General features: G+C 38.4%; 1 protein-coding gene across 1 annotated transcript; it reads right to left on the bottom strand.

The window, feature by feature from the left end:
• Nucleotides 1-14,838: 14,838 nt before the first annotated feature.
• GCH1 (GTP cyclohydrolase 1) lies at nucleotides 14,839-57,415 on the bottom strand. The gene is made up of 6 exons (XM_032875341.1): nucleotides 56,933-57,415; nucleotides 33,293-33,402; nucleotides 28,951-29,006; nucleotides 17,069-17,100; nucleotides 16,076-16,160; nucleotides 14,839-15,137 (listed from the first exon to the last, which is right to left on the bottom strand). The coding sequence occupies exons 1-6, from the start codon at nucleotides 57,270-57,272 to the stop codon at nucleotides 15,011-15,013; spliced, it is 750 nt and encodes a 249-aa protein (XP_032731232.1). The 5' UTR covers nucleotides 57,273-57,415; the 3' UTR covers nucleotides 14,839-15,010.
• Between the last annotated feature and the right edge of the window lie 9,534 nt (nucleotides 57,416-66,949).

Genomic DNA, 66,949 nt, shown 5'->3' with positions numbered 1-66,949 from the left:
TGCAAAAATTCAGGCCAAATAAGTTTACATGACAGCAACGCTTTCTTTATTTTATCCAAGAATTCACATTCTTCACCTCTATGCTTTTTTCCCCAAAACATTACTCTAGCTGTTTGAGGATATTTCAAATAATCATTACAAACACTACACTTACCTTTATTCTCTTGGCTCCAAATATATAGATAAAAAGGTATATTTTTAGCTTTTAACAAAATAAATACAGGCACATGATTTTTTAAAAACTTAAATAGTGACAGAAGGTTTATAATTTAAGAGTCCTCCGCACCTCCCCACTTAGACACAACTTTTTTTTTTTTGCTTTTTTATTTTTTTTTATTTTTTTAATTTTTTTAAATTTTTTATAAACATATATTTATTTTTCCCCCAGGGGTACAGGTCTGTGAATCGCCAGGTTTACACACTTCACAGCACTCACCATAGCACATACCCTCCCCAATGTCCATAACCCCACCCCCCCCAACCCCCCTCCCCCCAGCAACCCTCAGTTTGTTTTGTGAGATTAAGAGTCACTTTAGACACAACTTCTTAAAAGTGGTTTATCTGTATCTCCTTGTAGTTACTTAACTAAAAATTGTCCTTAATTGCTCTTTCTTGATTGTTCAGGTTAGATGTTATCTGAACTGTATCATCACAGAGGAAGATAGAGTTTATCTCACAACTTTTCATTAATTCAGTAATCAGTGTTTACATTATTATTTGTAACTATTTCTTTTTTTTAAAAGATTTTATTTATTTGAGAGAGTCAAAGAGTGCACAGGCACACACAAACAGCAGGGAGGGATAGAAGGAGAAGGAGCTGGCCTTAGGGCTCTCTCCCGGGATCCCGAGATCATGACCTGAGCTGAAGGCAGATGCTTAACCAACTGTGCCACCCAGGCACCCCATTGACTATGTAACTATTTCTCACCACAGAAACAAGGACCATTCCATGGTTATATTTCTCACATCCTTCTTTTTGTTTTGTTCCACGTCTTTGGAAGCTAAGAGGAGGAACTCTGTGTCCCAATACTGTCAGAAATTCTAGGTCTCCAATAATGATCTTCTCTAAACTCAGTACACTGCAAATTATCAGAGCAATTACATATCTATAAAACAGATTATGAAACACAGATGTTGCTTGAAAAATAAACACTCTGTTCAGAATCACAGGCACTCAGATCTGAACTTCCCTTCCATGTCATAATACCCTCGCATGGCTTTTACATAAGAAAGAGTTTGAGCCTTTTGCTTTCAATCCTAAAGGAAAAGAGTAAGAAGAAAAGAGTGAGGAGGACAGGTCTGCAGCACTCGCTTCCTCGGCATATAGAACATGTTGTCAAAGACCCAGTACCCTCAGACCTCCCTGTTCCAGCCTCTTCAACTGAAAGCAAATCAAGAAGGCCACGCCTCTTGGTATTCCTAGAATGAAATGCTAACTAACATCTTTAAAGTTCTCACCAAGAACCACCCTAGTTACCTGCCTAATCTCAGAACTTTATTCAGTGTGAGACGGAGAGATAAAAGTGGACAGGGATCAGAATCTGATCTACCTCCACATGGAGGAACTTTAAAAATCACAACCGAGGGGCACCTGGGTGGTTCAGTGGGTTGGGCCTCTGCCTTCAGCTCAGGTCATGATCCCGGGGTCCTGGGATAGAGCCCCGAGTCGGGCTCCCTGCATGGCGGGGAGCCTGCATCCCCCCACCTCTCTCTCTGCCTGCCTCTCTGCGTACTTGTGATCTCTGTCAAATAAATAAATAAAATCTTAAAAAAAAAAATCACAACCAAAACCTCAAATGATCATTTCACATACTTTGGGTTTAGAGCTGACTTATAAACAAGAGCTTTCTTGTTACAAACAGTGCTGCAGTGAATAACCTTGTACACAAATGTCACTTTCACACATACACAAATACATGTAATGGATAAATTCTCAAAAGTAGAATTGTCGGGGCAAAAGTTATATGCATTTATTATTGCTTTCAATGACAAATATATATAGGGTCTTTCAGAATTTGATCTCTTTTGCTTATACTTCCTATATGATTTCTAGACCTAAAGTGTGCGTGACTACATGGTTAAAGTTAAATTGCATCTTCCATGCATCGTATGCATTCATTTTTTCCAGGCTAATTAGGGAACAATTTATCACAGATTGCATTTCTAACCCTAGCACCTCCCCATGCTGTATTTGCCTGAGAGCAGTCCCTTTTGATGCCACCTGTTCATGACCTTCCCTCCAACACTGTTCTTTATTATCCCCTCAATTCCAAGTTCACCCATAGAGTGTTGTTTATAAATCTCAATTCCAAATTCAGCAATGTTTGACTTTAGCAGAAACAGTGGATTATAATAAAAGTAAATCCACACCAATTCACTCTAGACCAGTAATTCTGACCCCAGGAAAGGAGATATCATGCCAGGAAATGTGCCACAATGACTTGGAGTACCCTGACCAGCAACAAGGAGAAAGAACGTGATCATTTTTCAGAGAAAGACTGAAAGGGCCCCTCCTCTCAGAGATTACCTCCTCTCAAAGAAAGTAAGATTATTTTTCATTAAACTGTACTCAGAAAAGGTAAGTATCCTTTGGTTTAGATCAAATCCCTTTTAGAAATAATTTTAGCCAAAGTCTTCCAGTCTGCCCTTAGACAGAAAACCCCATTAAGCAAAATATGATTGCCTCAACCACATGAGCAGAGTACTTAGTACCAGCTTTGTTAAAGATAGAAGTCTGAATGCTGGGGTGCCAGGGTGGCTCAGGGGGTTAAGCCACTGCCTTCTGCTCGGGTCATGGTCTCAGGGTCCTGGGATCAAGTTCTTCATTGGGCTCTCTGCTTAGCAGGGAGCCTGCTTCCCCCTCTGTCTCTGCCTAACTCTCTGCCTATCTCTCTGCCTACTTGTAATCTCTGTCAAATAAATAAATAAAATCTTAAAAAAAAAAAAGAAGAAAGAAGAAGTCTGAATGCTTATTGCTTTTGGCAGCTTGGTGATTAGATTTTTGCTGAAAATAATGTTTTGAAGTATTGGACAACCAGAGAAATGAAAGAAACGTCTGCCCCATATCCTCTAGGAGAATATTGGCAGTATTCTTTGAAACCCAATTTGATAATAAATGTATTAAAAGACTTTAACACAAAGGTAGAACAATGAAAATATTGTTCACTTAGTAACATATTACATTTTTTAAATGATACTCAATGTTGGTAATACCTTGTCTGGAAGCAATTTGGAATGTTTATCAAGAGTCTTTATGTAAGTGTGTGTGTGTGTGTGTGTGTGTGTGTGTGTGTGTGTGTATGCACTTAAAGTTCCTCCTGAGAATAGTTTTTGAATAACCTCAAAACACACCCTTTCATTTACAAATAATTAATATACTAATCACAAATCATTCTCATCTATTTATTAGCTGGTACAAAGCTACACATATTTCAAGGTCTTCCTTACAATACCCTAGTGATTTTTTTAAATTTTTATTTTAACAAGATGATTTGTGGTTTCTTTTTTTTTTTTTTTTTTTTTTTTTTTTTTTTTTTAAGATTTTATTTATTTATTTGACAGTCAGAAATCACAAGTAGGCAGACAGGCAGGCAGAGAGAGAAGGGGAAACAGGCTCCCTGCTGAGCAGACAGCCCAATGCGGGGCTTGATCCCAGGACCCTGGGATCATGACCTGAGCTGAAGGCAGAGGCTTTAACCCACTGAGCCACCCAGGCGCCCCTGATTTGTGGTTTCTTATACTGTCATTAGAAAGGACTAAAGACCCCAAGAATATCAAAATGCAGAACTCAGATCTCAAGAGTTTTCTTTTTTTTTAATGTGAGGAGGTGGAATATGAGATTATAATAAAGCAATACAATGGTTCCTTGTGATGTTACAATTGCTGAGTTATTTTGAATGTGGCGGTGGATACACCAAACCACATGCTTATTATTAAACTTAAGAACAAGTAAAATGGGGAAAATCAAAATAAGATTAGTAAAACGTATCAATTTCAATATCCTGGTTGTGATATTGTATCATTTAAAATGATTTTAAATTTAGCATTGGGGGAAACCATTGCAGAATATAGAAGGGATCTCTGTGTAATGTTTCTTACAATAACCTGTAAACCTACAATTGTCTCAAGAAAATATTTTGTTTAAAAATGTGAACTTGCCAAGATAAATCACTGTTTTACCTAGGGTGTCCCTAAGTAAAAGAAGAAATTAATTAATGTGTACGTTATAAAAATTTTAGCTGTAAGGTAGTTCTATAAGAGGATATCTACACATTGCTGGGATTGGGAGGCATCATAACTAGTCAAGAGAGGTCATCCATTTTTGTTAACTTAGGAGAGGGGAAGAGAGAAAGAAGAGGAGGGACTTTTTGTTTCAGTAAATCCATATCTAGAACCTTATTCTTGGAAATATAGTAAACATTTATATACAAATGTTTACTATAGCATTATTTGTAATAATTTAAAAAATAACTGGAAGCAACCTAAAAGTCCTTCATTATAGAAAAGAACAGTACATTATTGTATTTCTACCATGGAATGTCACATAGCCATTTAAACAAAGCTGTAAGATGTACCAGGATAAGATACCAAGAGAGGGAAAGGCTATACGTACTTTACAGTATCCAAAGAATTACAAACAGTTACACAAGGAGAAGGAGGAGACAAAAACTGGCAGAGTATGTATCAAAGTGTTAATAATGAACTCTGAAAAGAAATTTGAGACAATCTGGGAAAAGGTCAGTGCTGAATGGCTATGATACTTAGTAATCATTGTAGATTTTTGTTACATGTAGTTGTGTGTGTGTGTGTGTGAGTGTGTGTGTGTATTTTTAGTCCTTCCTAGCCCTTTGTTCATCAGTGTTACATACTGAAGTAAATACAGATGAAATGAAATAACGTTGGGATGAATTTGCTTTAAATATTCCAGGAGTGTGCTTATGTTATTAACACAACGTCAAAAGTAAAATAAAACAAATGTTAATAGTAGTTATCTCTGGACTATGTAATTATGCATAGCTAGTCGGTTTCTTTATACCTTACTATATTTTCTAAATTTTCTATGATAATCAACTAAAAAATCAGAAGGGAAAAGGTAAGCTATATTTGGAAAATGAAACCAGAGAATTAAGTTATTTATACACAGGTAATTGCAGCACTGATTATATTAATCTGGAGACAGTCCCTTTTAAGGGGCAATTTACCTTTAGGCTTATCAGCTGAGTTGTTGCAGATGCCCTTAACTGTGGATGGTGGAACCGATTGCTCACAGGTCACAGAGTGATCCATACAGCTGTTCTCCTGCCCAGATCACCTGGGCTTGGGCCCAGTGGCTTCCTGATGTGCCCCATGGGTCTGAATAGTTATATCTTAGGCTAGTGGTTCTCAACCAAGGGAGCCTACCAGAATAACCAAATACAAATACTGAGGAAGTAAGTAAGTAAGTAAGGGTACAGGCACATGTGATCTAACAGTCCCCAGGTGATTCTGACGGCCATACATGGTCAAGAATCCCTAATTCAAATAAGCAAACACACATATATTATACATAATATAGGAATAATTCTGTGTATGAGTTTGCTTATGCGTGCCTTAAATATTTTTGGAATTATACATAAAAAAGTAGTAAAAAATAATAATTTGAGGGAAAGGGAACTTGATGGCTGCGGACAGAGAGAGACTTTTCACTGTAGATCCTTTCATGCTTTTTAAATTTTGTGCAAATGAATGCATTAGCTATTCAAAAATGGTGAAAATTGAAAAAAAAAATTTGGAGAGCCTCTGCTTTAAAACAGCTCATCAGAAGCACTTTTCTTTGCTAAAGTGGTCAAATTTCTGTAAAGTGGACAAATTTTTTGGCAGAAACTTTTGCTAAAAAATTTTCCAAAAAAGCATCTAATGTTGATCTAAGAACACTACAAATGATAATCTTAATGGATCTTACATCCCGATGGTTACAGAAACCACTCACCACTTAAGAGCCACCCATGTTACCATTAGAAGTACAAACAGCCTACACGGGGGAAAGAAGGGTTTTCAGTTAGCAATAATAGTAAAGCATTTCATAAGATATCCCTGGTGCTAACAGTTGCCTGCCTTACTCAAGGGCAGAAGTGAAGGTAAGCTTTTCCTTATGTCATTTTGTGCTATGTGAATTTTGTGCTAAGTACAGGTATTACCAGTATAAAAAAAATAATTTTTTAAAAATGTGAGCATTTAAGACTTACAATAAGATGGAACTATACAGATAGCTAATTCACACCCCTATCTTAAAGTTACTCCCCCAGAGCACTGTTGAGTTCAAAGGGGGAAGCCAATTGTAAACATGTTCCAAAAATCTGATTCCAATTCAAAACAATGGGAGCTTGGAGATACAGAGGTCAACTGGAAAAGATTAACCAGCTGCAATGATGAGCTAAAAGTGATCTAATGGCCTGGGCCCACTGGTTAATAGAAAGACCAACAGATGGAGATTCAAGATAGGAACATCTGCTCTTTAATCCAGTGACAGTGACGCAAGTCATTTAAGTCTCTCCTGGAGCCCAAACTTGCTCACTGATAAAACAGAAATGTTCTTTACTCAAAAAAGTCTTGAGAAAATAACACTGTGAGAAGTACTATTAAAAGTTTAATATACCCCATTTAAAAGAAAAAAAAAAGGCACCTTATAACAACTATTCCAGACTTAATGTTGGGTACACATGCACATGTACACACACAACGTTAGATCTGGAAAATTTCTCTTCCATCTCCATAAAACTAAAAGGCAGGAAACATAAATTGCCATTTCTCAGCACTCAAGGTTCAACCTTGATTTTAATTTTTTTATACTGCTCTAGTTGAAAAGGCCATGAGAATTCATTGTTGACCTACTTATACTTCAAACGCACAAGACCTTTTTCATTTTATAATTATTTTCTAAATACTAAGTTTATATGGAAATTTCATTAGCAAAATGTTCAGGCACTGACATAAGTCACTCTCCCCCTTACCTGTTCATTATGAGGTGATTCTGACAACTGCTAAGCAGGGCACGGTCAGTAAGACTTGAATAAGGATTTCAAGTACCTGGCTTCTAGCTCACAGGTGAACCAACTTTCAGGAGAATTGACTTTCAACCCAGAAATGAGAAATGAGAAATTTTGCTCTGAGATTAGTTGTCTTTGGTTAATATGACTTTCCAAATGACCAATATGAAATAAACCTGCGGTCCCTCCAGTTGTTTTAAACTGATTTTTTACTTACTGGCTTTTCTGTCTTTTCAGTTTATTTCTAGGTTTTAGAAGTGAAAGAGCCCTGCAAAGAGAAAAGTCTCTATAAAGAAATTAACCAGTCAAATGTGCTATGGTGAGTGCTGTGAAATGCGTAACCATGACAATTCACAGACCTGTACCCATGGGGCTAATGTTATATGTTAATAAAAATGGAAAAAAATGACTTTTACCAGTCAAGACAGAAGATAACTGTAAAAATTAGTATCATCACATATGTAATGGGAAACCCCACAAAAAGAAAAATTAGAGGGGCACCTGGGTGGCTCAGTGGGTTAAAGCCTCTGCCTTCGGCTCAGGTCATGATCTCAGGGTCCTGGGATCGAGTCCCGCATGGGGCTCTCTGCTCAGCAGGAAGCCTGCTTCCTCCTCTCTCTCTCTGCCTGCCTCTCTTCCTACTTGTGATCTCTGTCAAATAAGTGGACTCTTCTAAAAAAAAAAAAAAAAAGACAAATTAGAAAGAAAAATAGCCTGTTTGCCTAGTCATTCAGCACATTTTCAAATATGAATAAATCCAGGAAAAAAGAGGGAGAAGACACTCATCCCAAAGTCAAGAGAAAATCAACAAAGCCTAAGTGTGATGGCCTTAGAGGAAGTTTCCATACATGTCCAGGCAATTCATCACAGGACTCCCTCAACAGAGCCTTCTCTGTGCTGACCAACAGCCAAACCACCTCTCTGGGCAGCAGAGTCAGTTCCAGAAGTTAAAGGATTTCTCAGAAGGTCAGTGCTGTAGACACATTGCTCAAACCAAACAGGAGAATGCCGAAATAAGAGGAAAAGCGGGGGGGATATATTAGGGTTATGTAAGGCATGAGCTACAAGTTCTCCCAACAGGATTTGTAAACAAGTCAGAACTACACCGTTAGAGAGCAAAAGAAGCTTACTTAAACACAAGACCCGGTGTGTCGCTTCCTTCTCCACCCCGATCAGCCAGAGCCTGCCTGGCATCCTTACTCAGAAGGCGAAACAGATGTAACTGCAGTCAGGTACCCAAACACTCCCACCGTCCAACCCAAACCTCGGAATTCCCCAGGGGTTCAGCCCTCAAAGTGATGTCCAGTCTTGGGGGATTCACTATTTCCAGTCCTACAATAAACCAAAATCTTGGCAGCTACCACACTGTGGGAGCCAAGGAAACCGTGTGGTAAATGTTTTAAAACTGAAGCCTATCCAGAAGGTTAAGACACTCCAGCCCAACCCACCCCAAGGAGGAGTAAATTCTGTTCCATACCTAGGAGGGTACAAAACTAAAAAGAGATGTGCGCAACTTGAATGTCGAGCAGTGCAGGCTGACCTGGGCTATCTCAGGAATAAGAATTTAAGGATACGAAGGAATGTTGTAGCAGATAGCAACCCTTTTCCCTCTGCTCAGCCGAAGTCCCTCTTCATTCAGACCGTCACAGACATCCCAGCTGTTGACATTTCCTGGGGTACACATGGAGCTTCTCCAAAAGCAAATAACCAAATAAATGTAAGGAAAGTATGAAAGAAAGGGAGAAAGAGGTGAATCTACAACTTTAAACAGACTTATGAAACATACCAACCAATGAACAATCCAAAGAAAAATTAAGAAAATTCTATTTACAATAACACCAAAAAGAATAAAACAGATGATGAATGTAACACAGATCATATTTAGAGCAGCAAAACTACTTTGTATGACAATGTAATGGTGGAGGCAAATTATTATACTATATTATTATATTGTCCAAACCAACAGAAGGTACAACACTAAGAGTGAAACCTAATAAAAACTATGGACTTCGGATAGTTACTATGTGTCAATGTAGGTTCATCAATTATGATAACTGGGGGGTGGTGATAACTGGGGAGGCTACACATGAGGAGGGCAGGAGGCATATGAGAAATCTCCATATCCTGCACTCAATTTTCCTATGAACTTAAAACTGTTCTAATAAATAAAGTCTGTTAAAAAAGAAAATAAAATACTTAGGAATAAACTTAACCAAAATAGGGAAAGACTTGTACAGTGAAAACTATAAAACAGTGGTGAAAGAAATTTAAGATAAAAATAAATGGCAAAATATCTCATGTTCATGATTATTAAATATTATTAAAACAGTCATACTATACATACTATACATATCTAAATATGTATACCAAATATGGATACTATACATATGCAAAGCAATCTACATTCAATGCAATCCCAACAGCCTTTTTTGCAGAAATAGATTCATATGGAATCTCAAAGGACCCCAAATACCCAAAACAATTTTGAGAAAGGAAAACAAAGCTGGAGGCCTCACAATTTCTCATTTCAAAACATACTACAAAGCTACAACAATCAAAATAGTGTGGCTCTAGCATAAAGACATATAGACCAATGGAATAGAATGGACAGCCCAGAAATAAATCTGCATATATATAATTAAATGATTTTTTACAAAGGTACCAACACCTTACAATGGAGAAGGGATTCTCTTTAGCAGATGGGGTTGGGAAAATCAGACATCCACAAGCAAAAGAATAAAGTTGGACCTTTGCCTTACACCATACACAAAAATTAACTCAAAATGGACTAAAGATCTAAATGTAAGAGCTGAAATTATAAAACTCCTAGAAAAAAGCACAGAGGGAGATCTTTACAAATTGGAATGGACAATGATTTCTTGGATATGACACCAAGAGCATAGGCAACAAAAGCAAAAACAGAAAAATGGGACTATATCGAATTTAACAACTTCTATGCACCAAAAGAAACAATCAACAGAGCGAAAAGGCAATCTGTAAGATGGGAGAAAATTTTTGCAAACTATTTATCTGATAAGGGGTTATAAAGAACTCCCATACCTCAACAACAAAAAAAAATAAATAACCTGATTAAAAAATGGGCAAAGGGGGCGCCTGGGTGGCTCTGCGGGTTGAGACCTCTGCCATCGGCTCTGGTCATGATCCCGGGGTCCTGGGATCGAGCCCCGCATTGGGCTCTCTGCTCAGCAGCGAGACGGCTTCCCCCTCTCTCTCTGTCTGTGTGGTCTCTGTCTGTCAAATAAATAAATACAATCTTTTAAAAAAAATGGGCAAAGGACTTTGAATAGACTTTTCTCCACGGAAGATATACAAATGGTCTACATGAATTTGAAAAGATGCTCAACATTATGAATCATCAGGGAAATGCAAATCCAAACCACAACGAACTATTACTTCATGCCCCTTAGGATGGCCACAATCCAAAGAAGTCGGAAAATAACAAGTTTTGGCAAGAATGTGGAGAAATTGGGACACTTGGTACACTGTTGGTGGGAATGTTAAATGGTAGCACTACTATGGAAAACAAAATGGAGGTTCCTCAAAAATTTTTAAGAGATAACATAGAGAGAATATAAAAATTCCGTAATCCCACTGCTGGGTACATATCTAAAAGAACTGAAAGCAGGCTCTCCAGGAGATAATTTGCACTCCCATATTCATTGCAGTATTAGTCACAATAGCCAAAAGGTGGAAACAATCTAAATGCTCATCAACAGATTGATAAATCTTTAAAAATGTACTATATAAAAAAAATGTACTATATACTGGGCACCTGGGTGGCTCAGTGGTTTAAGCCTCTGCCTTCAGCTCAGGTCATGATCTCAGGGCCCTGGGATCGAGCCCCACATCGGGCTCTCCGCTCAGCGGGGAGCCTGCTTCCCCCTCTCTGCTTGCCTCTCTGCCTACCTGTGATCTCTGTCAAATAAATAAATAAAATCTTTAAAAAAAAAATGTACTAGATACTTACAGTGGAATATTATTCAACCTTTAAAAAGAAGAAAATCCTGTCATTTGCTACAACTTGGATGAGTCTTGAGAACATTATGCTAAGTGAAATTAAACCAGTTACAAAAAGACAAATACTGTTTATATGAGGACTCTAAAGTAGTCAAACTCAGAAATAGAAAATAGAATGGTGATTACCAGGAGCTGAGGGGAGGGAGAATAAGAGTTCAATGGATATAAGTTTTCAGTTTTACAAGATGAAAAAATTCTAGAGATCTGTTTTGCAACAATATACATATAGTTATTACTAAATGTACACTTAAAAATGTTTAGGATAGTAAATTTTCTGTGGGTTTTTTTTTTAAGATTTATTTATTTATTTATTTTAGAGAGAGTGTACATCAGGGGAGGGGGGAGGCGGGGGAGGAGAAAATCTCGAGCAGACTCCCTGCTTAGTGTGGAGCCCGCTGTGGGGCTCAATCTCATGACCCTGAGGTCACGATCTAAGCCAAAACCAAGAGTTGGGTGCTTAACAGACTCTGCCACTCAGAAACCGCTATGAATTGTTTTACAATTAAAAAAACATCAGATCAACCAATTGCAATGTATGGATCTCATCTGTACCTTGATTCAAATAAGCGATGAATAAATTTATGAGACAATAGGGAAAAACTGAATGCTGACTGGATATTTGATATTAAAGCATTAATTTTTTGTGTGATAATGAATGGGCTTTTTGTTAATGTGGTTCTTCTCCTTTTTGATAATCTGAAATATTTTATGAGTGAAATAATATCTGGAATTTGCTTTGAAATAATCCAGTGGAGATAGGAAGTACAGGGGAATCAAGATGGCCATGAGTTGAAACTTACTGAAGCTGGGTGATGGGTAGAAGGGGTTCATGTAATTATGTACAGTCTATGCTATATATGTTTTTTTCTGTAATAAAGACTAAAATAGAGCAAGTGCCTCTGGAGGGTTGGGGCTATTGGGTATTTACACTTGGCCTTGAACTCATCTACTGAGACTCCCTCTTCTCGCCATCAGCAACTTCAGGATGAATCTAAGTTTGTACTGATGACATTCTCTCATACCTTTGGTGTTTGCAACTGCTCTTCCCATAAGTTACAAAACAAGGAACTCGGCCAATCTTTCGTGAAAAAACTCAGGAGCAGCAACTCAGGCTTAGCTGAGCAGCTCATTGTTTTACTGACACCTATGAGTTGTGGTTTTAGGAATGTTTATACAATAAGCAACCCTAGTTTGGGTGACTAGATTCACTACCCAACAGTCTACGAAGTCCTTTGAGGAGCAGCAGGCCACTCCAGAGCCCTGACACCTGGGCATGCTGACATCAGTGAGTGCAGGGGCCTCTGCCTGGGTAGAGCAAAGAATGGAGAGAAGAACAGCCCAAAAGAGGGACTGACGAGGTCACCAGCCACAGACAGAAAAGAGGCAGCAAAACCTTTGCATTTACTCAGAAGTCTTGTCCAGGGAAGGTTCTTCCCTAGAAGAAGGAGTGAAAATCTCTTCCGCTCCCTGCACTGCCAGGCTCCCTGCCCCAGTCTGCTCTTCCTTCTCCAATAGCTCCCACACAGAAACAGTGCCAGTTCTCAGAAGGCTGCAGCTTCCCAAACTTAGATTTAGAATAACAGAGGCATGAGGGCCACTCAGATTCCTCACTCTTACCCCAGACCTCCTCATCCCTTATCAGCCAGAGGGTGAGGACAGTAATAGCCAAACCAAATACCAAAGGAAGACAGAGAACCCCAGGTTAATTTCTACCACTACTGGGATTTACATTCTAATAGCTTGATGACTATCAGGGAAAGCCTTATGACGGGTATCTTTGGTAAAAGAGAATACAAATAAAATAATCTAATTTATTGGCATATTTATACAAATGGTTCAAAAAGAAACTACTTCCACAAGAAACTAAGTTATAACACTTTAATAATTTCAATAGAACCAACTTCAGGAACAGATACACACACACACATTAAATTCAAACAATTTAATTGAACAGTGTACTTAAATGCATCAACTTCTTAAAAATCCCCAAAATGGAGTCGAGGCCATGGATATGAAAAGGTAATTTTGAAGTACTACAGACTAGAGTAAAACAGACAAGGTTATTACTTTGCATTTACCAATAAGATGACAGCCTGCAGATACATTAGACCTTTATGAGAACACTTCCAGGCAATGTTAGAACAGAGACTCATTAAAAAGAAATACAATTGATCTCAGAAAGATGAATTTATAGCTAACAATTTCTTTGGTCCTCCAAGTCACATCTGTTTTTACTTTAAAATACCAAACATGAATAGTGTTTAATTCTACTTCTAAGTGTCTATTAAGCAGGATAATGTTTATATCACATTAGATTTTAAAGAGAACTCAAAATAAATTACCACTGTACTTCAGAAACTCCATAGAAAAATATAGGAAATAGATGTAGGGAAGTTTAAAAAACAAAAAACAAACAAACAAACAAACAAAAAACCCAGCACTTCTGCCACCTTGTCCCCATCCTAAGGCAAATGACATCAAAATGGCAGAGGCAGGACTACCAAGGTTAGAGTAATCACTGTAGTTAGTTCTTCTTAAGGTAATGGAATAAATTTGAAGGATACAATGTCAACCAAATAAGAGACTTTTCCATGGAATGACTGTAGCTTTGTTTTTGCAGGGAGTTGGGTTTGGTTTTTGTTTGTTTTACTTTGGCCCACACTGCCCCAGTGGAGGGAATTTTAAGTAGTCATTAATAAGGCAACAGCTTCCTGGACAAAAAGACTTGTATACCACTTGAACAGTTACACTGAGGACGAGACCCATATGGAGCACAAGAGGAACCAGTATGGGGCTTCTAATAATTTCCAGTAATTTCAGAAAATTATAGAGCATTTTCACAGATACCAACAATGCAGCTTTCATTGAACATTGGCTATCACTCACACTGTGCAGTCCACAGTTAGTTCATTCTGCATGCTTTCCTGTACACAGAAGCTATGGTTCTGCAGACCTGAAAGTGATGAACATTTTCAAAAGTTTCTGGAAATACTTAGAAAAATATTTGTTAAGGTAAAAAAAAAAAAAAAAAAAAAAAAAAAAAGAAAAGTTTTGAGACATCTCCAAGGAATACACAAAGTAAGCTTGCAAGAAACTCCTAAAGTTAAAACTGTGAGGACTAGTTATTTGCAGGGTCAGTACTGAAGTCTCATAAAATAATGGCTTTTTTAAAAAGGCAAAGGTATCTATACTCTAAGTGGTGTGATATTCTCATCAAGGCACAGAGAGTTAAATGTCTAAATCCCTGTATGTTCACATGAGAATACACTTGTAAACAATAGGAACTAATTCCCTGTACTTGAATTTAAAAAAGAATGGAAAGTAGAATTGTGCCTTTTTAACTCACAAAATCAAAAACATAGATATTCCACCACCTTCCTTTGGTGACTAACGTCACAGCTGGAGAGTCAAAAAATAAATATATAAAAAATAAAGTGTCCTGGCAGTTTCATAAATGTGATTAAAGTGAAGCCTGTTGGACTCTGAGTTTGCAGAGCAATGTTGCACAGTGTACAAAAATTCTTTTAAGCACTACACCATTTTTGTTTGGGGAAGGAAAAAAATAGTATTGGCCATAGTTTTCCCCCATTCCCAACATTCCTATGCTTAGGAACCCAGTTACCATAGTATTTGAACAAAATACTTGAGTATTTTTTCCTTCCCAGCACCCTCAAGGTTATCCAAATGGCAGTGGTTTTGTGCATGTAACTTACACGATGAGCAGTTTCTTTGATAGTTACCACTAAAAGGTGGCAAGAAGAAAGTAGAGGTCTCACCCCTTTGCTAATTATTTTTATTTGATTTGCTATAAATAATTATTAAACACCATTAGTGACAAGGAATAATGTTCACGTCTAAAACAATTGAAAATGCAATGTACAAACAATTAAGACCAAACAATGCTAACTAGTGGCACGATCCTCAAAGCACATGACACACGCTGAAGTTCAGCTCTTAATGAGAGTTAGAAACTCTTCCCGAGTCTTTGGGTCTTCCCGGAACACTCCCAACATCGTGCTGGTCACAGTTTTGCTGTTCATTTTCTGTACCCCTCGCATTACCATACACATGTGTCTACAAAACAAGACAACAGAGGTGGCTTAAAGGAATAGACAGTTGCTGGTTTGGTTTTTAAAGTCAAAAGCAGCTCCCAAAATTAAATCTGGTTATATTGAGTTCACAGCTACCAACTGTATCCAAATGTCGCTTCTTGGACAAACGTGACCTAAAATGTTTTATTTATGTTTCTTAGTCCCACGGCTCTCATTCTCAGCAGTGGTTGAATCTTTGATGCATCTAGCAGAATGGGAAACAAGGGAACTTTCTCCCTAGGTGAAAATAATACAAGGGGTCCATAGAGATAAAACAACTTTGGTATAAAAAGCAATTCAGAATTCTCACTTGCTCCATCTGTAAGACCCAAAGAGCACAATCTTAGCTTAGGTATTTGGAGAAATACTGAAGTATGTGGTATCACCAGGCAGAATCTAGAGAACAGTGGCCCCAGTGCATGTGAGCAACCTGGGGGAGCTAGATGGCGTGCACAATACAGAGCTCATGCCCTGTCGGAAGAATGGATAAGATGTGTGCAATTCTCGCAATTCATTCTAACTTAAAGAAGTGTCTTCAGATGCCCTTTACACCCAGTTTTTGCTCCATTTTTAAAAACGTGTGACAAAATATTAGGAAAAGTCTGCTTGGAGCAACAAAGAGCTAAAGAAGAAATCAAGTGAAGACATAAAATGCTTCTGGTTGCACACGTCACTCCGCTTAGGCTCATGACTCCCGACATGGCCACCAGCCCCACGGAAAACAAAACAAAACCAGTCTCCCATCTGGTTCCTGTGTCGGCCACGCAGTCAATGCAAGAGGTCAAGAAAGCTTCAGGTCAGAGGCAGAAAACATGACAGTGTTAATGATGTGGCATCACGGGGTGCTGGAAAAACTGAGCAACACTAAATACCACTTCCAGGCACCACAAGGACAATTGTTAAGGGCAAGCATGGACTTACGTGGCTTCCACCACCACCCCGACTCCAGCAGGCCGCAAGGCTTCTGTGATTGCTATGGCAATTTGTTTCGTCAGCCGCTCTTGAACTGTGGGGGTGACAAGAGGCTCCGTTGAAGAATCTGACACAAACAGCGGTCTTGAGAATATTTGTTGTCTCTAGAATATTCGAAATCTTAAAAAGCAGACTTCTGTGAGGCTTCAGAACCCAGACACACGAGCTCTTACAGGTCTGCTTTGTCTGTGGCCCACAGGAGGCCGCCGTTCAATTCTCTTACCCGCAGATCCAGTACTGAAGAGCGTTTGACACCCCCCACAGAAAACGGGTGCGAGCGACAACTGTCCCAGGCGTGCAGGAAGACCAACTGATAATGAGCTCCTCCACGCAGATGAATAAGTCGCTCGTGACAGGATTAACAGAGGCACTAAACCCAATTATTTAATTGTACATGGAACTCAAAGCCAACAATCTAACCTAAACAATGCGGTCCCTGTGCTGAATAAACAGCTCATCTTTGAAAACATATTAAGAGTGTTCACTGCAGCATCGTGTTTATTTGTAAACTGACAAAAATCTGCAAATGTCTATTAGAGCAGGGACTGGTTAAATCAAGTCCCAGCACAGCTGGACAATGGAATGCTAAACAGCCAGCATAATGAACGAGATAGTTACATGCATGTAGGAAAAAAAGATGTTTGATTTGTTAAGTGGAAAAAAAAAATAGGGGGAATAAAAGGCCATTACATACAATATGAGCCCATTAAAAAATGTAATATATTGATTTTAAAATGTTGGTAGACACACAAAATATGAAGGAATATGCAAATACAACAATGATTTCTTCTGGAGGCCTGAAACACTGCAGACTTTCCCTTTCTATATTATATTCCTATGAGGTTTTAAGTCATATGTATTACATGTGAAATAAGAACAACAAAAAATACTTTTTCCTTAAGAAGAAAATGTTTTTCTGTAAATAAAAGTTTAAAAGTTTACCTTGTAATCGTCTACTATAGATTTCTACAATCCTAGAAAAGAAAGAATTGTTTCAGTTAATCATAAATTTGTTTGAGAAATGGAATTGGCTTCCTCAAAGTACCAAAAGGACTTTATTGAAGAAATTGTAGGGTGTGGGCAGGAGATCACTGCTTCTAAGAGGAAGAAAGATACAAAAACTACATGGAAATGAGAAGAGGGAGGGTCTTGAGGAAACCACCAAGAGTGACACAGAGTGTTAGTACCCTATGTCTCCAAAGAGAAAGAGAATTACAAGAATATTCACTAAGGAAAAACACAGTGATTTTAGAGCTCCCAAGTCATCAATTTTAGACCAAGTCTCAAGTGTTCTAATTAGTCATATTGTTTAACCAGAGCTTAAATTCAAGTTAAAAATAAAAAGACTATTTGTTAATTAATAGCAGACCATTGTCAGCTACTGTACCCACTAAACCTATTAGGGTAATCGGATTAGGACTGAACAGACTTCTTCAGACATCTCTTTATAAGCTACGTCTATATAAGCACTCTGTATGATTAATTCCCCAAAATAAGAGCCTCCTGATCTTGGCTTCTAACACAATCTGTCAAGTGACAGATTTTCCCCTTTTAACACCTTTCACTCTAGTTGTGAAATGTAAAGATGGTCACATGAATTACATATTTGAGGATAACAATTCACATTAAGGATCTTTTCTTAAAATTTGGCCTTCTAGTCATGAGTTTGGACTCGATTTAAGGATCACTTCACTGAGGAGGCATTTTACAGCTCTTCCCTCTGCACCCCCCTCCATATGGTGCTCAGATAAAATTACAAAGTTGCTCCTTTATACCCATTATAACCAATAAAGTCAGTAACAGATATGGTGGCCTGTTTACCACTCAAACTGAAGGCAGGATGCATTCTGATTCTTCTTGTTTCTAGGAGATTTATAACATTGAATGAGTACAATTATATATTTTTAATTTTGAATAAAAACCTGAAGAAGGATGCTGTTCAAGCTCCTGGATAGGAAATATGTCTTATTTCTTCTGAGTCAAATCTCTATATATTACTTTTTATAGTTTTCCAGGTAATTAATTTCTGTTGTATGACTAGGAGATACCATTGATTTAAAAATTAGTAATATCTCTTTTTTTTTCCTCATAGTCATCATTTCCTTCTCTAGAGTAGAATTTCAGGTACAACATTAAATAACATTGACAATATTGGACACCCATATTTTGCTCTATACTTTAACAGGAATGTCTGTAACATTTTACTATCATCCATGATTCCTGCCTGTTTCTGGTAGACAGCCACTCTCACACCAAAGGAAGGCCATTCACACAGATCATTATTGAGTGCCTTCTACATATATGATTATGGGATAAACAGGATCCCTATTCTCAGAGTTTATAATCTATTCCTAGTTTATTCAGTTTTCTAAGTAAGCAGAAGGCATTGAAATTTTGTCTTCTCAGCGCTAAAGATAATTATATAGCTTCCCTGAATTTAAAAAACAAAAAACAAAAAAGCCCCCCAAACTTCTATTTTGGCCTCTTTCTTGAAGATAATGTGTTTAGAGGTATTTGTTGAAAATAGAATTCTAATTTGACACTAACATTCATCTGCCTTTTAATATTGACGTTGGCAAATAATCGTCAGTCTAATTGCTATTACTTTGTAGGTTATGTTTTCTATGAAGCTGCTTTTATGATATTTCAGTATGTGTACTCTGAGGTTTTCTATGTCATATCTAGGTGGGGACTTAATTTTTTTATCCTGTTCAGGATTCATTAGGGTTCCTAAATCTGAAGACTGATTTTTTTGCATGTTCTCCAGAAACGTTTTTAGTCATCACCTTCTCTAATACTGCACCTACTCCATGGCCTCTGTTACCTCCAGGAATTTCAATTAAGGACATAATAGACCTGCTCAGTCTTCCACATCTCTTACATTCTCACCCATATATTCCACTGAGCTCTGAACACATTGCTTAAGACCTTTCTTCCAGTTCACTATTTTTGGCTGTGTCTAACCTGCTATCTATCCATCTGTATTTATTTGTATTATTTATTTGTATTATTTATTTGTATTTATTTATTGGAGAGAGAAAAAGAGTGCACGAACCTAGGGAGAGGCAAAAGGAGAGAGAGAATCCTCAAGCAGACACCCCACTGAGTGTGGAGCTGGACTCGATCCCAAGACCCTGAGATCATGACCTGAGCCAAAGTCAAGAGTCTGCTTAACTGCCTGAGCCACCCAGGTGCCCTTCAGGATTATTATATTCTAACATATTTGTTGTATGTTCTGTATGTGTTAGCACCAGCCTCTGCCCTCTTTGACCATTTGTTTCAGCTGACTCTGCCTCATGGTGGCCTTTCTTTTACTTTTGGTGAATTCATGCTCCTTAGAATATCATTTGTGGGAATTCTCTGAAGCCAAAATAAAAGTGCATCAGAAAAGAGAGCACTTGTTTCTGCTAGGTGCTAAAAGGCTGCCTCCTTGGCAACATTTTAAATTAAATTACTGCCCTGGGTGTTCTGAGGATCACCCATGGGGATATGAATTCTGAGTCTAAACCCTTGTGAATATATGGCTATAGGTTCTTTTTCCTGCTCTTCCCAGAACAAAGCTAACAGGTAATATCTCTTCCAATTTGGGGTTGAATAGGGAGGACAGAACCCTACCTTTGACTCCAGTGGCAGCTAATTCTTGTAAATTCTTACTGGAATTTCCCCCAATGCTTGAAATGTTCATACACATTATAACTTTGTATGCTATACTAGGAGGGATATCATTACCATCTAGTTTACCACAGTCCCAGAATCAGTAGTTCTTAATTTTAATCTAAGCCATTTCTGTATTCGTAGAATAAATCTCCCTGGGTCTTGATGGAAAGAGTACTTGTGCCTATTAAAGTAGGAATTGATATTTGGAATTCTTCAACTATATTAGTAAGTGGGATTAGTCTATCATCTTCTTAGATGCTAGTTTTATCAGACTTTCATCAGGGATATACAGCTTCATCAAATTAATGGTGTAGCTTTTCAGGTTTTTCCATGCTCTTGAATAATTTATACAACACTAGAATTAGTGGTTACTTGGAAGTTGTCTATTAAATTGACCATCCACCCCTTTCCCTCCCACCCACTCCTAACATTAATTTCACTTTTTCCTAGTTACTAATTTATCCAGGTTTTCCAATTCTTGGTTCATTCCCTTCTCTCTCCAACCTTTTCAACTAATTCATAAAGATTGAAAGTTCCTAAAACATATTTTTAGTTACACAGCCTCTCATTTCCAGATGTATTTCTTCTTCAATCAGACCGCTAAGCAATCTATGATATATGATATTTTGGATTTATGTTTTCTGTTCTTTTTAAAATTTTATAGTTTAATCGTTTTATTTTTCTTTCTTCTTTCCCATTTGTCCTATTAAGCTTGCTTTTTCTTTAAAAAAAATATTGAAGTTTAGTTTACTTGTTGGGTTTCTTATTCAATAATGAAAGCATTTGTGGCTATAAATTTATCTCCAAAGCACAGGGTTTTTTTTTTTAATTTTAAAATTTAAAATTTTTGAAATATCATTTTAATTAATTTAATTAAATTTAAATTTAATTTAATTTTAATTAATTATACCTTTACTGAGCTATAATTGACAAAGATTGTAAAGATAAAGAGGTATAATTGTAAAGATAAAAGGCATAATTGACAAAGATTATAAAGTATACGTTGTGATCTAATATATGTATACATTGTGAAAAAAATCCCCCATCTGGTTAATTAATATACCCATCACCTCACATATTTATCTCCCCCACCCCACCCTAGTGAAAACAATAAACACTAAAGTAGAGCTATCTCTTTAATATCCTATCTTCACTTCCTCTGGATATATACCCAGAATTAGGATTGCTGGATCATATGTCAGTTCTAGTCTTAATTTTTTGAAGAATCTCCATACTGCTTTCCATAGTGGCTGCACCAATTTATATTTCCACCAACAGTGTACAAGGGTTCCCTTTCTTCCACAACCTCACCGACACTTACATCTTATCTTTTTTATAGTACTGCAGAGGTAGTTGTGCAATGATATCTCATTGTGGTTTTGATTTGCATTTCCTTAATGATTAATGAAATTGAGCACCCTTTCATGTATGTGTTGCCCATCTGTATATATTCTTTGGGAAAATGTCATTTAGTTCCTCTGCGCATTTGGATCGATTCTTTGCTATTAAGTTGTATGAGTTCTTTATATTTTTTGCACATTAACCCCTTACCAGATATGTGATTTGCAAATATTTTCTCCCTTCTGTAGGTTGCCATTTTGTTGATGGTTTCCTTTGTTATGAAGAAGCATTTTAGTTTGATGTAGTCTCGCTTGTTTATATTTTATTTTGTTGGTTTTATGTTTGGTGTCAAATCATCACCAAGACTAATGTCAAGGATCTTACCCCCTACGTTTTCTTCTAGTTTTATCGTTTAAGGTCTTATATTCAATCCCTTTTAAGTGGATTTTTATGTACAGTATAAGAAAGGAGTCTAGTTTTCCCAACATAATTTTTAAAGTTTTATTTATTTTTAAGTTTTATTTGAGAGAAAGCAAGCAAGCACACAAGCAGGGAGAGTGGCAGGCAGAGGGAGAAGCAGGCTCCTCACTGATCGGGGAGCCTGATGCGGGAATCGATCCCAGGACTCTGGGATCATGACCTTAGCTGAAGGCAGACGCTTAACCGACTGAGCCACACATGCCCCAAGTTTATTTTTTAGTAATCTCTACACTGAACGTGGGGCTCAAACTCATGAACCTGAGTCGACTACATCAGCTTAGTCACACATTCTACTGACTGAGCCAGCCAGGTGCTCCCCAACACCATTTACTGAAGATACTATCCTTTCCCTATTCTTTCTTTGTCATAAATTAATTGGCCATAAATGCGTGGGTTTATTTCTGAGCTTTCTATTCCATTCCATTGGTCTATGTATCTATTTATATGGCAATGCCATTCTGTTTTTATTATTATAGCTTTGTAATTTAGTTTGAAATTAGAAAGTGTGAAGTATCCAGTTTTTACGGTTTTTCTCAAGATGGCTTTGACTATTTGGGGTTCTTTGTGGGTCTATACAAATTTTAAGATTGTTTTTTCTATTTCTGTGAAAAATACTATTGAAATACTGAGAGGGATTGCACTGAATCTGTAGATTTCTTTAGGTAGTATGGACAATTAAACAATATTAATTCTTCTAATTCAAAAACATGAGATATCTATTTTTATCTTCTTCAGTTTTTCTCAATAATGTCTTCAAGTTTTCAGTATACAGATCTTCCACAATTTTATTTCTAGGTATTGGTGCAATTGTAATTGGATTGTTTTCTTAATTTCTCTGACAACTTGTTGTTTAATGTATTGAAATACAATTAACTTTTGCATATTAATTTGTATCCCTTAACTGAATTTATTAGTTCTAACAGTTTTTTGATGGAGTCTTTAGGGTTTTCTATATATAATATCATGTCATCTGCAAATATAGTTTTCCTTCTTCCTTTCTGATCTGGATGCCTCATTTTTGTCTAACTGCTCTGACTAGTATTTCTGAGGCTATATTGAATAGAAGTGGTGAGAGAGGGTGTCCTTGTCTTGTTCCTGATATTAGCTGAAAGCTTTTCATTATTGGTATGATGTTAGCTGTAGGCTTCTCACATATGGCTTTTATTTTATTAAGGCACACTGCCTTTATATGTAGTTTTGGGGAATTTTCATCGTGAATGGGTGTTAAATTTTGCCAAATGTTTCTCTACATCTATTGAGATTATCGTATCATTTTTGTCCTTCATTTTGTTAATGTGGTTTATCACTGATTGATTTGCAGATATTGAAATATCCTTGTGTCCCTGCAATAAATTCCAGGGGATCGTCGTATATGATCCTTTCAAAGTATTGTTGAATTCAGTTTGCTAATATTTTGTTGAGAATTTTTACATATATTTTCATCAGAGATATTGACTTGTAATTTTCTTGTAGTTTCCTTTCTGTTTTGATACCGGGTTTAATACTGACCTCGAGAAATGAGTTTGAAAGTATTCCCTTCTATTTTTTAGAAGAATGTGAGGAGGATTAGTATTAATTTTAAAATACAGTTTTTTACTTCAAATTATATACACTGACATACAGTGTTTGCATCATAATGATTGTCATATCAAAGGAATTTTAAAACTTTAACTTTCAAAAAGCTAGTTTTTAAAAATAGTTTTGTATTAATTTCTAGTTTTCTTGTTACACAATAGCCTGTTCACTTTTTTTTTTTAACTTAAAGTCTGTCTTTTGGCCAAAATCCTATTACTCTGCTTTGTATAATCTTTTGTCCGCCCCAACCGAAGGGTGAGAGGTAATTAGTATTTCGCTCATTTCTTTCAGGTTTGTCAGTTTCTCTATGCATTTAGCCCAGTTTCTGTTTTCTGTTTTAAACCAATTTGACCAAAAAAAAAAAAAAAAATTTCATGACCACTTTTTATTATACAAACTTCCTCAATATAAGAGGGCCAACCCAGTCTCCTTTGATAAACTTTCCTTTTTATATTTAACTTTAAAATTTTTTTAATAAAAGGGACATGATTAGGTATTGGATTTAACCCAGTATACATCTTATTGGACTTGCCCACTTATTGGTCTTATAAAATCTATGCTAGGTCCTCTGTTTCCTGTATTGCATTATGCTTCCTCTCCTCTTCTTCCTCCTCCGGTAGCTAGAAAAGTAATGTGGTAACTCCTTTGCAGGTGGTTGGTATAATTTAACCCTTGCAAATCTTAATGGTATTTTTGATGCCTTCATATAACTTGACTTGTCACCAAGTTGCAAATTCTCAACTATGATCACAGCAAAGAGCAAAATGCAGCAGGAGGTAAAGGTGGATCACAGTGGGACTTGTCGGCTAAAGTAAGGAGTTTGAACTTTATCTTAAAAGGTATGGGGAGCTACAAAGGAGCAGCATCATCAAATCCACACTTTGGAAAGTACATCCTAGCAATGTACGAGAGCAGGTTTAAAGACACTGAGAGATTAGAGTCAAAGAGGAGTTCAAGAGTTTTATAATCCAGAAAGAACATAAGTAAGGCCCAACAGAGAGTGGCTACAAGGATAGTGAGAAGGCAGCATGGTAACAGGAAGGAAATGGGGGTGCTGCAGGAGGTCAGTGAGGATACAATGGCAAGGGATGGATTCCTCCCCACTCCTTGCATCAAATGCATTCCAGATGGAATGAAGATTTAAATATAAAAATGAGGCCATAAAAATAAACCAAAAACATGAGTTTATGACTACATAAAAGTTTTAAAACTTCTTTGTGGAAAAATGGTATTTTAAAACAAAACCAGAAGACAAATGACAAGCCTGGAAAAATTATTTGCAGCACCTGCCTAACTGGTTTAACATTCAAAGACCTCATACAAATCAGTAATAAAAAGACAAGCAGTACAATGGGAAAATTAGCAAAGGTTAATTAAAAGCAGGAAGCTTCTATAAAGATTCAAATTCTATTAAAGAAATGCAAGTTTTAAAAATGTGCATTAAAACACTAGGTACCCCTTTCCACTTATCAGTTTAGCGAAGACTGAAAAGTGTGATGAAACCCAGTGTTGGCAGAAGTGGAGAAACAAACACCAGTTGACCATATAAACGGATATGCTTTTCTTTGTAGAGCAATTTGACAACATCAAAAATTCAGCTACCCTGAACCCAGCAATTTAATTTCCATAATTTACAATATGCAAAACATGTTCATGAAAGTATTTTCACCTTTTCTGACAATAGTCTCAAAGTATAAAGTATACTTCTATCAAAGACTGGTTAAATGAATTATATTGAACAATTAAAGAGATATATGTGGTCATTAAAATGGACTCAGACTTTTGGGACTAAAAGATCTCCAAGGGATTTCAAAGTTTTTTAATTAAAAAAACAAACTAGGGGCACCTGGCATGTGACTCTTTTTTTTTTTTAAAGATTTTATTTTATTTATTGGACAGACAGAGATCACAAGTAGGCAGAGAGGCAGGCAGAGAGAGAGAGAGGAGGAAGCAGGCTCCCCGCTAAGCAGAGAGCCCCATGCGGGGCTCGATCCCAGGGCCCTGGGATCATGACCCGAGCCAAAGGCAGAGGCTTTAACCCACTGAGCCACCCAGGTGCCCCTGGCATGTGACTCTTGATCTTGGGAGGTGAGTCTGAGCCCCATGATGGAATTATTTTTAAAAAATTAAAAATTAAAAAACAAAAAACATAAGGCTGAAGTACAGAATGTGGGTATGAGCTCCCTGTTTTGCTGTTTAGTTTTGCTAATTTTAAAAAGCTCCACGTTTGTGCTTGCAAAGAAATTTTCCAGAAGGACAATCTCCAGTCAAGAAACAAGAAATCTCTAGTTTTAACTATGGGGAATGGAAATAGAAAGGAAGGCTTTCCCTTTACTCACTCATTCGTATTTAAGCTTAATTGGTAAGTATGTTACATTTATAATAAAAGAGGAAAAAAGAATGTTCTTGTAATCTAATACCCACCCTATCTTTCCAACTATCTTACATTCATCCCTGCCTAAATCTCTTAGTTCTATCAATTAATCAGCTCCCCATTCACTGGAATATGCCTTGTGCCTACCCTCTTGTTTGCTTTTGCTTATTATGTATTAACCTAAAGGAATTTCTCTTCCATTTAGAATTCTGCGGTCTTCCACCTCTCCGTCTCTTCAACCCTGGCACACCACAGTCCTCTTAGCTCCTCTGAACTTGAAGCTCCAAACCAGGAATCTCAGTGGTACCCGCTGCCTCGTACTGTCCACCCTCCTTGAAGACAGTGGCTGTGTCCTCTCTAGCAGTCATCGTAGCTGACGCAATATCCTTTTACAGTAGATGCTCAACTGGTAGATAAACCATGGCTACCCTGAGGCACTTCAGTTCTATATTCAAGATTTAATTATGTTCACTCAGTTATTCTAAGGCAAGAAAAGGAAGATATATTCAATGGATTTTCAGTAACAAAAGGACTTTTTTCTTAAAAATAAGATTTTATTTTATTTTTTAAAAGATTTTTTTAAGTAATCTCTATATCCAACACAGGGATCGATCGAACTCATGATACTGAGATCAATACTGGCTCCAACTGAGCCAGCCAGGGACCCCAACAAAAGCAATTTCTATTCAAACTGCATTTACTCTGGACTTCTACTAGAGTTAAACCAGATCAACTCACTTCTGGCATTTTTTTGTTACTTAAGGCTTTACTGTTTGATATTTGACTTCCCTGGCACTGAAAGGTCATTCGTTTAAAGGCAAGCATATAACAGACTTCACATACAAGATTAAAATGAGCAGTGAAGTTTTGCTAAGACATCCAGCTTTCTTTATTACTCTTCATTTCCTAAATATTCCTACTTCTTATAAGAAATAAGCAGTTGGATAAAATCTTAGCCTTCTTTCCTGTTTAATAGACCCTTCAATTTTTTTTTTACAAATATCTGAAAGTAACATACACTCTGTTCTTTGGTTTAGTGTTCCTTTTTTTAAGTTTTAATCCCATTGGCATAAGGACAAATCCCTATGCTAATAATCAACTCCTTTGTATTGTTTCATAAAAGCTTAATTATTGGAGATCTTTCCATTTCCCTAGGAAAGGAAGTAACCAAAGATTATTCCTTTCTACCTCTAAATTACCATTTATTCCAAGGTCTCACTGGATTACTCAAGAATCCAATTCCATAAAGTATTACCCATGGTCTACACAGCGTGGTCTTGTAGAGAAGGCTACTTATATTAAGACCAAGGCCTTATGGAAGGCCTTAAGGAAGTCCTTAAGGAAGGCAAGCTTCCTTATAACCTGGAAACTATCCACAACCTACTCTCTCATATGGACAGTGTGTTAAAAGCATCAGCAGTGCCAGAATATCTACATAGGAAAGGCAGAGGGTTAGCAATCTTGCAGGAAAGAAGCATGCCATGGGGCTGGGGCTGGGCCTGGAGCTAGGTTTACACAGCAACCACACTGACTTCACTTAGACTGTGTCTTATAAAACAGTAAGAATAACCAATTTTAGTAAAGACGCTTCCATTCACTGTTGACATGACTTTATTTATTATTTAGGAGTACGTTGCTAGGGAGGGGGTTGCTAATAGAAATTAGAGTGGGATTATTTCCCCCCATCACCACCAATACCCTTTTTCAGCCACCCCTTGGCGCTGCTACTGGGTACAGATCACTGAAAAGCGGCAAGATGTTTCTGTATTTGTGTAAAGAGCCTTTCTTCAGTGCAGCAATTACAGCCATGATATAAAAACATCTTTTCATGGTACCAAGTAGCCCTGTCTGATGGAGAAAGTACTGAGCAGGCATGAGGTCAGAAACTAGGGAACTTAAATGGCTCTCTTCTACCTACTCTCTCTTTAATTCATAGAGGAAATGAGTGAGAAAGCGGAAGTAAAAACAAAGTAAAAAGAAAAGCTGTGGAGAGCAGCTGTCAGATTGGCAGGGTGGTTTTTACAGATTCCAACACAAAACTGAAAAAGATCTGAACCACCATTTCAGGACTGTAGTGAACCCTAATGTCTAAGTGAAGAAGCAGGAACCCATCAGAGCCATAGGATAGTTAGCCAGTCACCAAGACTCATTTATTCCAATTTTGATACAGTCACTACACCCTCAAATTATCCACACCTTGCTTGGTTTATTTTAAGGGGCAAGGGGCACTTGACTATATTTTCATCACCTGTTCCCTCATTTTGTTCTTTTTTCTTTAACATTTTATTTTTCTTTAATATTTTATTTATTGATTTGAGAGAGAAAGTGAGTGAGAGTGCACGTGAGAGACAGAGCACAAGCAGAGGGATCGAGAGTGAGAAGTAGGCTCCCCGCTGAGCAGGGAGCCTGAGGTGGGGCTTGATCTTAGGACCCTGGGATCAGGACCTGAGCTGAAGGTAGACACTTAACCAAATGAGCCACCCAGGCACCTCTCACTCATTTTGTTCTTAACTCTCTCCACATATACACACACACCTCCCAACATTTGCCCATACCTAGGACTCACTAACTCCATACAAAAAAATTACAAAAAAGAACATTTAGGGGCAATAAAGAATTGGTGACTGAACCTAGCAGAGATATACGAACACTGATCCTCAAGCTGATCTCCACTTAAACACAGAGGACCGTACTTATCCATTACTTCTCCTTCCTAAGGCTGAAATAAAAATAGGAGCAAAGGAAGTTGTTAAAAGGCATGAACCCACAGGATAAAGAATGGAAAAGGAGACTGTAGTAGAAAAGAAAGAAATAGGAGAGTAAGTATTGTTTTGGAATATTGCTGAGAAAGCCAAGAAAGGCACAGCACAGTCGTGTGTCTGCAGAGGTAAAGAAACCAGAAGTGAATGAATGGCCCTGCAGGACCTCCCAAGAGATGCCTGGAGACACCCAGATGCAGTGGAAGACAGGATTGAGACCCCAGTAGTAGTCTGTTTAAAGTCTGAAAACAGGGTAGTGCAATTAGATCCCTGCACAGATTTCCTTTTCCCACCCGCTAGCTAAACCACCCTTAAATATGGGGGCTGGACTGAAAGTACCCTTGGATCCTTTCCAGTCAAGAAAGGTCCTGCAGAGAAAGGTATGAGCTAAGACTTTTTAAGGATGTGTTGGTGGAAGAGGGGTGGGAGGTGGGGGAGGAAGGCAGGGAGGGCTGAAAAGAAAAGGGATTTGTGTTTCAGGTCCTCCAAATATGTTTGTCTCTGCAACCATAAATTTTAAGTAGCAATGTGACTTCCAGGTTAGAGCCACACCAGTCAGGAAAGCCTTATGAGATTCTTGCCATATAGGGACAGGTCCTACAAATCTGTTTTCCTGTTCACCACACAGTCACACTTACCTCGCAAGTTTGCTGAGGCCAAGAACTTGCTTGTTGGGAAGATAACCAATATGGACCTTCAAAGAAGAGAGAAATCCTGACTGAAAATCCAATGCTTCTTTGTAACAAAATAAGGAAATAAGGAAACATAATACAGTATATGCACTATGTAATTCAACACAATGAAAATGTATCCTTAAGATAGCTATATTGACTTAGAAAATGAAGAACTTACAAAAAAGCATTTAGAAAATTACATATATGCACTAAAAGAAAAATATACATGAATATTAATGAAATAGCAAATTGGAAATACAGTCATGGTATTTCCTGGTGAAGTTAAACTCTTCATATAGTTCTTCAAGTCCTTCTTCCATTGAGGGGACACACTCTAGTATCCTGTAACAACATTAAAATATAGCCAGGAAAGCATCCTTTATTTTTTTTTAAAGATTTTATTTATTTTGAGAGAGAGAGAGAGAGTATGAGCAGGGGGAGGGGCAGAGGAAGAGGAAGAGAGAGAATCTCCAGCAGACTCCGTGGTGAGCACGGAGCCAGACACAGGGCTCGATTCCACAACCCTGAGATCATGACCTGAGCCAAAATCAAGAGTTGGTCTCTCACTGACTGAGCCACTCAGGAACCCCAGGAAAGCTTCCTTTAAATGGCTGAAACTGTAACTATAAATATTGCCATTCCACCTTAAAAATCCCACCCTGTTGCACAGAAAGAGGGTCTCCATGCTCTCTGTCATGCTTGGTGGCCTCATTTCCAAGCTGCTGAAGAACACTATCTTCCTGATGGGAGATAAAGGACACAGATACAAATGTGACTCATCAAGACCTGGACCTTAAGACCTAACGCCAAGCCAATTCTGTAATCTTAAATGTCACTAACTAGTATCTCCTACGTCCATGTTACCTCTCTTTGAGCCATGTATCAATTATAAGAAATCATTCGTTCTAAAAAACCTAGTAAAGTAAATGGTCATTTGTAGGCTATCAATTAGCCTAATATAAAATCACAGATTCATTTGCATCATGGTTTGCCAGCATTTGTTGCATTTCTTCAGCTAATATTTATTATGTGAATAATCGATCTAGTAGTTATTAGTAACTTTTCATCTATTAGCACTTTGCTTTGAGAGTTTGAGAATAGTAATTCATCACCTTCCTGGTCAGCAGAAAGGGAAAATAAAGTAGCACCTGAACACCAGGTATTTCAAAGAAAAAAGAGTTAAAACCTTCCCACAGAACTTAGAGCTTCTGTACTAACTTGAAATTTTTATACTTCTATGCAAAGCCATCCTTTATTGCTTGTACTATTTTTTATCTTTCTGAAGATCCTAAGTCACTTAAATGTCGATTATAGAAAATCCTCACTGAATAATATATTCTTTTAAAAGTTAACAAGAACACAAACACAGAGATAATCATAGCAGAAGGTAACAGGATATAGTGGTGAGAGACTGAGCACAGACCAAGTACTAGGTCTAGCCCCAACCAAATCACTAACTCCCTCTGTCCTCTTGGACAAGTCATAGGCTTTCTGGGCCTAAATTCCCCATTTACAATAAAAGGTAATAAGATAAGCTCAAAGGTGCCCTCCCTGAAAAACCTAAGCCCTGATGTCACATGGCCGGCATGATTAATTGTGGGATTGCCAATCAGTGCATACCTCTTGATGAGATGAAATACAGAGCCTTCAGCAACCCCATGAACTACTCTTATCAAAAATGTTTAGTCTTAATCTTAGGAAGTTTTGGATCTAGTCTAGTTTATAGGAAATCCAGAGGTTGAATGGAACAAATCCAGAAGGACACTCTACAAGACAACCAGTCCTGTCCCTTCAGTAAGGGAATGTGGATGTGGAAGAGGGGAACTATTTTAGAATAAGAGACTTAAGAAGCGTAACAACCCAAAGCAATACAAATGTGTGACTCTTATTTGGATTCTGGTTTATTTATTTTTTTTTTAAGTAATTTCTACACTCAACATGGGGCTGAAACTTACAACCCTGAGATCAAGAGTCACATGCTCTAATGAGCTGAACCAGCCAGGTGCCCTTGGATTCTGGTTTAAACAAACCAACAGTAAGACAGTTGCGACAACTGTAGAAAGGTAAATATAAGGGTTAGTGACTAGATGCTATTTAGGAATTACTTTTATTTATGGTAGTGCTACTGTGGATAAGAAAATATTTTAGAAATGTGTATTAATAATAAAAAAAAAAGAAATGTGGGGGCGCCTGGGTGGCTCAGTGGGTTAAAGTGGGTTGAAGCCTCTGCCTTCGGCTCAGGTCATGATCCCAGGGTCCTGGGATTGAGCCCCACATCGGGCTCTCTGCTCAGCAGGGAGCCTGCTTCCCTTCCTCTCTCTCTGCCTGCCTCTCTGCCTACTTGTGATCTCTGTCAAATAAATAAAAAAATCCTAAAAAAAAAAGAAATGAGTATTAATAATTAGTGATGAGGAGTCATGCTGTCTACAACATACTTTATATTCTGTTATACGCTGAAAAATTTACTGCTAACTTTTCAGACTGATAGATCAGAGTTACATTTCCTTAAAAATCCTTATCTTTTACAGACACATACTAGAAGAAGATATGGAAAAAAGTAATATCATATCTAGGATTTTCTCCAAAATAGTCCAGTGGAACTTATATATAACAAGACTGGCCCTTTATCAATAACTATTGAAGTTGGTTTTAGGAAACATGGAACTTTATCATACTAGTCTTTCCATTCTTACATATGTTTGAACTTTTCTGTTATAAGAGGTTTAAAAAAGAGAGATACCACTACATCCGTATGAAAATATTAAACTGAAAAAGACTGAGAGTGCCAAGTGTTGGCAAGGATGTCAAGTGACTGAAACTCACCTTAGAGTGCATGAAGTCTAAAGTGGTACAACTACTTTGGAAAACTCAAGATCAGTATTTATTAAATTGGATATGCATATATCCATGACCCTGTCAGTCTACTCCTAGGTATATTCCTAACAGAAATGCATGCACATATGCACTCAAAGAATACTGATATCAGTATTGTTTGTAATAGGAGAGAGAGAGACAGAGAGAGAGAGAAAGGGGACAATGTAAATATCTACCAAGAACAGAATAAACTGTGATATGTTTGTACAATGAAATAATATATAGCAATGAAAATAAGCTACAATGACAGGTAATAATATCAGTGACTTTTACAATGTGGAACAACAACAACCAAAAGAAGCCAGACACAAAAGATTTCATGCTATAGATTCTTACCATTTACGAGTTGAAAAACAAGCAAAACACTATAGTGTTTGAAATTGATATACGGGTTACCCATGGGAACAGGGATGGGTTAGGGACTAAAAAGGGCACAAAATGACCCTGTAGGATAGTAATAATATTCTAGTTCTCCACCTGTGAAGAAGTAAGGAATACCTTTATAATTTGTGCATTTTTCTATGTTTCACTTTACTAAAGTGAGAAAATAAAATACTTTTAACAAAAAAAGTGACACAAATGTTAACATATTAAATTTAGGTGATGGGTATATACGTACTCATAACACTATTTCCTGTAAGTCTTCTGTTTAAAAACTATTAATAAAAAGTCAAAATAAAATAAAATTATAATGGGGGTAAGGACAGCACTACTCTTGGTCTTAAATCCACATGTTTTCAAAGAGATGTTTAAGTAAAACAAGCTAGATAACATTATCTAGTTTACATTAGATTCATTTTTCCTAATACAGACAAGGTTGAAAAATTAAATCCACTAATACTATGACCTCTACCACAAGAAATTCTGCAATCATTGCTGCTCATGCCATATTATACCAAAGTAAATCTTGGATCAAACACTATTTAGTCAAAATAAAGAGCAAAGGTTTTCAGAGCCTGTAGCAACTACCTAGAAAAAAAAAATGAAACTTTAATCTCATTATTTTAACCTATTAACATGGTATTTACTATGAAATGTTTGTCCTGAGGACTTTCTGCTACTTTGTTTTTGTTTTGTTAGTTTTTTTTTCCCTCCAAGATTTTATTTATTTATTTGACCGAGCACAAGCAGGAGTGGCAGGCAGAGGGAGAGGAAGAAACAGGCTCCCCGATATGGGGCTTGATCCCAGGATGCCGGGGTCGTGACCTGAGCCAAAGGCAGGTGCTTAACCAAATGAGCCACACAGGTGCCCCTTATTTGGTTAGCTTCAAACTATTTGATTAGTCAAGTTGATAAAGAGTAAATGTTTTTGTGTAACTCTACATATCTGGGATATTAAGAATTAGCAGGTAATGATTTTAAATATAATAATCCTAATTTTAAAACTTTAATTGTGCTTTTTAAAATTACTAGGAAACAGAGACAACCTTACCTTTCCAACAAATGGAACTAGATGATGCTCGCACATGGAAAACATATCTATGTCCTTCACAATCACCATCTCATCGTGATCTTCATCAAATATAGCATCATTTAGGACATCTGAAATCAAGAGTTTTGCGTTAGTAACATTTCTGGTTTTACAGAAAGATATGGAGTAGAAAAAGTAACAATCTCCATGGATAAATATAGACAGTCAACAAAGACACAACATTAATCCTAACTAAAATATTAAGGGAATACAAATTAAAACTAGTTATTTTTCTCCCACCAAATTAGCAAAGTCTTTTTTTTAAATGATGAGAAAAATCCTTAGGATATAGTATTACATAACAAATGCAGGATTACAAACAAATGTGTTTGCTGCATGACAGAAGGAGAAAGGGAGAAATTATGCAAAACAAAAGAGTGGCTATTTCTGGTGATGGAAATGAGCTGCTTTCACTTTCTTCCTTACATTTTCTTGTACCTAACACTTTCTCTATAATAGATGTGTAGAAAACCATATCTGACTTCTGAGGCTAGAGGTCCTCAGCCATCTGACTCTAAGCCAGATCTAGATACCCATAAACTTGATATGTTATCTATCCCCTAAATAATCATCTACTCTTACAGAATTTTCTAGTTATTGTATGCAAGCATCAGACTTAAACAGTTGCCTTCTTCCCTAAGGAAATAAATGCTACAATTTTTATGTATAGCCTGTCCAGACTGGCTTTTGACCTCTGGACCCTGGCACATATGGCCAGGCATATGACAGACATTTAGAAACAAAAAAGCTTTATTTTTAAAAAGCACACTGGCATCTGGACATCTTGGCAGCCTACACACATTCAAGACTCCAAGCTGTGTGATTTCAAGGATTTGGGGATACCCATCTACACAGTACGACGAGACGGAGCAGGGAGGCGACGCGCAGCAGTGTGCAGTGACCTACCATTACTTCCCTCAGAAAGGCAGGCTGCGGAGTGAGTCACAGGGAAGAAGTGCAAACGTCCACCCACACAGCCTGACCTTCAGCAGCTCCGCTGCTACTAGAATAGAGGCTCACAGATATTGAGTCATCGTTTAACTACCGTTATCATCCCCTGAGTCAGGCTATTCCGAGATACATGTGATTGTGTAGTGGAAAAGTCATTAGTGCGGTCAACAAAAGTGAACATGCAGGGTTTAGATAGCCACAGACAAACACTGCACTCCTGGTAGCAGAGGCTGATAAAATCCAGGGAAGAAAAGTTCATTCATTTTTTTTTTTTAAGATTTTATTTATTTATTTATTTATTTATTTATTTATTTATTTGTCAGAGAGAGAGAGAGAGAGAGTACAAGCAGGCAGAGCGGCAGGCAGAGGCCAAGAGAAAAGCAGGCTCCCCACTGAGCAAGGAGCCCAATGCGGGACTCGATCCCAGGACCCTGGGATCATGACCTCAGCCGAAGGCAGAGGCTTATCCAACTGAGCCACCCAGGCATCCCAAAAAGCTCATTCTTGAAGTCAATACTTCTCCACAATCAGCTTTCTATACTGAATACTCTGCCCTAAACTTCAGTCATAATTCTGAAAGAAGTCCCCGAGTGCTCCCTGAAGTATCCTGGATTTCTCTAAGATTTTAAAGTAAGATTACTGTCATGCATAGCTTATTAAAATCTTTAGTCACCTAAGAAAAGATCCTGAAAGGAAAACAAAGTTCTTTTCTTAAAGAACAAAAGAGAATTATCAAAAAGCAGCATTTATTTGTTTTCTCTGGCAGAGAACGAGGGCATCCCCATTTCTAAGCTCTGACAAAAACCATATGGCCCTTGTTAAAATCTGGTCCTCGAGTTAGGCTAAGTTAACATCTGGGTCCATCACTAACCAGCTGCTGGACCCTCAGCAAAGTATTTATGCCTCAATCTTCTAAGCTGTAAATTGGACATGAAAATAGTGCCTACATTTTTCAGGGGTATCCCGAAGATTAACTGAGATAGCCCATATGTGTTTAGAAGTGTGGAGTGAGAGGTAGCTGTTGTTATTACTATTATTATAAGTAAGGTTGAGAGAGTCACTAAACTATGTGTCCCGTGCCCACGAACACACATCAGAATTTAAAAAGTAATAATTTTCTTCTAAGAGACAGACCATAGAAAAGGAAAGCTATTAACTGCAGTGAGGAAACATGGCAAACACCACTTTATCCAAGTGATCCAGGTTAACTTCACCAGGAATAAGACATATTGATACCATGTAGCTCCTGGTATAATCCAATGAGAAATGCACATCACCTCTATGGTGTCCTTCCCCAAAGTGTGTAATTTTTGTCCAATCACTGGACAAATTGAGGGACATTCTGCAAAATACTTCAACAAGTACTCTTTAAGATTTTATTTATTTATTTGACAGACAGAGATCACAAGCAGGCAGAGAGGCAGGCAGAGAGAGAGAGGGAAGCAGGCTCCCTGCTGAGCAGAGAGCCCGATGCAGGGCTCGATGCCAGGACCCTGGGATCATGATCTGAGCTGAAAACAGAGGCTTTAACCCACTGAGCCACCCAGGCACCCCAACAGGCACTCTTAAAAAGACATGGAGGGGCGCCTGGGGGGCTCAGTGGGTTAAAGTCTCTGTTTTCAGCTCAGATCATGATCTCAGGGTCCAGGGATCGAGCCCCTCATCGGGCTCTCTGCTCAGCGGGGAGCCTGCTTCCCTTCCCCTCTCTCTGCCTGCCTCTCTGCCTACTTGTGATCTCTGTCTGTCAAATAAATAAATAAAATCTTTAAAAAAAATAAAAATAAAAAAATAAAAAGACATGGGAAGTTTGAAGAAGTGTCATGGATTAGAGGAGACTAAAGAAACATGAAAACTAAACACAATGGAAAAACTAAGATCCACAGAAAGCCTGTAGCTTAGTTAATAGTGTTGTGCCAATATTAATTTCTTAAGGGATGATAACTGTACCATGAGCCATATGAGATGTTAACATGGGAGGAAGCTGGGGCAAGGGCGTATGGATGCTTTCTGTACTATCTTTGTAAGTATTCTAGACATCTGATATTATTTCAAAATAGTATTTCATAATAAAAAAGTAAAAAAAAAAAAAAAGCAACAGGACAATGTCCACCAAGTGGAATATAAAAACAATAGAGCAATACCCAGCAATAAAGTGGAACAGCTACTGATATCTGTATTAATATGGCTGAATCTCTGAAGAATTCTACAACATGGAAGAAGTCATACACATACGTACAAAAAACTAGGTATGAAATTCTAGGAAAGAGAAGTATAAAGAGAGAGAGCAGACAGACGACTTACCAGGGACCAGAGGGGTGGGAGATGGGAATGACCGCAAAAGGATGGAATGAAACTTTTTGGGGGCTCTGGAAAGAGTCTATACCTTCAGGTGGTTGTGCAACGGCGCGCATTCGACAAAATTCACATTGTACACACCAAGTTGGTGAATTTTACTGAATTGAAGGTAGCCCTTAACGGAGTGAGCTTTTTAAGATAATCTTAAAAGACTGTAGAATAACCTGCAACCTTTTGTGTAAAGAAAGTGGAAAGGGGGAGATATAAACATAAATACATTTACATGCTTATCTTTAAAAGAAACACTGGAAAATAAATAAAATCTTAAAAAAAAAAGAAACACTGGAAGAATAAATCAAAAAGCTAATAAAAATGATGACCCCAAAGGACAAAGAAAACAGGAGAGAAGAGATATGGATAAAAGGGAGACATCTTTAAACATAATTTGTCACTCTGTTGACTTTGAAATCATGTAAATGTTTTACATACTGAAAATTAAATCAAAAGGAAGAAAAAAAAAAAACTAGTGACCCTCATATGTCTCAATGCTTTGTGGTAATGGAGCAATATAATGTTGCCTATATTCCATTTCATAAAAGTGGACCCAGACTATAAACTTGACCTAGCCAAATCATTTTTCTTCAATAATGAAGTTTCCCTGCTATATTTATTTATGTTTTGCTCCAACGTATCTGAAAGCTACCATCTGTGGCTAATAAGAACAAAACACTATCACAGATTGCTTTAATTTCCTGTCTGTTATCAGCAGCAAGAGGTAACCCTGGAAACAAGGATTTATGGCATTCTATTTCCTACTGTTGGTCATAACCAACAAAGGAAACTGAAGGGGCCTCCAAAAGTTAAAGGTTTGTCTATTACAATGCCCCACAAAGAAAAACGTAAAAGTACACCTTTCTCATGTCATTAATGATGAAGCAATGTCAACAAATAGCCCTGCTAGCCAGCCATCCCTCATGTCTTAAGTCCCTTCCTTAAAGTACAGTAAGTCAGGTCCATAACAGGAGCCCAAGTTCCTATTTAAGCACCCTCTGAAGCAGGGTGCTGTTCAGACTCCCCTAGTGGGCTTGTTAAAACACAAATCACTGGACCCCAGTCACAAAGTTTCTGATTTCGTAGGTTTGGGTGGGACTGAGAATTGGCATTTCTAACAAGTTCCCAGAAGATAACGCCCCTGCTCTGGGAACCATATTCTGAGAACCCCTGTATTAAAGTTCTAGTCCATGTTTTGCGTTGCTACCAAAATCTTCACAACTTCAACATGCTCCTACTCAAACACAGTCATATAAAAAACATGGGCCTACTTCTGCAAGGGTAAAAGGAGGCAGAATCTCTTTCCCGGGAGATTCCCATTAAAAAAAAAAAAAAGCTGGCTCATGGAATTTCTTTTGTATGAATGGTAATAGGAATTAACATAATCTAGGATGTTTGGTGATCAGCACTAAAAATTAGAGATCTCTGGGGTGCCTGGGTGGCTCAGTGGGTTAAAGCCTCTGCCTTCAGCTCAGGTCATGATGTCAGGGTCCTGGGATCAAGCCCCGCATTGGGCTCTCTGCTCAGCAGGGAGCCTGCTTCCTCCTCTCTCTCTGCCTGCCTCTCTGCCTACTTGTGATCTCTGTCTGTCAAATAAATAAATAAAATCTTTTTTTTAAAAAGTTAGAGATCTCTGAAGAAACCAGAATTTCACACCCCATGCACCTTCCTGGAGAACAATGTTAGCAGACAATGGAAGAAAGCCTGGAACACTGAATGTGCATCCATCCTAAGGGATAGAGAAGGGAATGGGTCTGCCTACCAATTTTAGAACTAAGACAGCAGAACACAGAGAGTGAGAGCTAAAAAGGCATAAAAAACCTCTTTGCTCCTGGTTGGAATTAAATCAACTCATGGGGCAAACAAAGACAAGCCTACCCTGACTTGGGGGAGAAAGGTTTGAATCACTGGCCCAAACCCTCCAACATCAGAGCTGCCTCCACCAGCATACACCCCTTACTTCATCACACCTCCTGGTAAAACTGTTATACGTGTAATTTCTCCCAACCTTGGAGGTAGGCATTGCAGCTTAAGGCTTTAAAGCTTCCACACAGTGCCCTATATGCCATGCACAGAATCATATTTAAACACAGAACTTCCACTTTATCTAATTAATATGTCAGTCTTTACCCCGCCAGTTTATTTCCTTAAGATAGATTTCAAAGAAAGGACTCCAAAGAAACGCACGTGGCCAAGGGCATAGAAGAATTATCATTGCAACATTATTGGTAAGAGCAAAATTAGGAATTTAAACATGCATCAGAAGAATAATTACACAATTTGGGTAGAGTCATATAATAAAATATGACCCAACAGTGAAAGTAAGTGAATCAAAGCTGAATTATTTCCTGAAACAATGTTCAATGAAAAAAGCAAGTATTAAAAGCAATAACAGATATATACAGTATGATCCCTTTAAATGAACTAGAAGCAAAATTACATGTTCTTTATGGACATACATATGAAATAAAAGTATAATAATAGACATGAGAGTAGAAGTCAAATTCAGGAGAGTGGTTAACTCTGTAGAGGAAGGGTAACAGGATTAGAAAGAGGTATCTATGAAACTCCATTTGTATTTTCAGAAGCAATTACAGCAAAATATTAAGAGTTGTTCAAACTAGATGAACGTTGGTTAAACAAATTCTTTGTAATTTTCCTTGTATATTTCAGACCTTTCATTAATTTAAAAAAATTTATTGAGTTTTTCATGCATGTGCTGGTGTTTTGGTGTTTTTCCTGAAAAAAGGCAAGATACTGAGGTTACCTTTGCATAGAAGGTAATTGGCTAAAGGTCAATTACACAGGAAAGACAGAGCCTGCTTCATGCAATGTTGCAAACTCCTTCAGAAACCTCCCTAGATCACACTCTGCAATTAAAACAAAGGCTTCTGTCTGACCTCATTGTGGTGATAAAACATTTTGTATTCTACCCCCTATTTGAAAAATTTGTCCTACAAGTAAGTGTAAGTCACTATTTCTGCTTTCATGTCCATCATGATGGTATACCACTTATTAGCACTTCCAGCACTCACAGCTTCTTGCACTTAACAAGACAAAGCTAACATTTGTAAAACTTGGCCAAAATAAGCATGAATTCAAACATTCCACAGACTGATAGAACGGTGGAAACTAAGATGACTTTAGACAACAATTCACACCATCTGCTGGAGTAGACAGAGCTGTGGCACAGCTTTGATAAGCTCCATGAACTAATTTCACAAACTGCAAGTTTGTCAGCAGGACAGATCTAATGCATTGCAGAGAAAAGTAAAAACTGGTTATTTTGGAAATTTTCATTCCTGTCATCCCTGAAAGAGATAAATTCCCATGTTGCTTGTAAGCAATTAAAATACAGCAAAGGGGCGCCTGGCTGGCTCAGTCAGCACAGCATGTGATTCCTGATCTCAGGATTGTTAAATTCAAGCCCCACACTGGGTGTAGAAATTACTTAAAAATAAAATCTTAAAAAAAATAAAATTATAAAATAAAATATAGGGAAGACAACATAGATGGATCTTGATGGAATTATGCTAAGTGAAATAAGTCAGAGAAAAACAAATATTGTATGATCTCACTAACATGTGGAATCTAAAAAAAGCTGAACTCTTACAAACAGAGTAGAATGGTGATTATAAGAGGCTGGGAGGGTAGGAGAAATGGGGAGATGTTGGCCAAAAAATACACACTTCTAGTTAAAGATGACTACACTGCTGTTTTTTTTTTTAATGCACACCTTTTTGAATATAGTTAACAATACTTAATTACATATTGAAAGTTGCTAAGAAAGTAGATTTAAATGCTTTCATCATAAAAAAGAAACAGTAATTAGATAATGGAGGTATCAGCTAACCTACAGTGGTAATTACATTGCAATATCAAGTGTATTTGATGTAAGTGTATCAAATCAACTTGTACACCTTAAACTCACACAATGTTGCATGTCAATTATAGCTCAATAAAACTGTTCAAAAAAATGTAGCCAAGGATACTGAAATAAATGTACTGGCTGCCCTCAAAATATTACTAATATGCATGTTTTATTCAGCAAATAAAATACTAGAGAACTATTCCCATCCTCTTAGCTGGGCTTGTCATGAACACAGTGTTTGTTGTTGAGGGACATGTTTTCACATACGAAATTATCTTTATTAAACAAAAGTTTTCCCTCATTACAACAGTATGGTTTGTTGTGGTTTATTTATAAGATACTGAAATGAGAAAATGGAAGTGCATACAATTTCTCTACCCAGACACCATTACTTAACTGGCTCTTTGAAAACCACACACACAGTTGTTCAAAAAGTAGAATGACAAATGAGAAGAAAAGAACTTTAAAAGTCCAAAGACCCATGTTCTCATTTGAACTTTGTACAGACTATGACCTGAGCTACAGGCTCCTCACAGGTGAGAGGACGATTTTAGAGAAGGAACTTAACAGGACTCCCAGGTCCCTCGCTTGCACAACTCTAGGGGTGTTAGAAATCAACGCCAAATTACAACACAATTATTTTCCCACCCCCACTGATTGGTCACCTTTTGAGATGGGCAAAGGCAATAGCTAGCAGCTTTCTGTACTGAGGTAGGGAAAAGCACCTGTTTTAAACTTCAGATTTTTTTTTTCATGGATAAAACTGAAGGCTGCCAATTCTGCACATTATTAACTCTCAAAGTTATCCAAGCCTACTAAGTATTCCCAATCTGGTCTCAGTTTACTACTCTGAAAATTTGTGGTAGACAAAAATGAGAACCTTAAAAGGCTATCCAAGGAAAGAAAGAAGAGTGTATTCAAGGAGTCATAAAAAAAAAAAAAAAGAGGCACACTTGCCAAATTTAGTTTTTTAATTGGATAATTTTATATATCTTTCACAATCCAGCTGTTAAACTGTAAATGGAATTTACAAAACAGATGGTGGTAACAAGGTCTGGTTCACAGCAGTTCTAAAGAAAGAACACACCAATCTGATCAACTATCCATTTGCTTCCGAAGCTTTTAATAGGCTCATCCCTTATCATCCTACATTCACTTATGCCATGAAATATCATACAGATGGATGTTATGGAACCATCTGTAATTTGTCTGACAAATAAATACCAACAAGGTGTGCATCAATTAAACTGAAACTAATGTATAGAATTGTTGAATCACTATATTGTACTCCTGAAACTAATGGAACACTGTCTGTTAATTATATTAGAATTTTTGTAAAACAAGCCTCCCAAAATGGAGAGAATGCTTAGAAGCTAGACTACAGAAGCAGTAGTAAAAAAAAAAAAAAAAAAAAAAAAGACAATTTTTACCGAAAGGAAAAATTATGGGCTAGGAAAAAACATGATATTGAGCATAAAGATTTGATCCAGGCCTTAAGATGGATGGAAAGAAAGGAGGGTTTTCCAGAGGGTATAAGGAAGAGGGATACTGGGGCACCTCAGTGGCTCAGTCATGAAGTGTCTGCCTTAGGCTCAAGTCATGATCCCAAGGTCCTGGGATGGAGCCCCGCATCAGGCTCCCTACTCAGCAAGACGCCTGCTTCTCCCTCCCCCACTCCCCGCTGCTCTTGTGTTCCCGCTTGTGTTCCCTCTCTTGCTGTCTCTCTGTCAAGCAAATAAATGAAATCTTTTTTTTTTTTAAGATTTTATTTATTTATTTGACAGACAGAGATCACAAGTAGGCAGAGAAGCAGGCAGAGAGAGAGGAAGGGAAGCATGCTCCCTGCTGAGCAGAAAGCCCAATGTGGGGCTCGATCCCAGGACCCTGGGATCATGACCTAAGCTGAAGGCAGAGGCTTTAACCCACTGAGCCACCCAGGCGTCCCAATAAATGAAATCTTTAAAAAAAAAAAAAAAAAAGGAAGAGAGATGCTATAGGAAATAAAATACAGAAAAACAGGAAACAACAAAAAGTAAGGACTGCCTGAGTGTCTAGAATTAGACAGAAATCAAATAACCTTCTATTTTAGAGCATGCTTCAAATTAAAAATTACATTTTGTTCATGACTTCTTTCAGGCCCTGCTTTACTCTGCATTTGTCAAAAGTGGTTATCATCCCCATTTTACAGATGAGCAAACTGACGCTCTATTTGGAAACATTACGTGCCTGCTAAAGAAGATCATACCTGTTAGCATAAGAGCTGGATTTTGACCCCATCTTCTGATTTCCACAGGACAGCCTGATCACCAGCCACCAGAAATCTGAACCTGGCCTACAAGAACAATGAACTCAAGGGGGAAAGCCCAGAGGCAAGAAATCAGGAGTTGCTGTAGTTCACAGTCAGCCACAAGGTAACAAGCCTAAAGCCAGTGACAGCAAAGGAAACAAAGGGAAGAAATCTGATGTTTTAAATAGAAGTTGTATTAGTGATAAACACAGGGGCTGAAGGAGAGAAGCTATCCATCAGCCCAAGAGAGCAGACAGAAAGTGCAGCCTGATACCCAGAGGCTGTGAGAGCCCAGAGCTGGTGTACACTGTTTGCAAAAGACTGTTTTACCAGCTATTTATTTGGTTTGTATGAGGGAAAATTCAGTAATTTAATGCTACTTTGACCTTTACTTTTTGAAATGAAACTAGAACAGTTTCAGGGGAAAGGAGAATCCCATTAAATCTTCAAACTAATAAAAAGGCTTAAAAAAAAGAAAAAGGAACATCTCTATAGAAGTTTATCCTAGGAAACTGGTAGAGTCACTTTTCAAACTAACTAGAGACTTTAAATCTTCAAGATCCAAATATATTATGTCTCCTGGTGTGATATGGTATGAAGAAAACAGCATTCTTGTTAAAAATGTTTTCCCTGAATTTAATCAAGTCTTTAGACCTAACTTCCAATTCCAGGAATATGAGACGTAGAGCAACAAGTTAAATGAAAACAGGAAGAAAACAATCAGAAATCTCAAAGGTGGAAGAGCTCATACAACAACTTAGAATCTCTGATAAGTCAGTGTCACAGGGTAGAGGTAGGAAGAAATCTTCTAGATTAAAACCTAACAATAAAAAAAAATAAATGAAAATAAAAAATAAACTTTTAAAAAACTAACAATCAAATGCAAATGTATGGATCTTGAGGGGGTCCTAGTTTAAACAAATCATGAGTCAAAGACATTTGGGACAATTGGGGGCATAGAATTAGGTGTTAACTCTACTATTATGACTGTAGACTAGGTATTAAATGATATGAAGAAATTAATAGTTAATTTTAGTAAAGACAGTACAAGTGGTTAAGAAGAAAAACACTTTCTAGGGTGACATTTCACCTCTAAATAAATGTCTGACTTGTTCTCAGTAAAATAGACCATGTCAATAGGGCAAAACATTAATTTTGAATCTAGGTAGTAAGTATGTTAGCTGTCCATATACAATTTTGTCCATTTTTGTGTGTGAAAACTTTATATTAAAAAAATGAAAAGTAGGGGGGCGCCTGGGTGGCTCAGTTGGTTAAGTAGCCGCCTTAGGTTCAGGTCGCGATTCCAGGGTCCTGGGATCGAGCCCTGCATTGGACTCCCTGCTCAGCAGGGAGCCTGCTTCTCTCCTTCCCTCTGCTTGCCACTCTGCTTACTTGTGCTCTCTCTCTCTCTCTCCGTCAATAAATAAATAAAATCTTTTAAAAAATAAAAAGTGTAAAAGTAAAATAAAATGTCACAGGACACCTGGGTGGCTCAGCTGGTTAGGCATCCAACACTTGGTTTCAGTGCCGGTCATGACCTCAGAGCAGTGAGATCGAGCCCCGTTTTGGGCTCCATGTTCAACATGGAGTCTGTGTCGGATTCTCTTGCTCTCCCTCCCCCACTACCCCACCTTCTGCTCCTACAAGTGTGCTCTCTGTCTCTGAAATAAATAAAATCTTTTTAAAAATTTTTTTCTTAAAATAATAAAATGTCACAATCCTAACAGAGAACATTGGTTTTCTTATTATTACTGTGCTAACAGGCAATCCAACAATTCCACTTCTAAGGGATAGGAAACCTTATTAACAAACTAAACCTCAAGCACTAGTATGACTAGCAATTCTTTATTCTTCCTGAGGAAAAAGTCCTTAAATAAAGGCTTTGTCTCACCCATGGGGTTATAGATTGGAAGACCACAGGCCCTAAAGAGCACATAGATGAAGAACATTTTCAAAAATCTGCATCACAAGAAAAAAAAAAAGAGAGAGACGTGTTACCATAGAAACTATCTGTGTGGTTGAATGTTTCAAAGGAAAACAGCACCTTTAGTCATGAAAGAAGCCTGAGGTAGAACCTCACGTGTCAGCGGAAGAAAGTCATCAGAGTGAGCCATGAAACAATTCTGACAAACGTGCCTGTAGTACAGACACCTAGGTGTGACAATTCCACTCCTAGTCCAACTGCCCCTCCTGTAGACCAGATCCAGAAAGCCTTGAAAGGAACTTGTTAGGGCTTAAATTAGTTAGTGGGGATGCTGTGACTAGTACAGACTAGTTGTTCTTCCCATGATACCAGGATGAACTTGTTGACACACTAAAATAGTTTAAGAATCCTGAGGTCCAGCTGGTGTTTCTATCAGTGAACAAAGTCTAACAGGCTAACTATAAAGCTGAAACACTCTCTTAGAAAGCACTTCACTTCTAAACAGCCCCACCCTCAAAAAGCTCAGTTGATAGCAGTGGTGGAGGAATTGGAAGAAATGGGTAATAAAATGAAAGGAAAAAACAGTGTGGGATAAGCATGACTTATCTTGCTTATGCAGAGCAAGGGCTCTAACGGCTGGAGGCTGTAAGCTAATCACTCTGCTGCTGAAAGGCAAATTGTTTCTGGTGGCAATCAGTGGCACTTCCGTGATTGCCTATGCATTAGCAGAAAACACTTACATTTTGAAGGGGTAGTCAGCTCCTTGGCAAAGACCTCACTCTTAGCTGAACTCCAGCACCTAACACCTTCATCTCTGCTCATGAACAGCTTACCATACAATAGGCATAATTGCATTTTCATCTTTTTTTAGTAGAGAATTTCCTTGTTTGGGACATTTGTCAATGGCCTCTGTTGAAATGGGTCCTGATTCCTACTTAGAAAAATAAGTACTCATTGATGTACATAAAACATATCATACCTCATAGAGAAGAGCCATATGTTCTGGCAAAGCTCTTCACTTGAAACAGCATGTGGACCAACTGGACCTCAAAAAAATTCAATGCAGAACTCAGCAACAGCCAATTTCCTCACCTAAATCTGGTTTCTTGTTCATAGAACTCTAGAGAAGCAATAGCTGTTGATAAATGGGTAGTGAGTGGGTCTCCTCATGGTTAGCAACCAAAATCAAAAAAAGACAGTGAAAACAATTTAGAGGAAGAGAGCAGATAATAAGGGCCAAATATTTTGGAAAAACGAGCCTCAGGTAGAATGTCTGCCTTGATCTCCAGCTCCAGTGTGGAATGAAGCAGTGATTTTTCAAGACGGACTGTGCCCTAAATTAAAGGCCCTCATGAGAGGAGGAGTGATGGAACAGAAGGGGGAAAGAATGCAGTCGAGAGAATGGAACACAACAAAACCTCACAGCCATGGTGAGGAAAAACAAGAAAAAAAATCAGGCAAGTATTTTCAGAAGGATGAGACCTATTCAATTTTAGTAAAATTATAGTGGCACTAGCAGCTAGGAAGTAAGTTGGGAAGTTAAAAAGTCACTGGACTTCTGGTGAGAGAGGACAAAGAGTCAGAGCAAGAGAAGATAAGACAGAGTCTAGAGATACACAAGAAGTACAAGAGTCAGGACTTGGAACACAAGTAAGCAAGGAGATTAACCAGAAGAAGCACAAATAAAACCAACAACCAGATTGTAAAGACTAGACCAATTAAACCAAATAGGCCAACTAGCAACACGCATTCAGGTAAAGTTCATAGACGGGATGACTGGCCAGAATGGATTTTTAAAACATCAGAGGAAGGAGCCCACCGATGCCTTCCATCCTAACCTTTAAAAAGTGGACAATAAATTGCTTTAAAAGTTTCATTTAATTTTAATTCTATGGTACCCAACAACTATGAATATATTGTTTTTAATCCAGAACACTTAGATGGTAGCCTTCTCTAAACCAGCATGGACAATTTCTGTTTAAACAACAAAAGGGGTGTCTGGGTGGCTCAGTCAGTTTAGCACCTACCTTAAGCTCAGGTCAGGATCTGATGTGGGCTCCCTTCTCATTGGGGAGTTTGCTTCTCCCTCACCCTCTGCTCCTCCCCCCGACCCCGTGCTCTCTTGCTCTTGCTTACTCTCTAATAGATAAATAAAAATCTTTAAAAATAAATAAATAAACAACAGCAGCAGCAACAACAACAAAAACACTTGGGGTACCTGGCTGGCTCAGTCGGTGGAGCATATATCTCTTGATCTCAGGGCTGAGAGTTCGAGACCTGAGTTAGGTGTAGAGAGGACTTAAAAAACAAAAAATTTAAAAAACTTTTTCCAAATCCTCAAAATGAATTTCCTTCTACTTTCAGCTCAAAAGTTACCACCTCCACAGTAATCTGCGGTTTCAAGTCTCTCCACCAGAAGCATCTGCCTCCCTTCTGACCACACAAAACTCCATATGCTCCTCTCCTCAGGAACTTACTGTTTGGTCCCTGCTATAGACCTTGCTTTCTCTTTGCTAGGATTCAGGAAGAAAAACAGAATTCCTACATATTATGATCCTCACATACTAAGTAGGTCTTCATATGAAAACACAGGCACTTAAAAACTGAGGGGGCATGATGTCGATTAGAACATGAATGCTGTAGTCACAAACTACCTAGATCAGCCCAGGCAGAGCAGGTATTTCCATACCACCTTTTACAAATGGGGAAAAACAACAATTAAACTTTAGAAACATGCCAGTAATTACATGCATAGTTAAAAGAGAAGGTCACATTCAAACTCAGTCTCTTTCTACATGCAATAAAGATCACAAAGAAGGGTGCCTGGGTGGCTCAGTCCCTTAAGCATCTTCCCTCAGCTCAGGTCATGATCCTGGAGTCCCGGAATCAAGTCCTGCATCCAGTTTCCCATTCAGCGGGAAAATCTTAAAAAAAAAAAAAAATCACAATGAAGATCGAGCTCACAAATATATATATATATGTATATATATATATACTATTTTTCTATAATTTCAGGGTAAACGTTTTTCAGTTATCAGATTTTTCTGGTTAGCTAGCCCTTAGGAAAAGTTGTATTTATTTTACTCCTAGATTTGAAAAACTTTGCCAAAATATTTTCACCTATTTGAAAATACATGCACATACCTCAAAAATAAAAAACTGGAAATAGTGAAAAATATTGCTTCTATACTTATGTGCTATCAGCCCAGTTCATATTCTGATTAACATGTAATACCAATATAAGCAACATTTTATTGTCCCCCATATCCCATTTTTCCTACAAAATATAACTCCTCTGAGTTAGCTATTCTAAAAGCCTAGACATTGAGGTTACTTCCACATTCAAGGCTATAGTGGCTAACTTTGAGCATATGTATTTAATGTGTCCAAGTATCTATCTAAGATAAATTCCTAGAGGCTGGATTTTCAAGTAGCTTATATAACTCGGTATATGATAGATGTTGCCAAATTAACCTCCATAAGGATAGTATCCTTTCAACAGTAATAGTTTTTGCCCTAGCACTTCGATAACATAATGCAGTATCAAATTTTTGGACTTTTGTCAATCTAACAAGGAAGAAATGTCTGTGTGCATTTCTCTTACTGAAAGTGAGGTCAAGCATCATTCCAAGTGTTTAAGTCATTTGTATTTCCTACCCCATGAACTGTCTGCTTACAGGTCTCCTTGATTTTTCAGTTCTGTTTTTGACCTTTCACATTAATTTCTAGCCTCTCTTTTTATATTAGTTTGATTACCCTGTTGTCTCAAGGGGAGTTGTAAATATTTCTTCCCATTTTGTCATTTGAATTTATTCATGTTGGTATTTCACATGTGATAATTCATAGTTTTTATGTAGTTAAATTATTTTCTTTTATGGCTTCTAGATTAAGTCATAATAAGGTAGAGCTCTACTTTAGAATTAAAGAAATTAACAGTCATAATTTTAAGCTTTATTTTAAATACTTTTAAACTTACTAAATAGTTGCAAAGATAGTCTAAGACATTCTTCTATATCTTCTTTATAGAAATTCAGTCAATAAATTCAAAAGGAATTAAAGAACCAAACATCATTATTTTGCAAATTATAATTACTGGGTCTAGACAATCACCAATGGCTATTAAAAGTAGTAAGTGAAAGACTGGTGAGGCACTTTATAATGGATGAATAAGGCTGATAACACCTAACACTGAACAATTTTGATGTCACAAAAAGACAACTAGTTATTTAGTTGCCTCCTGATGGAAGCATATGCCACCATTTATAAATTATTCTTTACTAAATTTAAGAGTTATTTTTGGGTGGGAGCAGGGAGGCACACCTCTAAATCCACTAGTATTTAAGGAACATGTTAAACTAAATCATGAGAAAATAATGAGCAAAACCTAGAATATGGAAAATTCTATAGGACAAATGACCCTGTTTCTTCAACAAATTATAGGGGATAAAAAGGAATAACAAATTGTAACAAATTAAAAGAAATTTAAGAACATTAATCAAATACAATGTGTGAATCTTGTTTGAATCTTTATCTAAAGAAACCAATTTGTAGGAGTGCCTGGGTGGCTCAGTGGGTTAAAGCCTCTGCCTTTGGCTCAGATCCTGATCCTAGGATCCTGGGATGGAGCCCCACATTGGGCTCTCTGGTCAGCAGGGAGTCTGCTTCCCTCTCTCTCTCTCTCTGCCTGCCTCTCTGCCTACTTGTGATCTCTCTCTGTCAAATAAATAAATAAAATTCTTAAAAAAAAAAACAATTTGTAAAGAGACACCTGTGGAAAAATCAGAGAAATGTAAACACTGGATAGATATTTGGAAATAAGGAATAACTGTTAATTTCAAGCACAATATTTTTAGGTCTTTTTATTTTAGATATAGTGAAGTATTTATCAATGAAATGACGTATTTGGGATTTGTTTTAAAACAATTCAGTGAGGGAATGTGAGACAGAAAGGTTGAAATAAGATAGACCTATATTTATGCTAACAGTTGAGGCTAGAAGGCACACATCAGCTCATTATACTATGCTATGTACATTTGAACATTTCTATGACAGCTTAAAAACTGATTGCAAACTTGACGGATTTTCTAGAGATCCTTCCCCATAATTTTTATGTGCCAGGGAACAGACCAGTCACTTCAGTGATACCTTGAAATAATATGTTGACTGACTCTAGGAGCTATCTCAAACAGGTGAGTTTCTGCAGTGCAGACTGTCTGACTCTACACACTTGTCTAAAGGATGACCTCTGGTCTAAAAGTATTCAGGAGGCCCAGTTGGAATAACTCGTGGCTTTTTTTCATAAAGACAAGTCCTCTGAATTTTTCTTCAGTGTATAAAACAAGTAGTATTTATTGAGCACCTACGCAGAGAGGATTGTGGTAGAAAAAAAGAGTTAAGAAAGGGTCTTTGTCTTTATGAAATTAATTCAAACATGTGCTGGGAAGTTTGCTAGGGATGCAACAAGGAGTACAAACAGTTCCTCTTCTCTAAAAGGGACTAAAAAACTGCTAATGAGGCTTATAATCAGACAAAATTCCAGTGAGTAAATGTCCTCTCAGCCTTGAGTATAACACATTTACCTCAGTTCAGATGATCTTTGATTAACCAAATCCAAATTATCCCCATATCTAACTGCTATAGATTCAAAGAGAATGCAGAACCACAGGGATATATTCATTTATATAAACTGGAATTAGGAATGGTTCATATGATCCAGAATTCATAATCTAGCATACATCAAAGATTAGATAGTTGCCCTCTCCTGGCAAATTTTAATACTGCAGTCTGACTCAACCTAATATGGGACTCAAATTACAGGAGTATATTGCAAATGAGCCAGTGGGTGAAACCCAGCCATGGAAGAGTTTCAAGAGCTGAACAAAGAAAACAGCAGAGAAAATACAAAAAGGGAGAGGAGGAGGAGGGAATTTAAATAAATCAGCACAGTATTATGATTAAACAGAATGCCAGAGAATATGACTCTCATTTTCTATCATCCTCCCAGCACTGCTATTGTCAAGACACGATCTTGGGCAGGTGCTCTCTTTTGTCAAGACACCCACTTGGGCAGGTGCCTCAGTTTTCTTATCTGTAAAATGGGAATACATCGCCTACCCTCTAGGGCTACTGTGAGGGCAACTGAGACGATATATGTAAAGAACTCAGCACCTAGTAAGTTATCGTAGTGTCTGTTTTTACTCACATGTCAGCTCAGGCATCCACGCTCCTAACTCCCAGCACAGATAAATTCCTTTGTTAAGTGCTCTCATTGAGCTCTGTCCATTTTATCCTTAACATTTCTCAATCTGTAATCCCACACACACTCGTGATTTTGATGAATATCGGTCTTTGTCCAAGAGTCTGTAAATTCCGTAACAGCAGAAACCATATCTGGCTTTACTCATCTTGGGTTCCAAGCATTCGGTGCAGGGCCTGGCACTCAATAAATTTGTTACATGAAATTGTAAAGTTGCCAGTCTTATGAAGAATAGTATTTAGCCCTGGTATAGGTATAAGGTGAATCGTATTCCTTCTCAAAAAGATAAGTCGGAGCCCAAAACCCCAGTACCTCAGAATGTGACTTATTTGGAAATTGAGTAACAGCAGATGTAATTAACTAAAGTAAGAAGGGACATAGTGGAGTACAATAGACTCAGTCCTATGTGACTGGTGTCTTTAAAAGAGGAAAATCTGAACACCAATAGAGATGGAGATTGGAATAATGCAGGCAAATGAACACTGAGGTTTGATACCTACCACCAGATGTTGGGAAGAGCAAAAATGGTCTCTGCACTACAACTGTCAGAGGGAGTATGGTTCCACCCACACTTCCACCCACACCTTGCTTTTGGACTTCTAGCCTCTAGAACGTGGGACAATAAAATACCTGTTGTTTAAACAGCCCAGTCTGTGGTACTTTATACCAACCCAATGAAACTAAAACAGGCACCAAACTGATGGCTTTGTTTGGTATTCCGAGGTTATCTGTAGTGAACTTTTTTTCTCCCAGGTCAGAAAAATTGTTAATAGATAATATCTTTTTAAAAGAAAACCTTAGGGGGTACCTGGGTGGTTCAGTCAGTAAAGTGTCTGACTCTTGGTTTCTGCTCAGGTCATGATCTCAAGGGTCATGAGATCAAGCCCCAAGATGGGCTATGTGCTCAGTGTGGAGTCTGCTTCAGATGCTCTCCCTCTGCCCCTCCCCCTACTCCCACTCTCTCTTTCTCTACCAAATAAATAAATAGATCTTTAAAAAATAATTTAAAAAATAAAAGAAACCATTAGGACAAGCTGTTTTCCTCCATTCTCAATGGCTTAACAGCTTTAATCAACTTTGACTATTTCTAAATTCCAGGCATGTACTTCAACAATTTCATTATTTTTTCTTCTTTATTCATAGTATACTTTCTAGCAGTAAGTAGAACTAAGTCCTAATAAAAGTATTCATTAACAAAACAATTTAAAATAAAAATTACTAGTGAATCAATATTTAGATGACCTACACACATCCAAAAATAGCACCTCTCCATGATGAGATTAACATTTAATATATTTAAAAACTTGGGACATAAACTCACATTTCATCCACAATATGGGAGGGAGAGTAAATAATGTGATTCTTGTCCCCATTCATACCTTATAAATTGTTACAATTTTTAGCTCATCATTGGTCTGATTTGGTAAATCACAAGGATTTGTGATTCAAAAAGAGAAAAAAATCTTTCGTGAGTTCTAGCACATTTCAGAATGAAATAACTAAGACTCATTTTTGGATAAACAAAGTCTCTAATTGCTTTGTATTATCTTTCTTTGTTTATTTTTGAGAATGAGAGAGTGCCTGCCTGTGGTGGGGGTTGGGAGGGCACAGGGGGAGAGAGAAGATCTTAAGCAGGCTCCACACCCAGTGCAGAGCTCCACATGGGTGATCTCATAACCCTGAGATCATGACTTGAGCCAAAATCAAGAGTCAGAGCCTTGACCAACAGAACCACCAAGGTGCCCTGCCTTGTGTTATCTTTAAAGGATAGATACCATCTTGCAGTGAAAATTACTGAGGCAGGGCTCCTCAACCCTGGTGGGAAGACAGTCAAGAAGCCCATCACCTGTGGTACCCTCTCCTCATGCTGCATTACACACATGCTTAAGTGCTTCCTAAGAACTGATTTATGAAAACTGTTTTGGCATCCTGGATAAGACAAGCTAAAACCTACATTAATTAGAAATACGACACAAGAGTTGTGTGTTCCCATAAATGCATAAAGAGGACAATTGATGAAAAAAGGTAGATGCCCTTAATATTTGGTAGATAATGCTCATTAAAAGGTTATTCCCATCTAAACCCAGGAGGGAACAGGGAATGGGAAATGTCAGACACAGAGACAAGAAGACCAAGAACCTCAAAGAACAGTAGACCTTCTAATTTATTTAAAGTTCTGAATAAGATATTGGAAATACAGGGAAGATTCCTTATTAGAAGGGGGACCTCATTGGAGGGCCTGGGTGGCTCAGCCAGTTAAGTATCCAACTCTTGATTTCGGCACAAGTCATGAGCTCAGGGTCCTGAGATGGAGCCATGTTGTGTTAGGCTCTGCGCTCAGTGGGGAGTTTGCTTCCACCCTTCTCCCTCTGCCCCTCTCCACCCTCCTCTCTAAAATAAATAAACAAATCTTTAAAAAAAAAAAAAAGGAGACCTCATCAAGGTAAAACTTAGAATATATAAGAGAACTACGATGTGTTAAACGGAAATAGGACAGCAACAGAGAAAGATGAGCTGGTCCAAGGATCAGGATGTGGTGGCAGATTCAAAGGAGAGCCAGTTCCTGGGAGAGGGTGCAGTGTCTCTTTCAGAGTTTCCTCCTAACCCAGTGGTGAACAGTGACCAGAAGACTTGCACAACCCTGACATAGCCCCATCACATGTGATCATAGATGTACCCATGGTAAGGTACACATTAGAAAGTAGATGAAAGGTACACTAGGCAAGGGTCATGCAGAGAAGGGGCAGTACAGGGGGCAGTACAGAATGCCAGAAGTTAGCATCAATCCACTAAGGAGGGAAGTAACAAAAAATTATTTGAGGAATGTAAGGCACCAATTTATTTTCTATTTTACAACACTGAAGTCAACACCATTAACCATAAGAGATATGAAAGATACAGAGTATCTTGTTTACAAGTAAAGAAAAGTGAGAGTTTTAAAGCAGTTTATTTCTTCCCAAAACAATTCTTAGTGGTCACTAATTTATGCTCTCTAAAGAAATAAAAATTAGGGATTGTTCAGGATTGTTTTATTACTCTTTGCTGTATTATCTACAGATTTAAAATATCCTTCCTTCTGTCTCCCACCCAGGCTGGGGTAGGGTCTAGCCCACTACCATTTGAGGTTTATTCCTTTAAATTCAGCACTACCCTTGTTGTCCTCTCCTCTCTGTCTTCTATGTGCCTCTAAGAAATGTATTAATGTATTAAGCCCTTAAGTGTGAGCCCTTAGATAGAGGCTTTCAAACTTTTTACCACAATCCACAGTTAATTATATTTACATCTGGAGCCAGTACACACCAAAAAAAACAACCAAAAAAACCCCCTACAAAACCCACACAGAAGCTCCTCACAACTTGTAACCTTACTACATGTGATAAACTGAACTTTTCAATTCTACTCCACCTTTTTTTTTTTTTTTTTAATGCTGCTAACCCAGCTGTTAGGTCATAGCTCACAGTTTGAAATATTTAGAGATAAGGTACACTGACACATCAAAATAACAACATGAGAAAGTAGGTAAGAGTTCCACATTCAGGCTGTCTGAACTCAAATACCAGCCCTACCACTTGAAGCTGTTAACCTCTCTCCTTCAGTTTCCTTGTCATGGGGTTAAAAGAACAGTGTTTACCTCAAAACAAAGATTAACCAAGATCTTCTGCATAAAGCAGTTAAAACATAAAAAAGTATTCAGTTAACGGCTAGTATAATTCTTAAATGGCCTGTGGACTCTTTTTATTGTGGTAAACTATACATAAAATTTATGCATAATAAAATTTTTGTGTAAATTTTATAAAATATAAATATAAATATAAAATAAAAATTTATGTATAATAAAATATGTATTATAAAATTTATCACTTAAAAAATTCATTTTAGGGGTGCCTGGGTGGCTCAGTGGTTTGAGCCTCTGCCTTTGGCTCAGGTCATGATCTCAGGGCCCTGCAATCGAGCCCCACATTGGGCTCTCTGTGTGGTGGGGAGCCTGCTTCCCCCACTCTCTCTCTGCCTGCCACTCTGCCTACTTGTGGTCTTTCTCTTTCTCTCTGTCAAATAAATAGAAAAAAAATTCATTTTAGCCATTTTGAGGTATACAATCCAGTGGCATTTAATATACTCACAATGTTGTGCAAACACCACTATCACCACTCTCTAGTTCAGAACATTTTCATCACCCCAAAAAGAAACCCATTAAGCAGCCACTCCCCATTCTATCCTCCTCCCCAGGCCCTGGCAACCCTTAATCTGCTTTCTGTATCTAGGTCCATGCACTTTTGAAGTAATAAGTTAACAGGTGTAAAACCATTTTCTAAGGTAGATTGAAGTGTTCTTTGGATTCATTAGCCCTATGGCTCATAAGACAAACTTATGCTCACCATTTGTTTAAATAAACCTTGTGAATCACTTTAGGTAATTTTGTGACCTTTCTGGGAGTCAGAAATACCTCTCTCCTGTGAATTTGGCCAAGATTCCCAAAGTCTGACCCATGTTATGAAGGGGACTGCATTCAGTATCCACAAGAGGCAGAATGAGTAAGTCCCTAAAAGAGGTTTCTTCATTACATTGTGGAATGTTACAAAATGATCGAATATTCACCAAATGAAGACTGCTTATTCTTCAGTCTTTGCAGTTTGAAATTCGGCTTTTCAGTCTCTGACCTGTTACCATCAAGAGGTAAAAAAGAGAACTTGGACACAGAACTAGGACTTTCTTGGCTTTAGTATGCAGTATTATTTCCTTTTGGAGCCCCACCCCTCTCACACTGATTTCCCACCCTTCCTCTGGGGTGTGGAAGACCGAGCAAAAATAACTTAGCTCTTCCCGGGATCTATAAGGGGAGTCGCCGGACTCGCCATCAAGAAAATAACAGGGGCAGGGAAGTTACCTTGCAAAGCAACACTGTTCTTTGAGACACGATGAAGGTAGAGGTTTCTTAGGCCAAATAAATAAATGTCACCAAGAGGCACCAAAGATTTAAGCTGGAAAACATCTTTGGTCCCAGTTGCAGAAGTCAGAAGCTTTCGTTCTCTTTTTTGTAAAGAACAGCACCATTCGCCCAGCAATTAGGCAGCTAAGTCCTCATTTTCCATTCTCCCTCCCCCATCCCCTACAGCTTTCCAACCTTCTGGGTGAAAGTCTGACCCGCCTCAGGCACGGATAACATTGGGCAAACCCAGCTTAGAGGTACTCCAATTCGGGGTCCCAGAGCCCAGCGAAACTTCCCGACTCCCAGGGAGTCAGTTAATTGATTTTGAGCTTTTAGAATGGGGACGGGGGCTTCAAACAGCAAAACGTCACGCCTCAAACTCTGGGCAAGACCATGCCCTGAGCTGGGCCAAATCCTGGGAAAGTCCTGAGATGGGAGTTAACTTGCAGTGGACCAAAGAGAATTAGAACTATCCCCAAAACCCCGGTGCCCTAGCAAGTCAGTCGAGCGTGCGGGTCTCCGAGTCTGCCACAAAGAATCACCCCTGCGCTCCAAGCAGACCAAGCCAAAGCTTCACCCCAGAACTATCAAAAAATTAGACCTCGAGAAGAGGGACGACCTAGGAAGAGCTCCCTTCCACGAGCGCCAGGCGATCCTAATCCTGGCAAGTCTGGGTTCGGCACGTGCTTCAGGCATCCGGCCCTGGGCGCTCGGGCGACAGGGCCTCCAGCCCCCCACCTGGCAGTTAGCTCAGTGACCGCTGTCCCCGCAACCCGAGGCTCAAGGAGAGGGCTGCGCGCGGGACCGGGAGGACCCCGTAAGGACAGCTGAGCCGGACGCCGCGCACAGGGCCCTCGCCTGGGCGGGACAGCGGGGCCAGGGCAGAAGGTGGGGTTTGGAAGTGACAGCACTCCATCTTCTGCCAAGAGTGAGGCAACTCCGGAAACTTCCCCGAGCCGACGCGCGCCTCCCGCGGCCACCTACTCCGTGCCCGCAAGCCGGAGCGGCCCGCGCCCACGACGCCGGCGGGCGCACTGACCTGAGATGGTCTCCTGGTAGCCCTTGGTGAAGAACTGCATGGCTGTGGCCGCCCTCCAGGGCGTCTTGAGCAGTCCCTGCCGCTGGGGGTCCTCGCCCAGCGAGCGCAGGATAGACGAGTAGGCGGCCGCCAGGTTGGGGAGGTTCAGCTCATTATCCTCCTCGCTGCGCGGCCGTTCGCCCTTCCAGCCGTCCGCCGGCTGGACGCTCTTGGTCTCCGGCCGCGGCGGCTTCTCGGCCGGCCCGCTCCGCCCGGATCGCGGCGGCTCCCCTTCGGGGAACCCATTGCTGCACCTGGCGCCCCGCGGCTTCGCGGGCGCCCGCACCGGACCCTTCTCCATGGACCCGCCCGCTGCCGCTCCGGAGGGACTCTGGGACGCTTCGGGGACTGACACTCAATCGCGCCGGCGGCCGTAGGCAATGGGCTGTGGCCAGGATCACCTGAGGAAAGTAGGCGACCGGCCAGGGACACCTCCTCCGCCAGGGACAGTGGCAGGCTGGAGAGCGCGGCCGTGCCTCCTTTTTATCTGCTGGCGGCTCGGCCGGCGCCGCGGGGCGTTCCCATTGGCCGGAGCCTCCGCGCGTCAGGCGCTCGCCCCGCCCCCTCGCCTGTCCTCGGCTGGGCTCCTCACAGGGGCGGCCCCGGGGGAGGGGCGCGCGGGGGGGATGGACCCCGCGAGCTGCGGAAAGTCCCCCGCCAGGGGCGGTGAAGCGGCCTCGCTGGGGACCCCTCCGGCGCCAGCCGGGAGGAAGGGGTGGACCACTCGGGCTGTTGCAGTGTGAACCGAATCCGAAAGGAGGCCGGCGTCGGGTGCTGGAACCTTGGCGAGGGGGGCATGCTCTGCGCGCACGGTCAGCCCTCTCCTAGACGAGGAAAACGCTGCTTCAGAAGTGCTCTGGTCCCCTCGCTCTGCAAAAGATGACCCAACAGGTGGCCTCAAGGGGAAAAGACTGTGGGTAAGGAAACCAACTCCTATGCTTTTGGGGCAAGAGAATAATATGACACGAAACTCCTGCGTTGGTTAGTTAAAAATTGTCCCACGCACCTGCCACCTACGAGAACCCTCTCTCTGCTCCGAGGGAGAGTGTTACACCAAGTGGTCCTCGCGTGAGTCTCTATCTAGGACGATGGTGTTTGTGAGGGTCTGGAGAAAAATTGATTTACAAGAGAAGAAAAGTTAGGACTTTGATTAGAAACCCATTTGTGCTCTGGGGAAATTTGGTACTGATCGTTTTAGAGTGACGTGCTAAGCTCGCTCCTTTCCGCTAGTGTTGGTACAAATTGTGAAACGTTATTGATCAGCTGGATTCGTAACCAGGGACATCTGCTTTGACGTGTTTTCCTTAAGATTAAAAAAGGGGCTTTTTTTTTTTTAAATTGGCTGTTTTCCTCACTTGAGGAATTATTTCATAATGCCAAAGGTAAGTTTTAAAACACGAATCAAATTAATAACGTATGATTTGCTGCAGAAGGTTTCTAATGCTGACTTTCTGACATATATACAGATATTAAAAAGCTTCAGATCATACAAACCAGGAAAGAAGCCCCTGAAATCGTTCCATACGCATATAGTCATTGTAATTACTAATTAGTATCTATTGTATCTATTAGTATCTATTGAATATCTGCTCCAGACATAGCCCTGTTCTAAGCATCAAGGAAAGAGATACAGAAATTCCTCGGCCACCTTGGCATCTTTAGTCTAAAATAGAAGTGTTTCCGGATCTTGGGTGGCTCAGTGGGTTAAAGCCTCTGCCTTCAGCTTAGGTCATGATCCCAAGGGCCTGGGATCCAGCCCCACATCAGCAGGGAGCCTGCTTCCCCCTCTCTCTCTGCCTGCCTCTCTGTCTGCTTGTGATCTCTGTCTGTCAAATAAATAAATAAATAAATAATCTTTTAAAAATAAATAAATAAAATAGAACTGTTCTTGCCAATGTGGTTTTTAAAGATAGTTATTGAATTTCTATATGCATTAAATACCAAACTACATAAATCAAGAAATATGACCATCCCTTGGGCTCTTTGTTAGTCTGCTAACATTTTTGTGAGTTTTTTCCCCCTCAGCAAGATCCTGCAACATTTTTTCCCTATAACTGCACTGTCCACTGTCCACTGGTATTTTCTGGTCAGAGTTATCCACTGGGTCTCAAACTGTTTCAGCATAGTTGGAGACAACATTACAGAATGGCTTTGTTTTAGCAAATGAAAACAAAGACACCAAGTGAGGTACTTTTAAAAGAGGAAGGATTCCATGGAGACATTTTCAATAAGATTTTTTAGTGGCAATCTTGTGCCTACCTTTAAAAGCATTTGTAAACATTAACTACTGTTCTCTAAAGACAATTTCTAATTAAATTTTTACCCTAAAAATTAAATTTTCTTATAAACACTGCCACTGAGGCATCAGCACTTTTGTTACCAAATAGTGCAAAGTCTCTGGATTTGTTCTATGAAATATTTACTTGTTAAATGCAGACAGTGCCTTTCAGCCAAATGCCGGAAAGTAATACAAGGAAGCTTTACAATCACCATTATAGACACAGTTTAACAGTGAAATGTAGGTTGTTGGTGAGGGTAGTTATAAGTAGAAATGAGAGAAGAGGGAGGAATAAACTAAAATAAGAGGGACATATTCCCCAGAATTTATTAGCACAAATTATTTCAACAGTACAACTATGAGCTTTCACAGTCAGAAATTGTAATGGCATCTAGGTTTTCTAATCCAGTAAGGGACCCATTTTCACCTTGGACCCAACCTGGGAATTGCTTTCTATCAAAAACCCAAGGAATTTTTTTTTAATTCTCCCATTTTTAGGAGAGTAGTAGAACAGAGAGCAGATGAGTAAGATACACAAAGATTGAGTAGTGCAATGCTTTAGAAATATATAGTCACTTACCAAGGGTAACAGGTAAACTAACCTTAGGCATTTGGCAATTTTAACTGGAAAAAAGTAAATTTCTTTAAATGCACTAGATGAAGATTTTATATTTGAGATTCAAACTTAAGAGGATATTCTTGATTAAGGTGGAAAGATGAACAAGAGAAGTGTCATCATTCCGCTCCTAACTTCCAGAAGTAGGACTATGAAGTCAATACAATCCTGAGATGTCTCACTAAATCCCCCAAATGTCAGGGGAAGCAAACTAAATTGAGGCCCTTATCTTTTTTCTCCTCTGACTGAGGAGGAATGGAACAACGTTTGGAGAGAAAAATGGAACATTGATCTGATTCTCTGAGATGGAAAGGAATGATCAACAGCTCTATACTGAGCTGAGGAAGGTGTCCACAGCCCAAAATTACTTCACAAGGGAAGGGTAGATGTACGCCAAATGTCACATGTCCCTGGCAGAGGATCTTAAATCACCTCAAAAGAACTAGCATGTGCTAAAAAAGAGGGATACTAATGAAGAGTGTGCTCTATGACAGATGAACACCATCCCAACCTTCACAGTCCCTCAACCATATATCACAGTCATATATCATAAGCATATAACACAGTAACCTCAACCCCCAAACTGTAGCAGAGTCAGGAAAGCAAATGAGCTTCCACAGTAATGGGAACACAAAGAAGTCATCCTCAATAATATTATGCATGGATGGAACAGAGAAACAGCATGGCAACCAGAGCAAACATACAATAGCCAAACAAACAAAACTAAACAATGGTGGAAATAATATACCATATAGAAGACACGAAGACAAAGAATGCAGCTGAGTAAGAAATAAAGCTCATGGAACAAAAGAAAATTCCTCACAAATGTTTTATGCTACAAAACAACTTAAAAAATATGAGTTCAGTATGATAAAAAAAACCGAGATAATAGAATAATAAAATTGAAAAAGGAGTTACAGATTTAAGGAAATGAATTGAGAACCATCATTATTATGGAATTTCTTAAAAAGAACCATGTATAAAATAGATACTGCAGAAAATGTAATTACTGACATGAAGAAAGCAGGTGAATGAATGCAGAGTAAGAGAGAAAGATGAAAACTTTTAGAGAAGACAAAGATGATCCAGCATAAGAATAATTAGGGTTCCAAAGATAGAGAACACAACAAATGAGAGAGAATGTAGTCAAAGATATAATACAAGCATATTTCTGTACCAGAAAGAAACCCTTATATTTATATGCAATTGATTTTCAACAAGAGTGTCAAGACAATTAAATGGGGTAAAGAGTCTTTTCAACAATTGGTACCAAGGTAAATGGACATCCTCTTGCATGTAGTAAAAAAAAAAAAAAAAAAAAAAAAAAGAACCTGGGGTGGGGATTGGTGAAATAGGTGAAGGGGATTAAAAGGTATAAACTTCCAGTTATAAAATAAATAAATCATGAAGACAAAAAGTATAGCCTAGGGAATGTAGTCAGTTAAATTCTAATAGCATATAGTGACAAATGTGACTACACTTATTACGGTGAGTTCTCTATAATGAATAGAATTGTTAATTCACTATGTTATACACCTGCAGCTAATATAACATTGTATGTCAACTATAATTAAAAAAAAGAAAGAATTTGGATCACTATCGCACATCATATACCAAAATTAAGTCAATTAGATCAAATACCTAAACATAAGAGCCAAAATTATAAAATTCTTAGAGGAAAACATAGGCATAAAACTTCATGTCCTTGGATCACCCAATTAGGTTTCTTAGAAATGACACCCAAAATGGAAGTAACTAAGGAAAAAAGAAAAGATAAATTAAATTTCACCAAAATTTAAAATTTTTGTGCTTCAAAGGACACTGTCAAAAAAGGGAAAATATAACACAGAGAATGGAAGAAAATATTTACAAATAATGCATCTGATAAGGGACTAGTATCTAAAATACATAAAGAACTCTAGGGCTGCTGGGTGGCTCAGTGCGTTAAGCCTCTGCCTTTGGCTCAGGTCATGATCCCAGGGTCCTGGCATCAAGGCCCACATTGGGCTCTCTGCTCAGCAGGGAGCTTGCTTCCCCCACCCCCTTCCTGCCTCTCTGCCTACTGTGATCTCTCTCTCTCTTTCAAATAAATAAATAAAATCTTAAAAAAAAAAAAAAGAACTCTAACAACTCAATAAAAAGACCAAAAACTGATGGGCAGTAATTCAGTGGACAAAAGAACTGAATGGACGTTTTCCCAAAGATATACATAGTCAAGAAGCACATGAAAAGATTCTCAATGCTATTAGCCTTCGCAGAAATGCAAATTAGGGTATGAGTGAATACTGCCTCACAACCCCTAGGACAGCTGTATTCAAAAAGATGATAACAATTGTTTCTGAGAATGTGAAGATATTGGAATTCTCATACACTGCTAGTGGGAATATGAAACAGTGTATCTGCTTTAGAATATGGTCTGCAGTTCCTCAAAAAGTTAAACATAGAATTGCCATATGACCCAGCAATTCCACAGGAAGTAGAAACCTAGGAGTAAAAAAACCCACAAAACTTGTACATGAATGTTCATAGCACCATTATTCATAATAGCCAAAAAGTGGAAATAATCCAAATGTCCACCAACTGATGAATAGATAAACAAAGTGTGATACTAAGTGTGATATACATGTACACTGGAATATTATTCAACTATAAAAATGAAGTACTGATATATGCAATAGCATGGATGAACCTTGAAAATATTATACTAAGTAAAAAAAACGACATGCAAAATGTCACATATTGTGTAATTCTGTTGTACAAAATACCTAGAATAAGCAAATCCATCAAGACAGAAAGTAGATTAGTAGTTGCCATGCCGCTAATAAGGCATGGTTTCTTTTTGGGTGGTGAAAATCTCCTGGAATTTGTGGTGATATTTGTACAACTTTGTGAGTATATTAAAAATTATTGAACTGTATAGTTTAAAAGGATGAATTTTATGGTATCTGAATTATATCTCAATAAAAAGGATATTTCTCTTAAAAACTAAAAATAAAATTTGCAGAATATATCTATAATTTTCCTAGAACAATATGTTCTAGAAAAAATTTGAGACAGAATTCTTAATGCCAAGCTGGATAAACTTCAAGGATAAGGACAGTTTCAAGGATAGAATTTTTCAAGCATCCACAGAAAAACAAAACAGAACAAACAACCAACTGCCTAAAAAGGTTTGGGAGTAAAGACACAAGCTATCTGCTGGTTTTTCCACAGCAACAATCATTGCCAAAAAAAAAACAAAAAACAAAAAAACAATTTTTTTTTTTTTTGAGGAGACAGCTTTATAGCTTTAAGTAAGTTTTACCTACTCAAGAGAGCATTTAAGTACAAGGGGACACTGTCTTAAACATGTATGAACTCAGAAAATACAACTCATATAAGTTCTTTATTGAGAAAACCCTCTGATATGACATCCTACCAATTAAGAGATAATCAAAATAAAGAACTCAAGAATAAAGAAGTTATGGTAAACATTTAAATATAAAATCAATTTAAATTTGTTAAATATTAAAACAATTCTAAGTACAAAGCCAATACTAAATCATTTTGAAATCATTGTTACAGAACAGAATATGAACAGTATGAACCTGGACATTATAAGAATAAAATGACTAACCAAAACCAAGATCTGGAGAAGGGAGATGGGTAGTCTTCACCCTTCATAAAAAGGAGTCAATAATATTATTTAAACTGAAACATATTAGGGGTACCTGGGTGGCCCAGTCAGTTAAGCATCTGGCTTTGGCTCAGGTCGTGATTGTGGAGTCCCAGAATCGAGGAGGCCTGTGTCTGGCTCCCTGCTCAGTGGGGACTCTTATTCTCCCTCTGCTCCTCCCCCAGCTTGCATGCTCTCTCTCTCTCTCTCTCTCTCTCTCTCTTGCTTTCGCTCTCTCTCAAATAAATTTTTTTTTAAAAATCTTAAAAAAAATAAAAATAGGCAGAAACATATTGGTAAAAAATCAAAAAATTTTTCATGGTTTTTATAATTTTTTTTAACTTTAGAGGAATTGTTAAAGAAATACCACAAAGAAATTTTGTGTCAGCTTGACTGGGTTAAGGGTTGCTCAGATACCTGGTAAAACATTTCTGGGTACATCTGTGAGGTGTTTGCAGAAGAAAGTAGCTTTTGAACTGGTGAACTGAGTCAAGCAGATTGCCCTCCCTAAAGTGGGTGGGCATCATCCAATCTGTGGAAGGCCTGAATAGAACAAAAAGGTGGAGGCAGGGCAAATTCACTCTCTGTGCTTGGGATGAGACATCCATCTTCTCCTACCCTCAGATGCTGGACATCAGTGTTCCTGGTTCTCAGGCTTTCTGATCCAGATGAGGACTTATTACATCAGCCCCCCTCATCCACCCTGTTCTCAGGCCTTATGGACTCAGACTGAAAGTACAGCACAGGCTTTCCTGCTTGCTGAAGGCAGATTGTGGGACTTCTTGGCCACATAACAAAATGAACCAATTCTTATAATAAATCTCCTCTTCTATATATCTATATATATTTTATTGGTTCTGTATCTCTGGAGAAATCTGACTAATACAGATTTTTCAAAATATCTTCCTTCAGATTTGTTTCAGATCCCTTTTCTTCCTATTACATTAAAATAAAATGAATGTGTTTCTATTAAAAATAGAATTTCTGATAGGATGCCATTTGGCAAACGGTTTCAACCAGCTTTTAGTGAAGAGCTAAAATTCATATTAGAATGCCACTGCATGGTATTCATAGTTACCACTCCAATAAACTGTATGTGGTTCTCATTCTGTAGGGTAGGCTCAGTTATAAATTCCATTAAAATCCCAAGGATGGAATAAGTCACATAGCACCCCAACTGAAGATTTGATCCCGACGCCCAGAGTGGGCAATCAGCTTAATGTCACTCTGGAAAGGCTGTTGTAGCCATGTTTCTTGTCTGGGTGAGCTACATGTTAATGACAGCACAGGAAATACGGTTAGAGAATGCAAAATCTAAGTTCCTATTTCCTGAGTAGATGTGAAAAAAGTCAGGCAACACATGCGTCACCACCCTAACTTGTGCTAAGATTGTGGAATTCACAGGGAGAGCTAGCTGTGAAGCATTCTTTAGTCTGCTTGACACTGGGGGGTGAGAGTGAGGCTTCAGTCCTGGGATTCCTTCCTTTAGTTACTGCCTTGACTCAGGACGATCTGCATACTCACTGTAAAATGCAACAAACCTCTTTCCATCCATGTTCCATTTAACCTTGTCAATGTCAGTAGGCACCAACAGAAGACCCCTAGAGACAATTTCCCTTATTCTGTATTGGATCCAAAACCAGATGTGGACCTTAAGGTTGAGAATCCCAAGCCAAGAAGGGGAAATGTAAAGTTTCATGAAATCGTCCAAATGCCTTCATTTTGAGTTGAGTCTCTCAGGATTTTAGTCAATTTCTAGGTATGTTTAGGGGGCCCTTTTTGGTCTGAAGCCTAGAATGTGCAAAATATTTGTGGTTTTGGAGATTACCAAAATTAAGCTTGCAATCTGTTCTAGCTGAGTCAATAAACTTCAGAGAAGGGTTCCATTACTATGGCCCCATTGGTCCCATAATGTCATCAAGATCAGGTGTCGTTCATTCATTCAACCAATATTTAGTGAACATGTACTCTACGTCAGGCTCTGTGCGAGGGACAGGGAATGCAACAGTGAACAAAAAAGAAAACAAAAACTCTGTGCACTCAAGGAGCTTACATTCATTCATTCAACAAGTTCTTTGTTGTTGCTACCTCTCCAACATATCTGCTTTTTTTAATTATTGATTTCAGAAAAATTCTAGAGACCATTGCCACTTAAAAAGTAAAACTATGTATGGGGCACCAGGGTGGTTCAGTTGGTTAAGTGCCAGACTCCTGACTTCAGCTTGGTTTATGGTCCTAGAGCTCAGGGTGTGAGATAGAGCCCCGCCTTAGGCTCTCCACTCAGTGGAGAGTCTGCTGGGGATTCTCTCTCTCTCTCTCTCCCCCTCTGCCCCTCCCCCTACTCACACACATGATTTCTCTTTCTCTCTCAAGAATAAATAACTCTTTAAAAAAAAAAAGTAACTAAGTTCACAAACCAAAAAAATAAGGGTCATGTCATATAGTGGTTAAGAAAAAAACCTGTGGTGTCACACTTTCTGGGTTCATGCCTTGGCTCCAACAGTTTTCAACTTGGTAACTATGGACAAGTCTCCTAACTTCTTTTTTTTTTTTTTTTAAGATTTAATTTATTTATTTGTCGAGAGAGAGAGCACAAGCGAGGTACAGCAGGCAGAGGGAGAGCAGACAGAGGGAGAAGCAGGCTCCCCACCAAGCAAGAAGCCTGATGCAGAACTTGATCCCAAGACCGTGAGATCATGACCTGAGCAGAAGGCAGCTGCTTAACCGACTAAGCCACCCAGGGGCCCCAAGTCTCATAGCTTCTTAAAAGCTTCAGTTTCCTTATCTGGAAAATGGGCTGGTTTAATAATAGATCTTCTTCATAGACTTGTTTTGAGGATGGGAGACAATCCGTGTAGAGTTTTGCAGTATCACTAGACACATAACAATTGAGTGATAAATATTAGCCATTGTTAATGGTTAAGGCATTTAAAATGCAAAAAGAATATTTTAACTATCAAAAGATCCCTTTGACAAGGAGTATTTAAGTGTCGATTTACCCAAGGGAATCTAAATTCAGACCAGAAAAGCTTAATATTATTTCATGATTAACTGAAAATCAATCAGAAGTTAAAATAACATAAGAATGTTTAAGTTTTTCAGTAATAGATTGTGAGGTAAAACTGTAAATACTGTAAGTTTGGTATCTTTCAAATGCACTTTGTACAACCTCTGATCATGAAAGTACAGAATTATGCCTATTCACTGAGAAACATTTCCCACTAAATGCCCATACTTTGAGCGCCCAACCAGACATTGTGAAACAGCAGGATTCAACAAGAAAGGCTGGCAAACTCATGTATGATGGAAAGAATGAGGAAGTGCTCTGTCATCTGAGACAAAGTTGATCTGGACACTGACCCATATGTATCTACAAAGAGTGCCATCCCCAGCACAGCCATGTCTGACGGGAAGGCTGCGTATCTCATC

The sequence above is a fragment of the Lontra canadensis genome, unplaced genomic scaffold, assembly GCF_010015895.1.
Source record: "Lontra canadensis isolate GAN:19392208 unplaced genomic scaffold, GSC_riverotter_1.0 scaffold55, whole genome shotgun sequence".
NCBI lineage: Eukaryota > Metazoa > Chordata > Mammalia > Carnivora > Mustelidae > Lontra > Lontra canadensis.
The sequence above is the reverse complement of the archived record's forward strand: the minus strand, read 5'-3'. Positions and strand labels throughout refer to the sequence as shown.

Coding starts and splice junctions, on each gene's coding strand:
- GCH1 (XM_032875341.1), bottom strand. CDS start 57,272: ATGGAGAAGGGTCCGGTGCGGGCGCCCGCGAAGCCGCGGGGCGCCAGG. Junction 16,161..17,068: donor CTATAGTAGACGATTACAAG/GTAAACTTTTAA, acceptor TCACCCCCACAG/TTCAAGAGCGGCTGACGAAA. Junction 15,138..16,075: donor GGGGTGGTGGTGGAAGCCAC/GTAAGTCCATGC, acceptor CTTGTTTTGTAG/ACACATGTGTATGGTAATGC.